General features: G+C 34.8%; 1 protein-coding gene across 5 annotated transcripts; it reads right to left on the minus strand.

The window, feature by feature from the left end:
* Positions 1 to 2,074: 2,074 nt before the first annotated feature.
* Positions 2,075 to 32,469, minus strand: LOC108567427 (paired box protein Pax-5). Of its 5 annotated transcripts, none has more exons than XM_017927914.1 (10): positions 31,855 to 32,469; positions 22,580 to 22,745; positions 19,572 to 19,769; positions 11,090 to 11,355; positions 5,532 to 5,617; positions 5,240 to 5,456; positions 4,993 to 5,091; positions 3,787 to 4,002; positions 3,536 to 3,646; positions 2,075 to 2,591 (listed from the first exon to the last, which is right to left on the minus strand). In XM_017927914.1, exons 1-10 carry the CDS (start codon positions 31,982 to 31,984, stop codon positions 2,368 to 2,370), a joined length of 1,713 nt encoding a protein of 570 aa, XP_017783403.1. In that variant the 5' UTR covers positions 31,985 to 32,469; the 3' UTR covers positions 2,075 to 2,367. The 5 variants fall into 5 exon arrangements, with proteins under 5 accessions (XP_017783403.1, XP_017783393.1, XP_017783385.1 ...); XM_017927904.1 differs by having other exon boundaries at positions 3,536 to 3,643; positions 4,993 to 5,097; XM_017927896.1 differs by having other exon boundaries at positions 4,993 to 5,097.
* Between the last annotated feature and the right edge of the window lie 39,620 nt (positions 32,470 to 72,089).

Raw genomic sequence — 72,089 nt, forward strand, 5'->3', positions numbered from 1 at the left:
GTGGCTATACAACAGATTTCTCATATGACTTGGTCCCCCTGGTTGCGATGGCACGCCTCTACGCAGCGTCTTTGGTCCCCAGGTCAGAGAACCGCTCTTTGAGTTTGGTAAGATGAAATTAGTAAAATTTCCCTATTACCCAAAAAAAAATAATTTTTACCCCATTTTCGGTAATTTACCCCGGTTCCCCGACCGCTGCTTTAGACGGTGAATATTTAGGTTATGTTTGGTTGTATTGCTTTCCATTGCTTTCGTTTGAATTAAGGTTCCATAGAGACCACTGAAGATGGCGCCACTCGATTTTCAAATTTGCGAGGGCACGCCTCCACACATCGTGTTTGGTCCCCTGTATACCACTGCGCGTGCGTGTGTTTTATATATATATTTTATTTACGGTTGGTATAGGAAAGGTCTTGATTCGTTGTAGTGGCAGCACTTCCATGGCTTCCATTTTTATTCCCCTAGCGACCATTGAATTAACTAGCAACTGAAGTTCCTCTGGAACCTATTACCTTTCCTATCAGATTTGTATGATAATGACTAACAAAATAATTTGAGAAGAATTAGTTTAGTGACATCTAACCCGAATCGGTTTAGTTTGACGTAAAGGAAACAATTCTGATAGATCAAATGTTGAACGACAAAGTCGAATACAAAATTTTCAAAATTTTAGTAGAATAAAGGATATAGATGCTCTATTATTACAAGCTAGAGAATACAAAGCGATTTCCAAATGAAAATATTATCTAAATACTAATAAAGGCTGGATACACACATGTGATTGTGAACTTTCCTATTATTTCTTAAGATATAGGAAAAAATAATTGAAAATATATAGAATTGGAATTGGTTTATATGTAATGTTTCTGCTATATATTTATTTCTAGGAATTGGGAAAAAAAAATTGAAAAGAAGAGAATCAAAACAAAAACAAATATATTATTCTTTTTTTTTTTCATTTAAGTTTCAGATTCAAATTTGATACTTTCATTTTTATTTTAACTAATGTATAAACTGCCTACGAGCTATGAGTGAATGTGACAGGTTTTGTTTATTCCTGGGTTGAGGAGTTCGGGCGGTGTATGGATGCGAGTTGATTGGTTACGGAGGAGGGCTTCGGAGGGAGGGGCGTGGCAAGAAGGGCCGAGTACAGAGGGCCTATCACATTGTACAATTATAACATATACATAATAATACTTACAATACCGTGACAGCTTTGATAAGTCGGCCGTCTCTTTGGTATATTTTATTACACATTTTACAGAATTCCTCGCAAATTTCAATAAAATAAACGAACAAAGAAATAAACAAACAGAGATTAAAAAAAAAGGAAATAAATGTAATGTAATAATCGATTAGTCATAATGATAATAATAATTGTAATAATAATAATACTCTTTTATTCTCTCGCGCACGCAAATTTTCTCAAATATAATTTATATCCATAATGTTTTTGTTTTTTTCTTTCCGTTCGCTTGTGTGTCCAAATAAATTAATTATAATAATCATTTACATAATGCTCAAGAACGGAGGGACACTTCGTGCCCATCGCGTTTTACAAATTCGAAAATAAAATCTCGGATAGTTTATTTTATTATTTACACGCTATTTGTGATCCACCGAAAATATAAACTTTGCTTCTGCTTTGTTTGATGTGAACATATTTGCAATAAATACGAAAAGTAAGTATGTTTCATCTGTGACTAGTTTACAGATTGTTTCTCTCATGTCGAATGTCGTTTCGCATCTTCCGTTTTGATCGTCAATGCTGCTGAAGAAGTAAACATAAGTTTCCATTTCTTTACAAAATAATAATAATAATTATGAATAATGATAACAAAAAAACACATATATAATATTAATAGTAATAATATAAAATAATAATAGAAATTGTATCGTGCACTATATAAAACTTATTAAATAGAAATTTTAAATCGTATTTCATTTTCTTTGGTGTGGCTTAATAAGAAATTATATAAAAAAAACTAAAGTATATATATATAATATGTATGTATAAAAAAAGAGGTTTTCTTTCAATAAATAGTGAATGTTTATTCTTTTCTTTCTTTTAAAGTAAAGTTTTCGAAGCAAATAATGAGACCATTCAAATTTTAAATTTAAAATCGGCGAGCTTCACTTGTTTTCTGTAGTAGTACATATATAATTTATGTGAGGGGCGTGGTACGATCATTTACTTCTTTTTGTAATCGTTTTTTTTAATTTTTTTACAAAGATTCGGGGAGTTTCGAAAATCATGCAAACTATCATTGTATTCCTTAAATCTATACAGTATCTATACATAGCAATATAGTCCATAGATTTGTGTCACTCTCAGTTTGTTTTCACACGAATTTGGCTTTTGGCTCTTTAGCATAGGTTGTTCAGATCACTGGCGAAGATCACTGTTTCCTCGGATTTCAGGCACGCACTTCCGCTCTCTGTCGGCGAGTTGGCGGAGGCCAGAGAGTTTGCCCTTGTTGCCGCAAGGGGCGATCTGCTGTTCTCTTCTGGCGTTGCGACGCTACTTCCGTTTAGATTTGCGACTGAACTGTTCATCGGCACCTCGTTGTTCGTATAGTAATAAGCGGAATCTACAGGAAAGAATAAAAAAATGCAATTAGCACATACGCATATGTTAAGAATATAAATTACATTTACTCATCGCCAATTTATATAACCATGTGATTTAAAACTTTAATTATCAGAAGACGTTAAACATGGCTTTTTCATTTTAAACTTGAACCTCTTAATACATATATTTCGGACTATAAGATGATTTATTTTATAAATATATTTTTTTTTTCTAATAATTGTATCATTCATTTAGAGTGTATCCTATAGTCCTATTTTATCATCCCAAAAATAATTATTATGTAAAAATACGAGGACAGATCAAAATATTTCTAAAACGAAACAAGATAAGAATTGAATAACCTCTCGAAATATCAAATGATTACTCAATATAATATATTAATAATTATTTAATCGAAATTTTTGATAATGAGATTTTATTGGCTTAGATTTTCAAATAATGAAGTCTAATAATGAATAAAATGTTATATTTCTCCATTTTTCAATTTGTACATAATGAAAGTTATTAAACAGAAATTCGGGATTGCATTTTAGATTAATGAAAATAATTATAGAGAAAACTCATGGCTCGGGTGTTAAGGAACTACGGTTTTGTTTCACATTTGAACATTGAGAATAAATGGTTTTTCTATTTAATTAATGGTAATCTCTTTATGTCTATCACATTTATATATGATTGATTAATATCAATCGTATTCAACTATATTTGGATATGTTATATTAATTGATTGGTTTGTTTAAGAAACTTTTAGATCCATCCTCGCCACTTATATACACAGTTAGTAATATTAACTAACGTATTTCAACTTTATATTTCTTTTAATTATTGAATTAGGGGAATCTGGTTAAAATTGAATGGGATTTCTTATTTGAGAATTAGTCAGGATATTTGGGAGGTGTTAATTTTTAAGGCAGGCGACGAATATACTCACTGTTTACTTACTGAGCAACCCGCTGGACGCGCTTCCGTATCCGTAGGTACCGTAAGCCGCTCCGTACTGACTGTAAGCCGTGCTGTATGCGTAATCCGATCCTGGTACTACCGTACTACCTGCTGAAACAGAAGGAGAAAAAAAAGTGGGTATTAGTTGTTTGTTTCTAAAAACAGGAAACTCTTCTGTTGCAATATTATAGAGCTACGTGCAATGTCTTCGGCCTCTTAAATTTTCGATGCATTTGGCAACGGATCAGTACCTGAGGTGTAACCAAAACTAGGTAACATTGTGGAGTAATGTTGAGAGGCGCCATTGGATGGCTGCAGTACGGTAAGGGCGGCGGGATCCGGTGATCCGGTGTGCGACGTCGGCTGACTTCCGGGTTCGGCCGGAAGTGCGAGCGGCAGTCCGGGGGATGCCCCGTCGACGGCCGAACCCAATCCTACCACGCCACTGTACGGAGAACTAGTCTCAGCTATTGGTTTTTGATCAAAATCATGCAGGCGCAAGCACACAACCAAAAACAAACAAAAAGAAAAGAGAACACAAAAATTAGCAAAATAAAATCAAATCATAAATACAACAATAATAATAATAATAATAATAATAATAAGGAAAACAATAATAAGAATAACAGGAATAACATGTCCAATAATGACATTCATGGGTTTGCAAATTGAGGCGGTATTATAATGTGAGAACTACGTTTTCGAAGGAAGAAGGACAGATGCTAGATTGGAGCCAATGAGACGGTTTAATTACGTAAGTCAATGCCAAATGATGCAACGCGTGCGCCTCACACAATGGGGCCCATTACACATGCGAAACGCCGCCATTGTGTTTGACAAACGAAAATTATTATAAATGCTGCGTGGAATTAAACGTGACCTAACCGAAACAACTAAAAATCGGTTAGCTAAGTCATATTAGCTACAATCTGATATAGGATAGAACTAAGGATCACAGGGTTTATCAAAAATATTCTGAATTGTAGACGTACACATATATTGATTTTTTTTTATCATATATGAATGATACTTCAGAAAATATTATTCAAAATACTATGAAATACTTTTATTTTAAAATTTCTTTTTGAATGAAGAATTATTTATATTTTCATATGATCTGTCTACACTTAATTTACTTAAAAAATGTAATTCACTTATGTGCAAACAGATTTTTATTCATTTCATTCATTTAGATGTTGGTGTTAGAAAATTAAATGTAAGCAAAAATTAGCGAGGAATGGTGCAAACGGGTTTCAATTGGTGCTCTGCTCTACAGTGACGTAATAAGATGTGATTTAGTGATTTCTAAAAGATATCTAACCGAATGATAAACAAATCCGAGATGCAAACTGTATATAATAGAGCAGTTGCATAAGATGTGTTTATGTCGGTGGGTCAGATAGAGTCCCAATGGGATGGATATCGAATATATCGTAGGTCCCCAACACCGTCCTTACCTGTGTGATAGGGCGACAAGGCGGGCTCTAAGATTCGCGTCGATTCGATTTTCATTTCGTGCATAGTGATTGGGGCTAAGGGCGTTAGCGAGCCGTTTCCTAAATCAGCAAACGCAAAATACAAACATAAAAAATAAAACGCAAAACGAACAAAACTTATTCTATGTGTTACGTATGTTTTTTTAAAGGGAGTATGCTATGTAACAGAAGCGGGAATGGAGAAAGCTTATCATGTTTAGTAACTTACCAAGTGATCCTGTGAGAGGCGGTGTGTAGAGATTCGCCTGAGAAGTGGCTTGGCTCATGGTGTTGATGGTGTCGTAGAGGTCTGCGGCGGAACTCGCGACGCCTGGGAAGGTACTGTGCGTGTCGTAATATCCGGTTTGTCCCGGCTGGTTTCCGGTTCCGCCCAATTCCGACAGTAGCTTGTGCTCATCTTTGATACTCCATTTACTGGACCACAGCTATATACACAGATAGAGAGAGGAACAGATTAAAAAATCCCGAACACCAGCAACGGTCGAAAACAATGCACTTACATTCGAGTAGAGCTGATCACCATTGTATTGCGATCTTTGCCTTTTCAGGTCATCCTCCGGATGTCCGTTGATATCTCTGTTTTCATCTGCAAACAACGACAATGAAATTACGTTAGTTTTTTTTTATTTGCGAAATTTTTATTTCCATTAATCCCGAATTAATGGCGAACAGGAAACGGTTTCGGGGCAAACTGGTCTCAAGATCGAACAAAGTGGACACTGTCCACTAAATCATGTCGCATGATGAATGCCGAAAGCCATTATTGTGCGAGGATGATACTACATAAAATCCGCCGAATGTTGTTTACGTTGGCCGCATTGTCTCGGCCGTGATTAATCTGCGCGATTATTTCGAGTCGCAATTACCGAAATTAATTTTCCGAACCGGTTAAGGAGAGGAAGCCAAGATGTGACCGGAACCCGTCGAGGAAGGACAACGGAAACAATGGTCCTCTTCGCTCCTTCCCTCCTCCTTCCAAGACAAGACGACGACGATGATTTATTGCGTTCGCGTTTTGTATTGTTTAATTAATTCGCCGTCTCCCGGCGGACGCCGCACAACGAATAAAATCCCCCAGGAACGGCCAACCACCCCCAAACCCCTTAGACCAGAGAGTGGACTCTGCATTCTCTATTCTCATTATTATCTCGGAGCGGACATACAAAATCATCCCCTGATGGATGACGCGACGATTGTCCTTTCCTTTCGGGTAACTTCCATCCAACCCGCTGTCCGCCCACCCTCGTCCCGTCCAGAAAGACATTTCACTTTAATAAATACATGCTCTTCAAGCAAACAACCAACTTACCAACTATAATCCGACCCCATCAGTTTAACTCTTCGTACAATTCTCATCGCACAAACTGACTCTTCACAACAACAATGCTCAAAATCCCTTGAAGACTACGAACTTACTGTATTCAATAAACTAACAGCTCTATCCTAGAAACCTTACATACATGATTATTCAGAAAAAAGGTCTTCTTTTATTAAACATCTCGTATCAAAATATATTAACTGGTACCTTTAACCTTACATATAAATCCAATATATAATTCCTATTATTTTTTGGAAATATGTTGAACATCACAATTATTATTTATATATTGTCTATAAACACAAAATAATTCCATACTTATACTAAATAATGCAAATTGATTAATATTTATTTAATTTAGGTCAAATAAAGTAAAAACTGTGTACACTCCAGCTCTCTCTAATCTCTCTCTCTTTTTCTTTTTGCGACTTTTTTTTTACGTGAATTTTGAATGGCAGTTTCTATTTTATTCCACGATTTTTTAATTTTATTTTGTATATTCCTGTATACTCGCGTTCGAATGCTGGTCTCTCTCTGTGTGTGTGTATATATATGCGATTGTGTGTGTGAGTATGTGCATTAATTGGATTAAAGCGATATTAGTTCGGTGGAAAACAAAAGGCTGGCGAATGATTTTAATTGGTTCCTGTCCGGTGGTGCCGCCGCCGCTGCCGCCCTCGGGCTTTTTATTCCCACAGGATCGATTCCAATCTATTGAGAGATCAAACCGTCCGTCTCTCATTTTAATCGAACGCAAATGGCGACCCTGGCATCGCCGCCGCCCAGCCACCTTGATCTGTTTGTGTTGAAATGACAAGCTCCGAAGTTAATATAAAAAATTAGATGAGAGCGAGAAAGAAAGAATGAGAGAGAGTGAAGAGATTATAGTAATAACATGTAATGAAATAAAAACGTTGGGACCGCACGAGGAGCGCCTCACCGCCCCCCGTGACATTTAAGAGGCCTTTGTGTATTGTAATACTTTCGCTTCTGCTTTATTTCATATTCGACTTTTCCACTCCCCTCGGCGCAATATAATAGTATAATAATTTTGCACCCCTAATCCATTACGTTACATCGGGACTCAGCTTTTTAACCCAAACAAATGGTAGCGGGTCCCCTCGGCTTCCGCAAATCCTAAATCAAGTGCTCCTTAATTATTTTAATACACTTTCAGACTTGCACCGGTGTTTCCCCAAAAATAAAATTCGCAAAGAATCATCTTTCCCGAAAGCAAGCGAAAGAAATAACAGCAACAACAAGAAAAAAAAGGAACAGAGAAACATAAAACGAGAACCAGCTTTTCTGCCGGGGAGTTCCATTAATAATGCATTAAACAAATCCGAAACTTCCCTATTTTATTTCGCCTCTTCTTATTTTTTGTGCTCCTTAAAGGGAGAATAAGGCGAAGGTTTGGGGGTAGATTTCGGTGCTAGACTCGAGTCGTTGAGTTTCCTTTCATTGTGTCGTTCGTGCCTCTGTTCAATGAAAGTATTCGTTTGGACGATTGGCTTTTTAGGGGTTGTGTTATTGCGATTATATTGACTGGTCCATGGGGGATGCACGCAAGGGGTGTCACATCCCTGCCTCCCTCTCTTCATCTCTCACTATATGTGCCTTTCTCTCTCTTTTCAATACTCAGAAGCATTTTCCGAATGCTCGGACACGATGCAAAATGAATCGTCTCCAAAGTCGAGTACATACGCATTCAGGCCGAAGCCGATTTTATCTCATTAATGGTTTTCAATGATAATAATAACAACTCTGGCGCTGTTGCAATTTAAATTATTCCCCAAAACGTAATGAATTTCGGCGATCAATAGGCTAAACCCCAATTGTTATTGGCTCGACCGGCATTAATTTCAATTATGATGTCCATTCAATTCGAGTGCAAACAACGATCACACTCGTCGTGAAAATAATACACATTTTAAAAGAACTAGGCTATTCATTGTTACCTTATATTTTCGACTGAGATTGTAAACTAGTAACTGGCTGAATAAAATATCATTCAAAATATCATTCAAAGAATACTTCTTTGGTTCAAATCTAATTGAATCAGATGTAATCTTGGATCTTGTTCTAAAACGTTCTAAAATTTAAGAACATTTTATAATATTAATATTTTGTAATAAAATATATAATTGAGTTATATGTTTTATTATTTATACTTGTTCTATATATTTTAAAGACTACTTTATGATATATAAAATTAGAGTGATAGAAAAAACATTTATTAAAGATAAACTAAAGGCAATATTTGCTACTTTTACCACAATAAGTTAATTTACTAAATATTTGAATAGTAAATAAATATTGGACAATAAACTATTAATTATTTAAACTTCTGAAACTGTTCGCTTTTAGTTGTAAACACTTTATGCATTGTTTTTAGTAACGAAATTCAACGAAGTGTGTTGAAGATGAATGCGTGAAAGTTTGTCGCGTGAAAAGTTAGTTTAAATAATGCCGCTAACGGTGTGTATGTATAGTTATATATATATAAAAAAGAAGTGCGAAGTCTGGCTGCAACAAACAAACGGTGTAGCTTCCTTGCCGACGAGAGGGGTGGTTTAAGGGATTTAAGGGCTTTTGTGTGTGCGAGTGTGATTTCATAGTAATAGACTTTTGAACAAGTCGAGAACACATGCACTATTATGAGACTTCACGGCCGGTGAGCAGAGCGCGGCGGCGACCCGCGGACCGTGAGATTTATAAATTTATATTTTGACAATTTCGTACAGCGATTTAGGAGGGACGTTATTTATGGCCTAAACCAACCCCGCATGGGGCTTAATAACTTATTTCAGGGGGATCGAAATAGGTTCCAGAATATACAAAATAAAAAAATAAATAAAAGAAGGATGGATAGATGAAAACAGATCGAATTACAATTGATGCAAGGTTAATATGGAGTTGATAATCCCCCATGATGATAGAATTTGATGAAGAACTAGGAAGATGATTTCATTAGCGATGAAAGACGCGGATCAATTGTTGGCGAGTGGTGATAATAACGAGGATGTTATCAAGGGAGGGAGAGTGAGTTTGGTGGTAGTGTCTAGGAGCTTTTAATGGTTGAATATATTCCGTTCTCGAACGGTTTACTTTGACAATACGCTCCGAGATGGGTGACTTTGCCCGACCGGAACTGAATTTCCGGAACTATAAATGTGCTCCGCTGCTGTTTCCACTCGCATCCACATATTTAGGGGTGCCCTCTCTCTCTCTTACTCTCCGCTTTTACCACCCACCCACTCTCACTAACTCGCTTACTCTCCATTCTATTCCATCTCATTCCTACTCTGTATTCCACCATTTCGTATTTCCACCAAATTCTATATCACATCATCATCATCAACAACAACAACAGCAACCTCGACCACTTCATCATAGTGTAATCGAATCACTCAATCCACTTCAACACACTTCTAAATCGAATTCATCTCAGTCACGAATATTTTAATACTGAAACCTGTTTAATACACAGCACACATTATTCTTCGTTGAACATTGCAACTGTCTCGCCATTTAGTATAACATCGTAACAGGATGATTGAAACTGTGCTATTATTTTTAAAACTATACAAATTCAATTGAAATAGAATATATTAAATTAATTAAATTTTATTTATTTTTATATTTTTGTTTTCAAACAATCTTCGCATTTTTGGTATTTTAAATCATCATATTTTACTTTTTTTATAAAATGAAATATTTTATAAAATTATCTTTTAATTTTGTATCAAAAAATTGTAGAGTGTAGCGATTTGTCAAATAAGTATTAATTATTAGTACAGTATTTTAATAATTTAATTGGTAAGTATTTTTTAAAATTATTAATTATTATAAATATGTATTTATTTCTGTAAATATTTGGAAATAATATAGTAGAATTTTGAAAATTGAGCAGGGTTTAGTAAAATGGCGGTTGGGAAAATGATGAAGCGTACGAAGGGGAGAGATGATATCTGTGAGCCGTCGCGGTCGTTGTTGTGCGGCAGCCTCTGCTTCTGCCGCCGCCGATGGCGTTATGAGCGTAAAACGAGGCCCCCGAGTGCGGCCCTCACGGCCTCCCTGACCAATCAGCGCGGATGCGGGTTATGAAGACATCACGCTCGTTGCTTAGCGACCGCAGCCTCCCCAAACCCAAACCAGCGTCCACCGCCGCCACCGCTGCCGCCCTCAAATGGGCACCCCCGCAGATTGTTGATGTTCGCAGCGGGGAAAACTAATGTTATAATGCCCCGGCGCATCCACACGCGAACGAGCGGAAGCGCAACGGGGACGAAGCGAACGAATAAAAATATAAAAGAAGAAGCAGAAGTGAAAGAAGGATGAAATGAACAGAACTGAACTGAAATAGAAGGAAAACGCAGAAACGAAAGGAAACTTAAAGAGGTGGCTGAAAATAGAGGATCGCTGAAAAGCGGCGGAGCATACGTTGCAGGCACGAAACTATTATTATAACTATTTTACAGATGGCCGTTTCCTCCTGTGCGCGGCTTTTGCGGGGGCGGCAATTAGCCGACTAATTCCGGTGATTAGCCGACGGACGGGGCTGAGCGATGGCGGCACTCGCCGCTAATTTACCTCAAACGCACACATAATGGGCTACACTATCTTCAATCGGCTCACCGGAACGACAGAGATCTGGATTAGATTCGGACCAAATCGAAGTTGAAGCCCAAATTAAACAGCCGGCAAATATAGATTGTAGGAGGATGTTTGTTAGCTTACCGTGATCTTCGATTCGTTTCCTCTTGATGCTATTTCCGTTGGGGTCGTGTTGCAGTCCCAGGATGCCGTTGATGCTGTATGCTCCTGACCTGGGTTCGGTGAGTTGGGTGGCGGGAGCGTGGGCTATGACGGAGACGGGACCACCGCCTCCGCCTCCTCCGCCGCCCGCGTTTCCGGTTCCGGTGTTTCCACCAGGTCCGGTCCCGCCGCTTGTCGCTATTTGGTGAGCATGTTTCGCCTTTTCTGCCGCCTTATTCCTCACGATCCTATAATCGGACAATAAAGAAACAGAAACACATTATATTAGCAATCACCATTAAATCACATCAACTTAATAATTTTCGAATTGCTAGTGAAAAGGGGAGGAGGAGGGTTACGCCTGAACCTTCCTGCCCCGGGACAGAAATGACATAAAGGACCGGACAATAGTTTTGACACTTCAATACGGCAAATATTTAACGGCACCCTCTCGCTCACTCTTTCTGTCTGTCTGGCTTTAGGTAGTACTACCTTTTATACACCGGTTTCATACAAAGCAGCTGGTTTGTTGTTGTTGTATCATTCGCAGCACAATGCCGTAGCACTCGCTCTCTTGCACTCACTCATTCCGTTGTGTTATTGAGCAGTCTATTAAATAGACTCCCTGGCCATTATTCCCAAGCCAGAAGTGGCTCTCCTCTACTTCATTAAAATGTTTATGCCATAAACGCACTTCAAAGCTACCTCTCGGCGGGGCGTCCCCCCGGTTACCACTCACACTCTTTCTCTCTTTCAACATTGACACCAGAAAAAGGAAGAGCTGCAGTTGTCAACCACTTCCGAAATCGAAGGGAATAAATACCGACCATTGCATGTGGGAAAAGCAGAAATTTCAACATCGAACAGTTGTTCTCGCTTATCTGAGCTGGTTTAGTAGCCCTGTTTGGGCTCTTTTTATCGGCCGCTGCATAAACAGAAACAACAAGTGATCTGCAAACATTCCCGCTCCGCGTAATTGGATTATAATAATTTTCGAAATTAAATATCCATAGATAAATGCGTGGCTTTATTGCTATAATCCTCAATATGGCCTATATCTAATAAATGATTTATTTCTGCTCTTGTTGACAGGAGAACACTATCACAGCTCATATTACTTCAATACAAAATATTACAACATTGTTTTAATGTCACAATTTTTATTTCATTTAAAGTAATTAATTTATTAGTACCCAATATTAGATTTATTTATTTTTGTTATGATATTTTCAATCTTATTTACAAGAGTGTTAAAATTTATTAATATAATAATTATCACAATTTGACTAACAATACAATTATAATTATTGTTTATTATTAAACTAATAAAATTAATTTGCAGTACTTAATAGGAAATGAAAATATATATATTTTTAAATTCTTTACAAAAGGTTGAAAATTAATTTTCGAGTTATTTACTTGTATCTCGGTTCGGTTCTGGTTATTGTGCTTTATGTGGTAGGCGGTGCGGTGCATAATGGAATTATGAAAACAAAGTGCGTACGTATTAATGAATAGCGAAAGGGGAAGCAAAGTATGCGAGTCGGTGAGAGGAAGAGACGGAAAAAGGAGATGCGATGAGAAAGGAAAAGGGAACGAGTGTGAGTGAGAAAGAGTGGTTTTATAAACACGTCGGCCGCCGCTGAAACTAATAAGTCTCATTGCAAATTAGATTACACCAGAACATCCAGAGCTTTGTGGCTCGCTAATACGGAGCAGAAAGCTCAGCGGCTCAGCTATGCAGTGGGCCTGGGGGCTTTGCAGGAGCCCCGATCCTTCGGCAGGATTAGCTGCACTCTACGGGCACTTAACTCCCTCTCTCTCGCTCATTCCCACATTCTCATTGCCTTTGCCTCTCTGTAATTGTTCCGCAAATTATATTTGTGGATACAACTATGAGATACACATACACACACACTCAAACATATACACAAAGCGATTCACCGCCTCCGCCGCCCCCCACGAAAACCCCCTGTGATCAAACTCTAACGAATGCAAATATGGTTATTTTGATGTACGTTTCCGATGTATGCGGGAGCTTTAAGCTCTCGGATTAGAGTGCAAATCCATCCACCGGAACGGACCGCGACCTCCGCCGCCGCAAAAGCCGCCGCAATTATTTTTTAAAAAGCTTCCCTCAAATCCACTTAAGTCCGCGAATTACTAATAACGCCTAATCAAAGATTGCTTTGAGAGTACGCCCCGTTCCCGTGTTATCCCCCTGGGATCCGCACTTTGTCCCCTATCAATTTTTCCTCATCTTTTTTTCTCTCGTTGCTTATGATGCTCGAGTGGTGACATTAGGAAGGAATGAATCAATTTGTGTAACAGATATCGGTGTGCGCATATGATTTCGTTTGTAGGCAGTATGTTCGTCCTTGCGCCCCTGGGGAGAGTGCGAAAAGAGGAGATTATCATCAGTCGAGTGGATCTTTTCATCGCGCTGCAATGGAGAGAGAACATACGGGCTTCCAACTAAACCAAACATACGGCGTTTCCATTCCGTTCCAATTGCCACCCGCCCCCAAGCTCCGACGACGATGCTCACATGCATAATTTTATGTCCAATTTCATTACCTAATCACAACAACAAACACAATCGAATCATTTGCGTCACACTTGACATTTCACTAGAAGAAAAGAAGCCCGAGGGGAGCGCCCATATGCGACAATTGATTATGATTTATTGCCCATCCAAAAGTCACAACATCTATGCATCCACTCATCGTTAATAATTAGTATAATTTCTCTAGTATTCCTATCTATAACAATAAGCAATATACATTATATATGAATAAAAAAGATTGTAAATAAAATAATAATTTCTGTAACAAGCAACATACATGAATAATTATTATTTTGAAAGTAAATTAATAAAACAAATTTTGGATGTTTATAATTCTGTTTACTCTTTAGTATAAATAATCGGTTTAGTTTATCTTTAGTATATGTATATTGCTGAATATATTTGTTGGAACAAACTGAAAGCCGTTTTTCATTTTGTTTTTTTTATTTGTTGGAAAGATCTCAAAACTACTAAAGGAACAGCATATTGGGCGAAGTTACAATGTTTTCGAGGCATAATAAATGTGCGCGAAATTGGACAAGAACCAATAATAAAAAATATCGGTAGTTGCATGTTTCGATGCTATTGAGAGGTTTTCTGTATTTAAAACTGGTTGAGTTTTAGGTGAGAACAAATTGAGCAGTAACGAAGTTCTTCAGAACCCGTATTCTATTTGGTCTGGTACGGTTTTTCCTCTCGCAAGTGCAGAAAAAGGATACAGCAGGAAAAAAAGCTTTTAAGGCCTGGCCGTCGTTTATCCTCCCTCTTTCTATCTCTCTCTTGCTCTACCGTTTGGAAGCATTAAAACTTGTGTGTGTGTGGGTTAACCTACATATAAGATTATGTTTTATCCTGGTTTCTGGCTTCGTTCTGGTGGTGGTGCCATTCGTTTTATTAGTCATCCTGCGGGAGAGGAAGGAAGAGGAGAAGGAGGCAGAGGAAGAAAAAAACTTTAAGATAATGACATTTCATGCTGGGGAGAGATCGTTAAGGGAAAAACAGTCGGAATCTCGGCCGTCGCCTAATTGCGAGACTGCGATAAAAACCATCGCACGCCGGGCCATTGTTTGTAGAGTAGTCTTCCGCCGTTTCTACTCGGCATGGCGTCATGTCCGTTTCCGGAACCGACGATCCATCATTTTTTGTCGCCGACGATGCTACACCGAAAAGCGACTCCGAATAGATGGAGAGAGAACGAAAACGGATAGAAAAAAAAAAACAAGAACCTCGTTTATTAACATAACTAATTTCACGCTTTTCTTAATCCGAGATTAATAATAATAATTCAAAAACGGCGACGGCGGGGGGTGGGGACAGCGAGCGAACAGATGAAAAAAAGAGGAATACGGAGTGAAAGAAGTGGATGGATGGATTCGGAAGCGGCTCGAATCGAAAATTCCAGCCTTCGGCCACGCGTCGTTACGGTCTCGGGAGCGGCACGTGGCATGCAAACCGACGACCATCGACACAGTGAATCCATCCATGGGTGGATAGGGCTCATACCACGTACGATCTGGGTCCTCTAATAACTTTATTTAAAAGCCGGCCGGAATTTATGTGGCCACGTGGCAACGCGATTCGCGATGCCATTCCCGCAGACACGTGGCCTGTAACCGCTGCCGCCGCCCCTGCTTCTCACAGCACAGCTCTGTCGCCCTCCCAATGCATTGGGAACCAATGTAAAAGAAAACCTCCAAGAAAGTGCACATCATCAGGGGATTATATTGGATTAATCGACTCTAGATTAAGTTTTCCTTTTAGTGCCGACGGGTTTGCCCCTGATAGACGTAACAATTCATTCAATAAGTTTCTATTATGGTATTTATATCACCATTATTTCAATTGCAATTAATTTCGTTTGTGGTGATGACAGTGTTCACTGGCGATCGAAATAATTGCGATGGGAACAGCTTAAAGCGTTGATCGGAAAATCGGAGCGAACGAAACAAATATCACATTCAGAATCATCGAACCTCCAATTAATCTTAAAAACAATTTCATTGTAGATACTATTATTTAGATAGAAGACTTATTTATAAGTTTTAACAATTGGATGTTCTATATTTTTTATTTGTATATACACAATTAGTTGATAAAGTGAAAGACGATTATACCATTTGGTTATCATTTTTTGTGAAAGTAATATGTAGAATTTGAATAACAAATTATATTGTTGTTATGAGTCAAACATTTAAGAATCACTAATCAGAAATTCCAATAAGATTAATATGATGGGTCTTGTTGACTTCTGGAATCATTTAAAAATTCCAGATATGTTAGATTCTAAAAGGGTTATAAAAATAAATTTGAAATTCAATATTGTATAGAAAGTAATGTAACATTTGAATAAACAGCTTGTTGAATTTATGTGTACTGAGAAAAAAAATGGGAATACGGTCGTACAAATAAAAGGAAGAAAAAAAATGGTGACATGAGAAAACCAAGAGGAAAATGAGAAAGAGGCAAGAAAGAAGAATCGATTCTGGTTCTCTGGATCTGAATTTGGAAGTGTGCGTGCATGGGTGTGTGTGTTTGTGTGAATGTAAATCTGCCAAAGTGGCCCAAACAAACAGTTCTTGTGGCATTTTGCGGCATCGGCGAGCAGAGCGGATATCGGTTTGAGCTCGATTTCACGAATCTGAGAGTCAGCCGAGCGTTCCGGAACCGGCTTTCTTCTCTTATTGATTTTCCCGGGGGGTGGGTGGCGGTTCTTCGGAGGGGTTTTCGGCCGCCCCCGGCTTCACCGCCGCCGCCTCCTCCAGCCACCTCTAACTCTCTCCGCACAGCCTCCTCCGCCATAACGGCCGTAGGGCCTCCGTCTCACTCGCGCGCCTCTTAAACAACAAAGACGTCGCGCCGCGACGCTGGTGTAAAATCGCCCACTTGATCGAAGCCGCACGGCCCACCCCCGCTTACTCGAGCGAATCCGCTGCTCCGATTGTGGAACCTTCATCTTCTCTCTCCGTCTCTTTATTGCGCCTCCGCTCGTCCTTTTATTTCTCCTCAATTTTTCTCGTTTTCGTGGGAAGACCTACCGACGGAAAGAAGAGGAATAGGGAGACAGAAAAAAGGACAAGAAAGGAGAAATAAAAATAAACGAAAAGAAAAAGGACGAAAGAGAGAAGGGGTCCCGCGAACGAGACCAGATCCTATCGGTAATTGCCCGATCAAAACTCGAACCCCGAAAATTGGGGAAGGAAGAAAATAACCTGGAATCGATATGCTAATTCGGGACCGAACTTCTCGATGCGAAACGCCTGGGATTATGCGATTTTTTCCTGCCTGTTTGCAACCCTCTTCATTTCCATTACAATACTGACACACCGCATATTTCACTCATAAACAAACCTGAACTTTTTTATTTGTAATATAGATTAATGACGTTTTCTCAATTAACGAAATATTTATCTAAATTATTAGCGCATTTACAATAACAAATAGAATTATTGTCAATAAATTTTCGAATAACACAAAGATATTTTAATCTATAAAAATATATACTATTTCGGGTAGAAAGATCTACAGTTTATATGCGTTTACAGCAGTTAACTTTGTGTTATTGTAATTATTATTGTAGGGAAATGTAAAATTAGTTTTTCTTTTTGTATTTTTGCAATATTAATATATACTTTTTTACATTATATTTAAGTAAAGGGTATTTTTTTAAAATTTAATACACAGAATGATTCATCGGATTTTACAACAGATTATTTAATAGCCAGTTTTACGTCCATAAAATAACTACCATTATCAACTTTCGAAAATGTAAAATCCTACACAACTGTTTGATTCTGCCCTTGTTCTATTCTCTTGAACACACTCACAAAAGGCCCGACATAAAAATGCCATTTTATATTCTCTTTCGATTACAAGTTTTTTTTTGTTGCGCAACAATAAATACGAGACTATCATTTGTTCGGTCATTCATTTTTTCCGCTTTTTATTGCGAAAAAATGCACGCCCCACTCGCACCCCTCTTTATTATTTACTTTTTCAGAGATTCGATTTTCGGAACGACTTCATTTGGTCATTGATAAAGGGTTGCTCACCCTTCGTACACTTTATTTTGTTAGCAGGTCTTCGATTATTTTTGGATAAAGAGTTTTCGCCACATTTTTTTCATGATTGCATTTACTACATTTAATTTTATATTGCAATAAATTTCTGAATTTTTATATGGTTTAAAGTGAATATTCCAACTTTTCAAATATATAAGAAATAGTCTAATTATAATATTATTTAACCAAATAATGAAATCTAACCTTGTTTATAGCATGAATCATTTATAACGTATATAACGGTATTTTAAATAGAGATTCTCTTTGAAAAATATTTGTTTTCAAATAAACACATAACTGAGTTACAAATTTTAATTATACGCTGAAAGAAAACTCTATTTAAGATTTATTGCTGTAATTTATATGTAGACCACACATGTAGTGCGTCTGTTCTTCAAGCCCAAATGTCGTGGTACGTCAATTACATATCGAAATTCGATAAACTTGTTGGTATAAAATATAATCCCAAGTCAACAATGTGCAAGTTAAAATACTGAAATATTTATTTCTATTTACTTCTAATTACAATTAAAAATAAGTACATTAAAAACTTTTAACGGCATTAAGGTACGATTAAGATTGAAACTTCTTAACAAATTGCAGTTTTTACTTCTACTTAGTTATATAATTTGTTGTTGTTGTTGTTCAAGTTGTTGTTAAGTGGTGTTAAAGAGTGGTTTGCAGGTAAGGAGGCTGTGTTGCGTAAGAGCGAGTGAGGTTAATTCGATTTGCGGCTGAGGTGGGCGAGCTCTGAATTATCGGCGTAAATAATTAAACGTTCGATTCTATTAGCCGCATAATGGATAATAAATAATAAAAACATTTCGCACAAGAGCGAAAAGCCCCGGTCGAGGCTTTTAGTTATGTTCGGTGCAAATAACGGCAAGGTAGGTGGCTTTATATGGCACCAAATGCACATTCTAAACCCGCGCTTAATTATGATATATTATTGTAAACGTGGCCGGCTGTAAATAGCGTTTTCGAGACAACCAATCGTGGCGTCTCATTCGATCACGTGACGCAACCGACCAATGGTGGAAAAATAAATAAATAGACAGCACGAACAGGAAACCGTTGACAGCCAATCACGTTTATGTCATATGCATTTCTTGCCTACAGTAATTACAATTATTCATAAAGCACTAATTCGCAGGTTGCAGAGTGAAAAATTGAACGATTTCGCATCGCTCGCAAGGTTTCTTCTAGGAAGTCCGAGTGAATAAGGTCAGCTGCATACTCCGAACGACTTTTCGACCTGACTTTGATGTGGGTCTTCAATTGTCGATGCCAGTATTAATCTTACCCGATGACACTTTTGCAGTTGCAAAGCAATGAAGAATCGCTCAGGAAATCTTCCTCCAGAAGTTAAACCGCAATTGGTAACAATGCGAGCGAAGGATAGTGATGGAAGGAGAAAAAAATAAAACTGGACCGTTTTGGGTGAGTTCCCGTTATTAATGTTTAAATCCCTTCTGACTTTATGTTTGCATTATTACGAATCCATTTAGAAACAATTGCTCAATCGCAGTCGTACACCCCACCGGAGGGAGAGGGCGCGACGGCAGTTCTATTATGTAATGCTCGGCGAGAGTGAGAGATAGGATCTGCCGCTACCGCCGCCCCCTGATTTGACACATTTAATTTGACCGGCGTTCCCCAGGGCCCGGTCCATTACTGCCACCGAATTCACACAAGCACTCACATAATCGCATACCAATTCCTGCCCCTCCAGAGGGCCTGATTAATAAAATAACAGATGTCCCACCGAGAACAGCACTCGTTGCATTCGAATCGCTCGCTATTAAGTTGATAATATACCAAGGGTTTCTTGAGTATTCACCTGTTAATTGATGAGACGCTGGGAACGTTGTCTTGTGAGCAGATCCCTTCGGCCAGCAGTCTATCCCTGATTTCCCATGCGAACATCGTGGGGTTCTCTCTCTTGTAGTTGGCGATGGCGTCAACGACTGGCGGCGTCGCAACTTTAGGCTTCGACCCGCCGATCACTCCAGCTTTGAAGCTACCCGTTTCATAATACCTGAAGAACAGATTAAAAAAATAAATTAGCAAAATGATAATGATTACAAACATTATATTAAATACAAGAAACATATATTTGCACTTCCTCGAGGAAGTTCTTTGTCAGTGAAGGAAGTTCTAATTTGGATTGAACTAAAACGAAATGTAAAACGATGCGGTGACTTTATATATAGATATTAGAATCAACAAGTTTCAATAGCGATCGTTTGCATTTACCATAAGGAATGAAGAAATTAAGTTATAAATTAGGAGAAGCTTTTTTTCGTCCATTCCTCTCTTTCGCGCTGACCAACGCTGGTATCGAGTCATAAATCAAAAGGAAGAGTTTCGTGTTCTTTAAACACATACCGTCCCGGTGATTTATTATTAATGGCCGGTCAGTCAGTCCGTTTAATTTCTCGATTGTGTAATTCTCGTTTCGGTAATTGGCGGAGGGTAATGATCTGAATTACGTCTTACTGTGACGGCACGGAAGAAAGGAAGATCCGAAGGAGATCCAGAACCGCGTGGATCCGCGGCTGCGGCGGCGGCATCGGCCGTGGAGGAGGCCGAAAGGGAATCGATTTCTTTTTTGCCTTTGACTCGCCGTCTCTTTCACTCGCACATTTACACACATGTTTCTTCGCTTTCTGTCGGTCTCTTTCTTCTGCCGAGCAGCAGGTAGTCTTATTACGGGCCAAGCACGCGCTCCGACTTATTGTTTTTACAATAACACTCAATCATTATCGATAATTAATATTGCGGCAACCGGAGACCCAAAAAGAAATCACTAATTGTTAGTTGGTAAAATGCAAAAAAACGTTACCTTCGCATGATCATAACCATCATTGATCATACACTGAATCCTTCGTCATTTATGTTCGCGTATAAAATAATATTTTTTACACTTGTAAAATTGATAAAAATGCATTATTTTTTCTAAATGTGTTAAATAAGATTATGTTATGATACGAAATAATGATTTAAGTGTAAATTAAATATACAAATGATTTGTAAACAAAATTTGTGAGTTGTTTACAAACTAAATGTTTAATAAAAATATCTTATAGTGAATAAGATAAGTAACACTTATGTATTCAGGAAAATGTTAATACATTCATTATTGCAAAGACTTGGGAATTTAAAATCAGGCTTCAGGCGGTACATAAAGTCACTTTTACTACGCTATTTTTTTAAGTACCAAAAGAAGCACATTCATTAGTATTTCCTATTTTCTTTGTAACTAAATAAAATTAAAGTGAAAGCATTAGTGTAATGTTTTTTTTTTAAATATACTTCTTATTCTGTTACGAAGCAAATTGTAAAAAAAAGAGTGAAATTAAATAAACAGTGCGGATTGTGGCATGGAACGAAACGAAGATAGTACACGAAGGATGTAATATAACAACATTTAATATAATGAATTAGCGTCGAGTCGGTTTTATATTGTCGGAGGCATTCAGCGGTAAAATCGCTTCTAATTAGTTCTTAGTTATGGCTGAATAAATCTGTCTCGCAGATTATTTACGATTGCGCCAGTTTCGTCCGTCGCGATTTTTCCGCAGCCCGAAGAGCGAACACCGTCATCATCATCATCATCTTCTTGTTCCAGTTCTCGTCCTCGTCTTTATTTCACTACCGCTAGCAAATCTCTCGCTCTCGCATGCTTTTCCTCGATATATATTTTTTTCTCTCGCTCTTTTTTTTTCCTCTCCTACCTTCGGGATGCGGGAAATTTATATTATATGTTTGGTGCATCTCTGTATAAACATCGGCCGGTAATTAATAAGTGGAAATTATGACGCGCGCCCGACTTAAATATGCAATATCCTCTCGTCCTCTGCACGAGACATTCTCCAAACTCTGATTTATCGCCGAAGTCGCGCCGGAATTGGTCACATTCATCTCAAGAATTTCGCGTTGGTTTTCTGGTACACGACAATCTCATATACATTTTTCATACAACATCTCACGTAGAGTCGACTGTGTTATTATCAATCAACGTTACTAATTGACACATTTTTTTTATCCATAATTTTAATAATAGAATGTTTATTTAAATACTTTTTGTTTATATAATAGCAGATTAATTTACATTTTTAGAATTATTATTGATGGTTGTGATAATGATTAATTCTAGTAAATTATGAATATTTTTGTATGGGATTTTGGACATAACCGATGTATTAAATGCAGTGTGCGGTTTTGTCCGTAAATTTGGCACACCCTGTATTGCATTATTATCATTACGGTTATGGCATTAAAGCGAACTCCAAGGAGAAGTTTATTATGTTGATGTTTCGGTCTCCGGAGGGTTCCTCTCTCCCTTTGTGATGACGCGAAATTGGATTATATCATCAACGGAGTGCGAGAGACAGAGAGGCTGGAATATGATGATGACGGTGATGCGTAATGCTATTTTGATAATATTGCGGCCGGAGTGTGACGGATCCATCGTCATGCGGGGGCGGAGGACATAATCCAATTACGCCATTTAACAATTATCGAGGATGAACTGCGCTTTAATTGGTCCAAAATCCGCAGTTTATTCGTCCCCCTCGAGCGAATCCAGAGAGTAAAAAAAGTTTGCGTGGGTATGGCTGGAAGAGTATGGGGTGGTTCTGAAATGCATTTGCGGAGGGAAGGAAGTTTAATTTTATAACAATAAAAAAAGCACTGTGTTTGAGAGAGGAAGAAGGGAATATAAGAATGGGGACGGCGGAGAGGAACATAAGTTTTGCGGCCGCCCCCGCTGCGAATGGATGATGGATGGAAGCAGCGTGCGGTCCACGGAAGGAAGGACCTTCTTCTCTTTGTTCCGAGGCTTACCTTGATAGGATTTTGGAGACGCATCCGTGGGACACGCGTAATTGGCGCGAGATGTCGCAGGGCCTCACCCCATTATGCGCCAGCTCTACTATCCTTTGACGCACAACATCCGGTAAGGGCCTTCCGTTCACGAATACTCCGCCTAATTGGTTCACCCCACCGTGACCTGAAATGCAGCAAAACAACCAAAAATTAATACAAAAAAAAGCGAAAAATAAATCGGCTCGGGTCAATGGTTTCAAAGCATTTCCCCAGTGCAATTCGCGCATTGATTACGAGCTCATGGAAAGGAGGCGGAACAGCAACGCCGACTGCACGTTAATTGCAGAAGAAAAAGGCAATTAATAATGTAAAGAGAGTTTCTCCTCGGATTGGTTTCGGGTCTCGACCAATTGCACAGGAGACCGCATTTTCCTAGAAGTTTTCCGGTCCTTCGATGCACTTTACAATCGCGGCGAAATATAACTGCGAAGGAAGAAGCAAGGACAACCAAGAAACAAAAAAAAGTAAGTACAAGTACACACGGAGCGCTCGCGCGGATTAATTGCTTAACGGTGATCCAAAGTGGAGATAGTGTATGCAACTATCTCCGGAATGCAAGCAACCTATACACACACATACATACACTTATCCAATTTTTTTTGCTCCGCTCTTCATCTTCTTATTCCTATTATTATCATTAGTTCCTCGAAGTTGATGAAAAGAAACAACATTATTACGCACGCGTTCTGGTAATTCATCAGCCTTAATCTACTACTATCATTGGTATTTCTTTACCTTTTGTTTTTGGTTTATAGGTTTCGTTTTTTGATTTGTTTTTTTTTTGTGATATTCAGTGGCAATCTAATTCTGTTTTGTGATGCAGTGGTTTTTGGCACCGTTACTATGGTTATTGCATTTTGCTGCAAGCGGGCGGAGGCGGCGGATCGGCCGCCTTTGTTCGACCACAAGAGCACGTAGACGCGCACAAAATCGGGTCAAACTAACGGAAATCTCCAAACAGAAGCTCCGGAGGAAATTATCAATGCCTTTTCTTGCGAGCCGCTCCGATTTCTAATTACACACACATTTACAAATCGAGAACAGACCAAAAACGATGATCATCCAATGTTTTGTCTTCCTTTCCGCTCTTCTTTGCATACGATTTAAAACAAAGTAATAGATGCAATGAGATTACTGGTTATCTTGTATACGATCATATGTATATTTAACATATCATTTAATTGCTATAAGCATTTATAAATCATAACGTTAATTAACAACAACATCCAAGAATCAATTAAAAATAATAATAAATAATATACATTATAAGCAAATTTGAAAGTCGTATTTTTAAATAATTAAGTATTTTAAGTTTAAATAATGATTGTCAATTAACTGTTATTAATTAATCAATTAAATTTATAGATTCTAAACAAAATATAAATACAACTAATAGTTGTAAAGAATAGTTTGATTGAAAATTAATAGAATTTATTGACGGAAAAATATATAATATCCCAAATTAAAATTTTCGTGTTTTTTTTTTGAGATTGTCCTAAATTATTTATTTGATTTTTGTTTAATGTTTGTATTTTTATTGTAACTATTAAAATGAATATTATTATGAACATTTCGTTTAAAATTTCAAGTTTGAGGAAGAGAAGAAGAGGTGAGCAGTTCGCTTTAATGGGGAAGCCGATCTGATTGAAACGTACTTTATATTTATATTTTCCATAATGCAAATGGTTATTGCGGAATTATATGATTAACTCGGCGAGATTAAGCGATGCGGAAGCCAATAAATTCCGAGCTCGATTCCAGATGGTAATCTAATCGCATCGATTATTTATCGATAAATTTCCAGATCCGATTCAGCCACAATTAACCAGCAGAAGAAAAAAAAACATAAAACAAATACGGCGTTCTTGAACTATCTGTTTCGTTGTTCGCATTACATTGTTATCGTTAATTAAGCATAACAGTCTAAATATATAATTTAATTAGTACATTCTTTAGTTTCTTATTTTTGCTATTAACTTTTATCTAACATTTAATCATTGTAATTACCATAGCTCATTATAATAAATCAATTATTTTGTATTGTTTTGTTCATATATTTTAATATTTTCTTTGTAGTAGTAATTGTATTTCTTAATAATTTGAATTATTTAAATGTGTTAAACCGGCTGACTTTATTGTAAATCAATTGAAAGTTATGAACTATTCATGAAAAGATCTTTAAGTGGATAATTTAGTTTAAACTTATTTCCAAGATTCTGACATTATCATGAGGATGCAATATTTCTAAATAAAAACTATATATGTTTTACATTTATATACACTTTACGTTAATATTTATGTGTGTAATCAATCAGGAAGATGTGCATCATCGTGCGATGTGCTTATTGTCATTTGTATCTCTTCCGGTGTTTGTATTTTTATTTCTTATATTATATATATTTTTTTGCTTTCGATGGGGGAGCGAATGTAAACGCATTAAGTTTTATTATGGTCGATCACATAATAATGGGCAAATGGCTTGCGTATGTGGGGGGTGGCGGAGAAAGAAGAGACAGCCAGCAAAAAAAAACAACATAGAATTGAAATTGTGTGTACGTCAAAAATAATATAATATTTTCACCGGAAGCGGGCGGCTTTATCTCGGGATGACAAGTGCCGACCGTGGGGCGAACGCGTGCCGGTCGCGTGCCGATTCAGTGTGCGCTGGGGGTGGGCACGTCGTTCGGCGAATTTTTCTGCGGCGCACTTATCGCCACCCCGCAGCTCTTCAGAATGAAAAAAAAATAGTACAATCATCACCATCACGATATTAGGTATAATCTAATCGATTTTGGCTTTGGAGGACCACCCCGATGGTGCACACAAAGTTGATGTCGGTGAGGTCGCAGATAGAAGCTGCCTGATAAACGCGCTGCGCTCTCTTGGACGATCTATGTTTAGCCTCCAATTAGTCCGAAGCTCGAAGTCGAACAGACTCGCCTTTGTTCCGGCGGCGGCATCATTCTGCACAATGACTTGTCGCCGCCGCCTGCGTACCGTCAAACCGAAACCGACTTATTTATAAAATCCTCCTCGCCTCAATACCTCTACAGCCTTCATCCTCTATCCTACCATCCATCCATCCACCTTCGAAGCCAACTCAATGCACTCCCTGTCTTATCGCAAACACGTGCGACAAACACCCACGTGCGAATACTTAAAAACACATTTACGTCTTGCAACTCTCATACCTTACCCCCATCCGACCTCTTCACATTGTATTAATCTTCTAAATTATACGTACAGTTTGACTCACCCCAAATTAGATCATCTTCAATAACTCTTGTTATTGAGGGTTCACTTCCATCTAATTACAACCCTCTTAACCATATAATAATCAAGTCTAGGAATATCAAGATAAAAAAACTAATTTTCTTAAATATAAATAGAAAAATCTGTAGTAACTAGCAAATATTCGATTATTACATAATTAACAATAGGTAAAAGTTCTTTTTATCTAAGAATTTGTTATTGCAATGCAAAGGTTTGTTAATTATTGATTGGATTATCTAATAATTAAATATCTATTTTTTTATGATATAAAATGTAACAATTGAAAAAACAATCACATAAAAAATATATCATGTAACTTTGATATATTTTTTATGTGATTGTTTTAAAAACTAATTTATATTTTATTATTTTTGCCGTCGGCAATTTTTTTAACCATTATAGGTTTTTAAGTTATTTATAAATAATTGAAAATCTATTAAATTATTTGAATTTTGTTTCATTTATTTTTATATTTAACGTTTGTTAAATATAAATATTCATCAATTTGGTTTTAATTTTCTTATTGTGTCATTACAACTATGGTAATTTATTGGAATAAATTTTATTATCAAAATATTGCATAAAAATATATAGAGTTACATTGGTTACTTGTTAAATAACTTCTACAAGTACTTGTCAAATATCACGGGAGATTCTAGTAATTACAATATACAATTATAATATTGAAGATTAATCATATTAAGCAAGTTACTTGTGGTTGTGTAGCGAATTTAACATAACTAGTTTATAAAATATTTCATATTATAATTTTAGTACTCTTAAAGCAGGTTTTGTGGTGAATTAAAACAAACCGAATCAATAATTTAATGTTATTATCAAGTTTGTTCAAGAAGTTGCTAATGTGTTTAATGCATTTAAACATAAATTATAATGTAAAAACATAATCATTTTAATAAAGATATTTTCGCTATACAAATTTATTTTATTTATACTAAAATAATAATCATATATGTTTTAAACAAGAAAAAAAATAGTTTTATATGTATTAAAATGAATTACGTACATAATAATAGATAGGGTCAGTAGCCTTTTGCAAGGAATGCTATTTAAATCCGTATCGATAATTATCATAACTGTAAATGCTGTTGTTTTCAGTTTCGTTTCTTTTTGTATAATACCATTATTTTCTTTCGCAAATAAATATATAATGCATTTGTTGTTAGTTGCAAAATCGAATTAAATTTTCTGAGAATAAAAAATATGTGTACACCATTAAACCTAAGGTCACTTTGCAAATGACGTACATATTATTATATACAGATTACATTAACAGATCAAGGATGAAAAGGATATGGGAAAATAAAAATTGACTCATATTCAATTACGAATGATTATCATTTTTCTAGTAATTCTAGTAGATTCTCATTGACAGTTATTTAAATAAGCTCAGGTTTAGTTTAATAATAATAATATGATAGACATATATTTAATCAAAAACTTTTACTTCAAGCTATTGAGTAATCATAAAGTTATACAAGAAATATATAGAGAAGCTAGAATCACAACTGAATGATTGTCACGCTTCAGATCAGTTATAAAGATATAAAGGAAAGTTCTGAATGTGTAAATAGAGCAGATTGTAAATGCAAAAAAAATATATTTCTGAACTAAAAAATATTTTCGATTTCAAGAATCAATTAAACTATTAACAATGCGTAAGACTATGTTTGTTTGCGAAATACGGCCAAATATTTTTTTCATTGCCACGTATACAATATCGGATTATCTAATTCTGGAATTTCTCTTAATTATTTCTTTATTTTATATATATGCACATGAAATGGAACAATTATTGAAATGTTTTATAACTAAGAGTATTTTAATGAGAGAACGTTTCCTGTCCCAAAAAAAGGTATTTCATTATAATTTACCTTCACGTCAGCGAAGAAGAAGAAAGATACTTTCTTTAATAGTAACATTGTTTAATCATTACGGATAATATTCGGTTCTAATGAACAGTAATGGTTCAATAACCATTTCCTCAATAAACAACAATAGGAAAAGCATTTTAATTCGTCGGCACAGTAGAATTAAATTAAATACAAAACAATTACAAATAGGAAAGTTCCATTAACGCGATTAATATTAAAAGCGCATCGAAATAAAAAGGCTTGATTTAATTATAATTTATAAGAAGAAGCGAGCGGAGGAATTAAAAAAATATAATATAAATAAAAATAAGTAAATAAATAAAACATGCCTGAATTTATTTCCACCTGTTCCTGACATAATTGCACGTAATTATAATTAAGTGCGTTTTCTTCTTCTTGTCAATACGGTTTGCTTTATTTCGCGTCGATTTGATCCTTTTTGCAGAAATTATTTATTAATAATAGAGCTTGTTTGTGCGCGAGAATGAGAGAAGGATAGGTTGTCCGGTCTCCTTCTGGACGTGTACGTGTTTAGTGTTGCTGGGCTCTCTCCGATATATTCGCAATAAATCAGTATTAAGGTCCAAACAATCAATTACAAGCTTACACTAATTACCGCCAACCATAAACCTGATTTATTACCGAGCGATTCAATAAAACCCCGCCGCTCATTTCAGCGTTAATTATTTCAATGGTATTCGTTTTTTGTTATCTTACAAAATCCACCCCATCCCAAAAAAAAAAATTTCAAAGATCGAAAAGAAATGTTGGTAACCAATTAGTAAAATAATCATCGCAGTTATTGGTTACAAGGTGGTGATAAATATATTAATTATGGTCTGGACACGATGAAGATTAATGTCTCAAAAATATGTTATAGTATTTGAATTACAAATTGCGTTTACTTACGGAATAGGATTGGTGAATTTTTATAAAATCGCACGTGTTTCCTTTAATAAATTCGCTGTCGCAGTTTCGAAACAGATAGATAATTATTATCTTGTCCATAATAATGTCTGCGAAAATGAATTCGCCTTCAAAACTGTAGTAAATTACGATTGAGCTAATTGCATATTGATAAACATGCAAATAAAAGGTAGCCGTCGTTTCTCTCTCTCTTCTAGGCCAGATTTGCAGATTTTCCTACCCATTGAAGCTTTTCAGTCCTTCCTTCCATCGGGGTTGCATTGTGTTTTCGGTGAGGTGATAAATTCCGGGCAGCTGCTCGAACGGATAGAGCAACCAAATGCTCAACTAATGAAATACTAACCAACAAAACGATGTATATAAAAAAAACAAAACAAAGCGCGATGACCAAGAAACGCGAAACCAGGGAATCCCCCTTCGCGAGCTTGTAATACGATAAGCAGATAAGTATCATAACATGTGTGTGTTTTTGGGGCAGGTCCTGCCAAGTCTGATAATCGTTTTTAGGGGACGACGAAAGTAAACTAATAATATTAATAATCCGTATTGCCCCTCGCCGCCTCCATCGCCGACGGTTGCACGCCCCAATCCACTCGACTCTGAATTGAAATAAGCTTTTTGTAATGCACTTAATGCCTCGTTCCAGATCGTATCTACGGATCAGATAGCTTAGGTGTCGAAGTGCCGCACCGATTCCAGATTACGCCTCCCCCGTTGGACGATCCACCCCGTTCAAATGACAATATCGCACTCAAACACTTGTTCGAGGATCCGCCCTTCTATCCTTCCTTGTTTTCCACAATCTTATCGAGCATCGCGCACGTATAGACCGGACAATAAACGGATTATCCACCGGATTCCCCGACATTCTGTTCCTTCTATCAGAACACCTGAATTTTCTACAATTTCATTCGAATTACATATTATGATAATTACCTCATAATTATAAGCAGCAAATTCCAACGCGAACTAATTTAGTGAATGTAGCAAAAATAATTACAAAATAAACCATCAAAACAAAAATATTTTAAATCTATGAAAGCAATTAAACTATTTAAATTAATGAAAGTATTTGTACATTTTCATTATAATAATCAATAATATATTTTTTTATTCAATTTTCAAAGATTCTATTATGCCACGTATACAAGTATTTCATATATAAACATATATTTAAATATGTAATAATGGAATTGCTATGATAATATCGCTCTCAAACACTTGTTCGAAGGTTTCACCCCCCTTTTTGTCCTCTCAGTCCATTCTCGTCCTTGTTTTCCACAATCTTATCGAGCATCGTGCACGTATAGACCGGACAATAAACGGATTATCCACCGGATGAAAACCAGATTTATCAACATTCTGTTCCATTTACCAGAACACGTGAATTTCATACAATGTCATCTGTATTATTGATTAGTATAAGTATTTCATAACTATAATTAACAAACGAATATAGTAAAACTAATTTTGTTAATGAAACAAAAAAAAATATTTCAAAGTATTTGTATAGATGCCATTTAAGAAAATTATGATAATAAAGTTATTTTTACAATAAAATTGTAAAGGTATTTATATTTATTATATTTAGGTAGTTAATTTATTTTACACGATTTAATAGTGAATCACGCACGTATAAATCTGATAATTAACTAGAATAAAAGTGGATGATCCTATCTAACATTAATCAAAATATATGTATTTAAAATAATATTTATATTCAGTTATTTTACAATTAATAAAAAGGGAAAAAAAACATATTTTTAAATCAAATTATTAGTTGTTTCTTTGTAAAATAATTTTAAACTAAGAATCTTATTTTTGGATGAATTCCTGTAGACAAAGTAGTAAGTAACCAGTTTGGAACGCGAATGGCGAAAGTGAAATGAACAATCCGGGCACGGCGAGCGAAGTCACGTCCAGAGAGATGCGAAACTTGATATACCCCAATTATTATTATTCACGGAAAAATATGAATTATGAAAAGTGGATGCAAAACGCTAGAGTTTACTATACAGTTTTTATTCTGTTTGATTGCTAAGATAAAACGAATTTAAATGATTAATTTCCTTCGTTAAAATAACTGCATTTCCTTGGTAAATACTCAGTAATTAGTTTAGTGGAAATCATTTGCTTAAATCACTAATTGTATATAATAATACAAGATAACTATTTAATATATATTTTTCATTTAATTTAGATTATTTTATTTAAAAATTCTGTTCTTTTAGAAAAAATCTGGTTAAAATAATTCTATATAATTTAAAAATATATTTTGCATCATTCATTATAAATATACGTTTCTTAGAAATGTAAAATGAAAATTTTAAAGTATATATTTAATGAAAATAGAAATTTTTAAATAAACACAAAACATAATTGGATTTGATCTATATTTTGAAATGAATGGAATTGATATTAATAAAAACATTGTGATAATTTTACAAATAATTACATATTAAAAATAGAAACATTAATTATAAATTATTACAAAGGAATATTCACAATAGAAACATATTAATAGAAAATAGATTATCTAATTGATAGAGATGATAATATTAAAAAAAAACTATTAGTGTATTATGTATAATAAACATGTAATATTTATTTATATATTTTTAAAGGAATAACATTTTTACGATATAATAATGTACTAAAAATAGCAGAGTTAATAATAATTATAATTTAAAAACAAGTAAAATAAATATATCAGTCTTTTGGTTGTCAATGACAACAAATGATTGCAATTGGTTTCTAACAACATTGAAGATTTTATCTTTAATCTTTTCAAATTAGATAATTGTAAATGATGTAGATTGGATTCAATGTCATTTAAACTGAATGACGATATACGTTGTAACTTGAATTAACTACAAAGTTATCGGCGTGTTGTGATCACATTATACATAATTAAAAGATTTAAATATTTATTTTGATTGGTTAGAATAAATCTGTTGATTAATGATTTAATGATTATTATGGATTGTATTGCATTTTTTCTTTAAGATGAAATTTGTGATTGATGTTGAGATGCAATAAAACTGTTGATATGTTTGTAGATTAATTTAGGTAGAGAACCTATGAGAGGTAATGATAGCATATGCAATGTTGGGAGAGAAAATGATGTTTGTTTGTTCTTACACGTATAGTATTCCATCATATTTTGATTGTAGCGGTATGCGGTTGTGAGGTCCATGGCCGCACCCGATGGCCTCAGAGATAGAAGAGTGGCCAAACTCGCGGTCTCCAGATTGCCAATTTCACTGCACATCCACTAAACGATTTCCCGGTGAAACGGTCTTTGAAGCATAGAAGAAGTCTCCAGGTAAGAAACTGTAGTATTACGTAGTATCACCAGAGAACTGAACTGCGTGTATTATCGGCCGCAACGCGAGGGAGGATTGTTGTTATTAGTTTATTGTTTGTTTGTTGTTGTTTGTTGTGAGAGGATAGCGACGCTTGCCGTCGGGATGAGACCGACGCCGCACAGTTTGGATGCAGGACTAACTGAGAAGGCAACGTCGAGTCCTGTCGCCGTGGGGCGGAGTCACATCCACCACAGAGTCACAGGATTGTGTGTCACAGCGGTTGCAAAGTCAAACTCGCTCGCCTCTTGACGCGCTCATTCCGCCTCGCACCCCTGGATGAACAAGGGATAAAATCGGCAAAGCATCATCGGACTCACGTCGCCGAAGAACAAACAACGTTACGTTGAATATACCAGTCATTCCCGGAATAATTTTCGAATCAATCAAAGCGCGCGATTAATTAGCATTCCCGACTGTTGCTTCTCATCGGTTCCATTCGATGATTCCAGAGTTATCTATCTCTATCCCTCTTGATGTAGTCCTTATTGTTTATTAGCATATCCGCTCTTCTTGTTTCGTATCTTTCTTTGCTACTTCTTTACGCTATTCTTTTTTTTTCACGGGTTCGGTTGACTTTAAGTTAATCTGAGGTGGAAGGCATTAGGGGGTAGGCCGGATGCGTTTAGGGGTAGCGCTTGCGCTGCCGTCGACCGCCGGCCCACCGGGCGCCCATTGGTGGTTTTCGAGTGATCGCGGGCGGCGAGCGCATGCGTCCCGCCCCCAACCCCTCCTGTCACGATCGTCCCCCCGTTTCCCCCATTCCCGTTTTCCGTTGTTCCTATAATTACCACCGCATCTTCTCTCTCCTCCGGCACTTTTGGCTCGGACTTCGTCGCGGCCGTCCGTTTCAGCTTACGCAACACCACGCGCGACTATTTATCGCACGCACAAAAAATGCGAAACCCGATCTTCATTAGCCGCAAATTCCCCCCTTTCAACAATAAATGACATACCTTTACAATACATCCCTGATTATGTTTTGTATACTGAGCAAACTGATTCACACATTAATATTTACTGTATACATTTCGCACACGAAAATAACCATCTCAACCGTTACTCAATTCATTTGATCCGAAGCTTCCAAATCCTTTATATTTTCAGTTTTAATTAAATCTAAAATTATACCATAAAACTTAAATTGTTTATTAAGAAAAAAAGTATCAAGTAAGATCCACTGTGGTTATTGCTTTAAAAATAACTGTTTTTATTTGATTAAAGCTACCTTTTAGTAAATTTGACAATAATTTGATACAATGTTAAATGTAAATTTAAAAAAACAAAACATTCCGTTATATGAAAAATAAGTAATATTACTCAATTAACCATTACTATTATTTTGTTTGTTCTTGTTCTATAAAATAATTTCTATAAATGTATTAAAGTTTAAAGATACATATTATGAAGTTATTTATAATATTGTATTTAAAATTAATATATATAAATAAATGTAAATAGATAATTCATATAATTAAATGTAATCAAAGTAACTAAGAAGATTTTATTATTTTTTTGAAACAAATCATGTAGCTTTCAAAAAATGGTGGAACTATTGCATATGTATATTTAAATGCGTATTTGTTACAAGGTTTCTCTCATAAGTACTAGATACGTGTGTATTTTTTTATTAATAAAAAAAGTAAGCATCGCACCAAGCTACAATCAGAATTGTGGTTGAACCTTTAGCTTTATTATTTATTATCAATATATTTGTTATAATCAGAATTAAATTGACTAGGACTGAGTTATATATTCAAAATTAATGAACTAAATAACTGAAAAAAAGTGATTGAACTGATGTTTATATTCACGAATATTCCTTTGGACCGCCGCAACTTTCTTTTCATACCTAAGAATTTCCACACGTTAAAAATGATTTTTAATAACCATTTTTTTGCCTGGCTCTTTCACGTGCCCATGTACACGATACACAGGTACCACAAGAAGGAAGAAGAAAAAAAGAGCACACACATAATATGGATCAGAACATAATTTCACGCATGGAGTGATCAATCAAAATCCAATTTTTGTCAAGTCCAAAATATGTCTATCCATTCTTCTCTCCTCTCTTCAATATATTCCTTTCTCTCTCTATATCAACAAGAGTTTTCATAGGCGAGTTATTATTACGATTTCTATTAAATAGATTTATGTTCCCTATATTTTTTATGCCATCTTCAGCATTCATACATTTGCTGTCATTTGCCAAATGATATGTATATGAATCTGCGGGATGAGGGAGAAGGGACGGTTTTGCTTTTGAAGCGCGGATTTATGCACACGCAAAGTGTGCTTTGATCTTCACAAAGGATAAAACCGCACACTCTCTCGCGCGTTCGCTCCCTTTGGGACCCTCAAACAACAAACCCCTACACAAAAAAACTCACTTATTAAGGGAAAGGGAAAACAAAATGCACGAACAAATTACTACCGATTAAAACCGCGAGGATTCCGAGCGAAAACTAAAAACCTATACCCCGATCGATCTTTCGAAGGCACAGGAGAGCTCCCACTCTACGTGATTATTTTTATTTTTTTTCTTTCTTTCGCGAAATCCGATATCCGAAGATTTCCTTACATTCCTCTCACACCGTATCAATTGCGTAATTACATAATTCGAATGTTGCTCCAGGATTTGCACTTTAGATTCCGGTGGGGAAGGAAGCGCTTGAGGGAAAGAGTGTCGGAAGAAGAAAAGAAAGAGAGAGTAAGAAGAAAAAAGAACGTCAGGCGCAGCCAAAATGACGGCAATAAATTCGCTTCCTGAGAAATGATACTAATTTATTTGGCAATTCCAGCAGTGAAAACTACCCTCGTTGAATTAAGAAAAGCTCGCGCCCTTTTATCCAGCCTCTTTGCCGTCAAAAGGAAAGTAACGGGCGTAGGAGAAATCATTTCGATTTTCTGCACAGGAAAAAGTGTTCGCTTTTTTTTTCTTTCATTTTCTTGTTATTGTTTGTTTTGTTGCACATTTATTTTGTCGCCGAAGTTTCCTTCAGCAGAACGTGTATTTATGGGCAGTGTCGAGATCCCAGAAGAAATCGATATCGATCGGAATGAAATCGATATGTTCGATATCGCGTGTGCTCTGGGAATGAATGGAACGGCCCATTCACAAATAATCTTCTCGTCTCGTCCTCAACCTCTTCGGAAACCACATCCAAGCGAGACCGCAAAGTGGATGGAAACAATTACGCCAATTGTTTATTTTTTCCTTTCCGTCTTCTTCCTCTCCTTCTGCTATTATTGATATTTTGGTTAGCCAGTGTAATGGGGGTGAGCCTTGTGACTCAATGTTGTGTCTTCGGTAATATAGTAATGCATTTCACCTGGATTGCATTATTTAGTTAAATGAATGAAGAGGAAAAATGAAGTGAGCGAAACGCTCGATTGAACCCGTCCACCATTGTGCTCGGATCAAAAGCGATGTTATGACTTTTGTCCCCGTGTTTTTTTCCGTAACCCCAATCCACCATTACATTATTATTGTCGAGGACAAAGCGGAATCAATCTACGAATTGTTTAATCTTTTTAACCAAAATATATTATAATATAAACTAACTTTCTGTGAAATGAAATAAAAATAGTATTTATTTTTATATGTAATTATTATTATTCATATGATAAACGTGAATGATCAGCAGAACTCTACGGTTTGTCTTCTCTTGCTGTTTGGGGAAATTGATGCTAAGGGAAAATGATATTTCCACGCGGGCGATGATTGATGAGGACGTCGGCCGCCATTTCGGGACGAATTTGTCCCAACGTCCTCACGGGATTGCGCCCGTCCCCAGCCTCATCCGAGTCCACCCCCTCGTCCTCATTTGCATACCGAAAATCCTTACATTAATAGCGAACGCACGCAAAACTCTCCGCAGATACGGGCCCGCAAATCCATCGCATTTGTACACGTTTCTACACATTAACGGCATCATCGTTATTTCCTATCATCCGGGATTATCTCCACTTAATTCCATTTTTTGATATTGATGACAAGATTAGCATTAGTGACTTTAAAACTAACTTTAAAGAACCAATGTGCAGTCAACTTATATCTTATTTCCTTGATTTATTAGCTATATTTATATTTTGTTATAAGAGCAGAGAAAACTACGTTTATTGAAAATACAATATATAAGATTTAAATTAATGAAATTAAGAATAGGAAGAAATGGCTTATATAACTAAATTGTATTTTATCAGATTCACGAATATTGATTGTATTACGTAAGGTTTTCTTTAAATTTATTAAAGTTTATTTTAAATTTTCATTAAAATGGGTTCGAACGTAATATTTTTGTCCGCTATATTTATTTCATAATAATATAGTTTTATTTCAAAGGTAAAAAGTATTAATATTAATTATGTAAGAAGAAAATCTTTTTCTTACGAAATAAATTTGTGTTAGAAAGATTAAAGCTACTTTTAAGAAGTTGTAATGGTAACAAGTTGTATTATGTTTTAGAATTCTTGTGATTCTTCTTTTTTGTGTTCATTGTGGTAGTAGACTGAGGTGGAATTAATTTATTTATTTGCAATTTTCGGAATGTCGTTTGTATGCAGCGCGACTGGGCTTGCATGCTGCATGCATTTGCGGAGAGAAGGAAAGTCGACTGTATTTCTGGTCGACTGGTCCGTAGTTGGACCATTTATCATTCCCTGACGTGTCGTAATACTATGATAATATTGTACACATACGCTGCACAGTCTCCAGGCCAGAGGGCAATTTTTACTAAGCAGATTACAATATCAATCTTTCGCCGCCCTCGCCCCGACGAAAAGTATCAGCACAGTCCTCCGCATCTGCACACACACATCTATCTACCTACATCGCGCCATCCGCATTACTTTCACCGAGAACTCTTCGCCTCGACGATCCACCCATGCATCAGGACGAATTCCAGGTGGAAATTAACTTTGTCTAATCAAGCCCATATGTTTTGTACAAGAATGGAGGAAAGCGAGGCATTTTCAGCAAGTTCTTATTTAATGCATCTTAGCTTATATATTCAGAAGATAATCCTATAAATCCTAAGCAAAAAAAATGTACTGAAGATTTATAGGATTCTCTCAAATTTCATTTTGATTATTAAGTAATGTATTTAATAAAACTATGGATAGTAAATTTAATTTATTATTTGTGTTTATAAAAGTTTATTTTATTGTCATGTCAAAGAATCAACAGTTACTAGGAAAACATTAAAATGTATTTGTATTTGTTGCGTTTTCTTATTTCTATTTTGTAACATAAAAGTGTAAATCAAACAGTTTTGAGTTAAAATAAACAATTGAAGATAACTAAATTGGCTGATACTCCTTCTTATGGATTTTCAGAAAGTTCAATGACTAAATGTTGATTGGTAGTAAGAATATAATGAAAGATATTCATTTACTTTGAAGAAGAGTCTATTGATAAAACTATGCGATTGAACACCAAAGGCATCATTGTATTTTTATTTTCTGTGTAAGTTGTGATGTGCGGAGGTTGTGGAAGCGGAGTACGACGAAAATATGCGCACTCCATCATATCCCGAAATGTGTATTAGCTCTTCATGCATATGTGCATTCGTAGCGGACTTTTTCCACGCTCCTCTCCGACGCCGGCTCCCATAAATTTCAGTTTTAGAATCGCGCCCGCTGTTTATATAACTCATGCCCTGTCAGCGGATCCCCATTATTTATAGAAACGCGCGCGCCCGTTCGCATCTCAAATACGTTATTTTCACCTACATTTAATTACAAACAAAAATTCAAAATGCGAGCAACAACAAAAAAAAATAGTTCCGAATTCCAGATACCAACATTGCTGTTGTTGTTGCGCGCACGCTTCTTTTTTATTGCTGTTGTTGTTGCTCGTTCTGTTTGTTTCTGGTGGGTTCCGGGAGGCGGCGCTGGAACGCCGGAGTCATTAATTATGCAATTAGTCGGGTGGTGAGCGAACCTGTGTGGTCCGTTTGTCGCTCCGTTTGCCAAGAGCCGACGGTGCGTGTCTTCAACCCTCTTCGGAAAACGGAAGAAAAAAATATGGAAAAAGGACGACGGGAGGCAACATCAAATACCGACAGATTACTCACCCACACCTTTGGCTCAGCTCATTTATTAACTCTCAACATTGCACACATATCAAACGTCAACCAATCGCAGAGTTTCTCAAACTTTACCAAGTTATTCATTGATAGTCTATATTTATGATATATAAATATTACAGAATACGCATGTATCACTTGCCGAGTAACAATTACAAGTACTTACAAAGTACTCAATTTGAATTATGTTATAAAGACAATATATTAATGGCATTAAATTTTATTGATAAACTTTGAATAAAGGTAATTCGCATTCATATGTTTAATCACATACAAAGGTAACACTACATAATATTTGACAAATAAGAAATACAAGTACTTGCGTCCGTCATTTGTACCAACTGTTTAATATGGAATCTAATAACAATGAAAGTGGATTTGATGCGGTAATTTCAAACTATGATGGGATGAGTAGTTAACAGACATGTATGTGTCATTTGACGTATAGTGTGAATGTAACTAAACATATCACTTGAAGCTCTCCATCTTTCATAAACATCGTGAACTTTGACGTTGTTTTTATACAAAACTCGCAAGTAAAAGTCTGTATTTAAAAAAAAGAATATTTAAGAAAATGTTTATAATAATTAATTTCATATAAATTATAAATAAAACACTGTATAATCAACTAAGTNNNTAATATGATGTATAGGAATGTATAAAGTAATATCAATTTATAAAATATAAGATTTGTTGGATTAATATATTTCAACACCATAAACTAGGACTATAATCATTTAATAGGAAAACTGCTGATACATACAGGTGCTACTAAGAATCAATAACACTTCCGTTCTTTTTCTTGTTAATATTTATTGTAATGAATATACTTATGAGTACACTTTTAGTATCGCTCAGTATATTAAAGTTACAACACTACGGAAAGTTAATCTCGTTGACCGGCGAGATATTTAATTGAAGTTTTTATTAATTGGCTTTGATTAACGAAAGCCGCCTTTGTAAATAATCAATTAAATATAATCTATAACTGGATCTATACGTACGGCTCAAACGCTAATTAATTATCCCACTCTTTCTCTCTGTTTATCACAAGTGAAACGCGTTTTCCATTCTTTCCGTTGTTGTCCGTTGTAGTTGTTTCTCTCTGTCCTTTTTTTTGTGTGTTGTTTTTTTGTTGTTGTTGGTCGTCTCATGTTGGTCGCCCGGCACGAGTGTACGTAATATCCGAGGGTACGAAAGCATCAATAATATAAAAACGGCCTGATGTCGGTTGACATTTAGCTCTAAAGGGCAGCTTTTATGAATTATGGCTGAAATGTTACGCAGACCTGAACCAAATCTTTGGCAATTTTACAAAATACGAAAAAAGCGAGAGCGATTTCGCGAAGAAAACAAAAAAGAATTATTACGTTTCAGACCAATAATTAAATAATACCAATGTTTATTTTTATACTATTATTGACTTTTAATAAAATATTTGCAATAACTTCTCTATATAATATAAGAATCTATTAAATAAAAAGTTTTAAAAGATCGAATTTGGAGGTTTACTGAAAAATACAAGAGATTATATTCACATACAAAGAAACTTATAGAAATTAAGTTTAAATTAATTGTAGTTAATCTGATTGTCATATACTAGAGTTTACTTAATATCCTTTTAATGATACTTTTAAATAAACTTACATGTTGTAAACAAATTACTTTAAATTAGTATTATTCTATTTTTTTTGGTTTACACGCTGTATCAAAACTGTACGTTTGTAGTGAACTCTGAGTTGTCCTTATTAATATTATTAACATTACTGCTTCCATTTCCATTGCCGCCTGCGAGGAGAAACGCTCGTGCAATAATAACAGTTTTTATTATTGAAATCATTACGCGTTTTTCTGTTTGTAATTGAACTTTCTAATCGCCAGATCCTTTTATTTAATACCAAACTAAATCGAAACGAGCCGACTAAATAGAATTATACAAGAAAGACAGAGAGAAAGAAATGAAGAAAAAAAAAACAACGGCACAAATACACTCGACGCTAACCGAAGTATAAGAACAGCAACACTGACTTTGATCCAAATGATTGTACCTCGTGCTCCATATTATGTTCATACTTATTGTATATTTCGACAAGTTTCTTTTCGATTACGTTTCTTATTCATAATAATTGATCATTAATAATCGTAATTATTAAATAAAATATTTTAATTGGAATTATGTTACAATTTAAAGTTTGTAGAACTTGAGTCTCTACAACTCATTTTGGTTATGTACTTCAAACACAGAAAAATCAAAGTATTAACTGTTAGATATGAAATTTAAAAAAAAATCATATAGTTAATGATCTTTGGATTTAATAATTAGTTCTTGTTTTATCAATCTTTCTATAAAGTAAAGAACAAATTAAATTCTAAATTAAAATTTTGATGAAATTTCAATTTGATTAAGATCTTTGTTTTCAGATAACTCTCCCAATAAACTAGATTTCTTTTAAGTTTTAGAAACTTCTTTGAAGTTTCAAACAGAGGAAGAAGATTTGCTTGGTCGATTGTAGTGGACGATGAGTTTGTGCACGGTGGCTCGACCTAGCGGCTTCAGGTTGGAACTGCAGAAGCGTGAAATGTGGACGCGGATGGGCAGCTGCGAAAAGCACTAAACCCACGAACAGATTTTCAATTTTTTTTTCATCACGCGTACTTTTCTCACCTGAAATTTGAGCAACCGGTAGCCTTCCACCTGCGATTTTCGATTCAACTCAATCAATCCATGCGCCAAAACCAAGACAAAAAAAAATAAATAAGTAGCAGCCGAAGAATTCGCCTCGGGACGCAATTAATTCCACTAAATCGAATTATGATAATTGTTTAATAATCTTTTGATTAACGAAGCACACACATACAAAAAAACGATTATTTATATATATATAAATATAAATCTACGTATAATGAAGCATTAAGAGTTTCCTAATTAATTTTCTGTCTCGTTTTCTCTGTGAGCAGCAGTGAGTCGTAGCTTCGGGATATTTGCCGTCGTTTAACAAGCTATAATTTCGCATCCCAAATTTTCGTTTAAAGAGCCGCCATAAATTATTATAATTCCAGCTCATTACCTTGCGTTTCGTGTCTTTTTTTGCTTTTCCGTTCGGTCTCCTACACGCAAATTAATTCATTACCTATTTTTTTTTTCATGCTGCGAAATTATCTTGGAAACAAGACCAATTTCTCTATAATGCTATTAGAGTCTTATACATTCTCGATATAATCGAATTACACCTTTTTAGATTTATGAAAATACATTAAACGGAGTTAGTTAGTAGTGATTTAAAATTTTATAAAATAATAAATTAAATTTCATATAGAATATAGAATTTAAAAGGTTAATTTAATAAGACGAGCTGTGTGAATTTTAAAAACGTTCTGGAATGCGTAGAATGGGAATATTGGCCAACAAGTCTGATCTTGCGACGGAAGCATAACGAAGTTTAATTGGAATCCGGCCGTGATCCGAAACAGTTTCAACTTTAATTAGCGCAGGACTTTTCCATCGGATGTTCCGCGAAAAGCGTCAATTTTTTGTTGTTGCTATTGGTTGTTGCCGTAGCAAGCAAGAGCTGTCTTGCTGCCGTTGCTTTCGTACTTCAGATCTTCTGGCCTAGCTTCTGCACATTTTTTCCTGCATAATGAGGAACGGACCGATTCCTGTTCCAATTCATGTTTGCATGCATGCAAATTCATAAAATAAATTAACCGCCGTCCGCGCGATGAAGACGAAGAAGAAAGTTGCTTCGGTGAGCGATTTTTTAATTGTCCGTTTCAGAAACACACTCGCAACATACACAAAGCGAATTAAAAGCGTTCCTCCTCTCTCTTTGAGTTTTGCGAAAGAGAAATTCCAAATGCAAAACGCACGCAAATAGGTAAATAAATAAACGGATGAATCACCGCTTCCGCGTCGGCGGTCCCGATTCGAATTTGGCGCGCTTTTGCCGTTTTAGATGCATCAGCCGCGGTTGAATCCCTTGGACTTTCTTTTTGGAAATTGCGATCGAGGCGAGATGTGTAACTATAAATTTTACGAAACCCGCATGATGTTGGCGTCTGCAAGGCATTATTTTCATCGCGCTCAAAATAAGGCCACGCAGCGAAGTTATTAATTATATTAATTGTTGCATTAGAAATCGGCTGCAAGCGCGCACTCCGCATCGGGATTGGATTTGGAAAAGCCTTGAGATCTGGCTAGGAAACAATGCAATCGCTGTTTCGATTCGAAGTGAATTGGAATGAAGATGGAAAATTAACAACAGCACGAACAATTTCGAACCTACGAAAAAAAAATAAAAGAAGCAAACTCGATTCCACATTTTCCCATGCTTAGTCGTTGCGTAAGCTTCGCGGAATTCCTAAACAGAGGGAAAGGATCAAGAAAAAAAAAAGAAGAGAAAAGGAAGCAACTTATGATTAACAATAAATTCTATTAATGCATCGTCCATCTGTTTATGTTGCAAAACGCAAAGTAATCGAAACTCTCTCTCTCCGCATAGGAAGGAAACCATTTTCCATTTCGAGCAGAAAAATCCAATTAGAGCAGGCTAATTGCATTCCCTGGATGCATCCAGCAACCCCCGTGAAATCGTGGACGTGGCGCCATCTGTGGCTTCGAGGCGCAAGCAGGAAGCAAACGGGGCGCAAAAAAAATCAATTATTTTGTGCGCTCACCACAATCATTCCAGATTGCGATAATTATGCCGCTTTATGAGTGAGTAATAATATCTCGATGCAATTCTTTCTCTCCTTCAATTATTATTTTTTTATTCTTCCGTAATTTCCTGACTCACTTACATAATTCGAAGTCTGTTGAAAAGGAGATGGACGAATTGAATATTTTATACTTTTTAATTGTTTTGCGATCGTTCCCGTGTGTAAATAAGTGCGGTCGTTTCCCGGATTTTTCGGGACAGGAAGTCGTTCCGCGATCGTCGGCTTCCGGTCCTCGTTATTATGGATAAATCACCGCGCAGAGCATCACCGATGTTATTAGGCTTAATTTTAGGAAACGCAATCCCGTACGAATTTCGTTAATTTAATTTAATTATCTATTTATTACTGAGGACAGACACGACTAAAAAAACATCAATGTCCAGTTGGAAACGAAACCAGATAATAAATAGAACAAGAAAGTGTGCTTTCACATAAAACATATAATTATTGAAATCTACATTTTACATTTATTAAAAATTATTTTTCTATTTATTTATCTTGATTCTAAAATGTGTTTGGCCCTTTGTAGCAGATCAATTTGTTCTTTTTTTTAATTTCTAGTTATATTATGTTTTTTTTTTGAGTATGTAGAATGATTTGTTACAATAAATGTTATTTTTATTGTTATAAATTGTTTAAATTTTGTATTTTTATTATAGTTTGTAACTGTTAATCATCAATAATATTCTATTATATTGAATATACAAGTGTATCAACTATTATAGCTTAAATTGAAGGTTGATAACAGTGAAATTAAAGTGATAGTTGCATTTACGTACAGCTTCAGAATAATGTTGACAACATTTAGTTGGTTCAACTGATAGATTACATAAATATATTATTATTTATGGTTCAATTATGGCAGTGATTGATTGAAACATTTACATAATAATTATAAAATTACATGGATTGGGAATATACCTAAATATTATACATATGATTTTTTTAATACTATAAGAAAAAAATGGCTATTGTACAAAAATGATTTCACTTTTTTTTTAGATCAAAATAAATTATGTAAACAATATTTAGGTCTTCCGTTTTTTTATGTAAAGTATGAATAAATTGATTACACATCCAAGGATAAATTACTTTCAACATGCTACATTCAACATTAATAAAAGTTAACGTTGAAGTTCGTTAACATCATATTTTTAAACAAAGATGAACAATTTAATATTAGTAAAATAAAACATATTAAATAATGATGAACATTTTTTATGTAATTACTTTGTAATGAAGTCGTGTAAAATGTGTTTAAAATGTATTTGTAAAAAAATTAATATTGCTTTGAATGCAATGAATGTTTACAAAGTCATTATTTATCTAGAGTTTATTGAGTTTGTAGAATGTTAAGAAGATTTGAATGCGACATTTCATCGATTTTTCTTTGCGAGGAATAGAAAAAAAGTGGGTTCGGGAATGCAACGCAAATGGAAATAAATAATGTCGACGGTGCTAACGTGTACATAAGTAAAGTTGTCTATGCTAATTTAAACAAAGTATACTAACAGAATGGCAAGTAATGATAGTTTTATTCATATAATTTGCAGTAAATAAACATTCATGGATATTAGAATTTCTATTCCAGGCCATATAAGAGCGGTTGAACTACATGCGACTACCACGGCTCACACACACACACTCTCAACACATACACATGCAAACATACATACACACACACACACACAATCATTTCTGTGCTGCCTCTCAATCAGACTTTATTGTTATGGCCAGATAGCATTGACAATTCCAGAGATAAATCTGGTCCGGAGATAAACGACCCGAGATCACTTTTCTCTCTGCCTCCTCCTGAGCCACCGTAGCCGAACGTAGCGGCTTCTCTTCTCTCCTCTCTGACACAATTTTTCGGTTACTTAACGAGCGGCAAAATATAGCAAATTGAGCCCGTCACGAAACCCCGCAACAATTACTCTTACTTACGTTTCTTAATAGATAATAAGCCCACGAGAGAGTATCTCCGTTCTTTCCGAATACCTCAGCAATATGAATGGATCGGAGGACAATACACGAAAAGATCAACTTGCTCTTCGATATTATTGATACATACGTATAATTCTTTTCTGTCTTCTTTCTTCGGCGATTACATTTTATTTTTATTATTTTTTTTTCGGACGGGTCAGGGGTCACTAGAAAGTGAACCGTTCGTTCGCAATGCTTACACACAGTACATACGCTGAAAGAGAGACGCGAATAGCGAAAAGGAGATGGCGAACCGAAAGAGAGAACAAGCTGATTTATTATTTGACATGCATTTCAAGAGTTTCGCAACTTCACTTTCAATCTCTTCAAATCCGCCCGGCTACCATGATTGATACACTATTCGCGTGCAAAATTTCAACAATCCATAGAAAAAAAAGACAACTACAACAACGACTTTTTATTCATTTACATGTAAACATCATTACCGGGAACACTTTAGAAGCATTAACAAATCCGTAGGGTATAAACGTTTCAATGAGAATATAGGTCAATTTGAAGTGTATTTTAACGATTGCACACTTTTTTTTTATTTCTCTTCATTGCTGTCTATCACATAAAATTTAACAATAAAACACTATTAATATTGAATAAATATTACGTCATACACTTTTATTACCTAATGTCATTAAACTATTAAATAAATGACACCTCAATTAACAATACAAAATGTCACATATCCTGTCAAATTCTTATCAGATATAGTAACGATTACATACGATATTTATGTTTTTTTCATAAAATATACAATTTATAATTTTCGGTACTTGTCACAAATATTATGTAAAGACAACTTTAAACTCATTAACATTAAGCTAAGCAAAAAGACGACTCTTGAATTAGTATATAATTTCTAGTACTTGTTTCAAATATTGTAATGCAACTTTAAATCATCATCTAAAATATCAAAAACCATTACCATTAATCTACTATGAGCAGACTCTACAATAAAATAATATTAAGAATTCCATTAAAGACAGTACTTAAAGTCTATTTTCATGATTCATTGAAACATTTAGCTTTTCATTTTCTCGCGCATTAGAATCGTCCGAGTTATATAATCCTTCGTTGTTTCTTTTCTCTTTCGTTTGCCTGAACAAAACAGAAAAGACACTCACACACATGCCCAGTGTGAGATAACAACAACACCTCCATTGTGTACCATGGGAATCGAAATATAAGGTTAAGGTGATTTCCACTTGCCACTTTTAGTTTCCTCTAAGCTATTACTGCTTATAGAGACGAAAATAGTGAAAAAGAGAAGGATCGACTGCAACAGAAGCACGAAACGACAAACAAACGCGCGTTTATTTTTTTTGTTCGCATTAGCTTACAATGGGAATAAAAGCGAAAGAGCGAGACAACACAGTTGCAGGTAATTAATGCCGCATTTTCTGTTTCGCTTTTCATTACTCATATAAATTAAATTATGACTTAATTCTTTAATCCCGCGTTATGTTAATACTACGGATTCATTGTGAGGCTTTTCCCAATCCAACACTATTCAAACTGATTCTAATTGTAGATTAATTTATATGTGCGTATGTAAATGTTTGTACTTTTCATGTCCTGTATGCAAAATGAGTTTTGAATGAATACGATGCGGTTTCCTTGAGTATCGAATTTTTCAACCTATTAAATATACTATATTATATCCGTTTCAACATACTGAATTATTAACAAATATATTGAACAATATACTTCTTATAATTGAAGTTATTCTAAATTTTGAACAATTTAAATATAAATTATAGGAGATTATAAAATTATACGTTTATTAAAATCAGGATGTACTTCTTTTGCTTCTTAAAGAAAAGACAAATTAAAATAAACAACATTCTTCCCACAAACATTTACACCTTTCCCAGGATTATCATTTAGTGCTATAATTTTAAGATGACAGAATTAGATGCTTGACTACTTATTTCTTAAAAAAATACATTTTTTAATACAAATGTGAAATTTACTACGTTTAATATTTTTATTTAATTATCAATTGAGTGGGATGTGTATTTTTTGAAATGGTTGCAGGAAGCTGTATGCAAAGTTGTAATTCAATAGTCGGGAGGAATAAGTAAAGTTGATACATATTGCAAACGGCATCGGATAAGTAGTTCCAATGAATGGCCGTTTCTGAAAGTTATAACGCCTATCGAATTTCCGAACGTTATTGAATCCAATCGCAGGGACTGCAGTGCGCATACGGAGATGGCGGAAAAGGAAGATAAAACTGGCAAAAAGGACCATTAGTGCGAGGCTGGGCAATAAGTTTTATGGTTGTGTGCCGAGAGCGCAAAGACAACTTCGACACCCACAAGTGCACGTGTGCTTGCTGTTGCCATTCTGGCACTCTCTCTGTATACATACATACGTGTACATGTACATACACATACACCGTGTATTAAGTTCAATTGTAGGCCAAACTGGCCACGACTCTAAACTCTAAATCTAACTGCATACTACACACATACACACACACACGTAATACAGCGACCAGAAGCAGCTTCAGAAGTATTCGAATTTCCCTCATTCAAACAATCCATTTGCTCTTTTTTCGTAATAGCTATTTATTTATATTTTTGTCTACGTACATTTAAAGCGCACGTTGGAATGCGGGAAGTTGATTGTATTATGCACACTTTTACTCTTTCACATTTACAACTTTCTTAGAAAAAAAAATAGGTGATCCATGGCATTATTTACTTCTCATTAAAATAACAATGTAAATTCAATTATTTATTTAATTTATTACATTGTACGTATATTATTACAATTTCAATGAATGTCTATTAATTAATATGATAAAATTTAAACGAAATTTTAACGGCATAAGTAACTGATAAACAATATTTAGTTGTAGTTTTGAAGTATCAGTAAATTTAGGTGAGTAAACATAACTTATGAAGTAAACTAGCGTATACTGCACTTCTTTGTTTGAAGAGCATCGAGTAGTGTGTTTAAATAACAAAACTTTACAAAGTTATAACTATTAGTACTTCAATTTGATAATTTCAAACATGTATATTGAGAGAAGACAATTTATCACAGTTTTCTAACTTGCTCTAGCGATTATCAAGTATGACTAATATTCCGTTGTATAATTACTTTGATGAGATCTTAATATGCCTAGAGGATACATTAATGATGCGATTGTTGTTTTTTATTCGTTGTGTGTTATTTGTATACTGCAATGATAGGATGGATGTCTTTTGAAAGGTAAAAAAAGGAGAAATACATATAAATGCAGCGAGGAAAGGGCAATTTGTGTTGGATTTTGTGTCTGGTAGTAGTGACATTGAAAATTGAGAGTGGCTGAGAGAGTTAAAAGCTGAGAGCGGATGTTCATGCAGATCAAGTGTAATGATGGGAAGAGGCCCCCATTGTTGGGCTCGCATCCGTGGGACAAGTCGCGGCGGCGAAGAGACGTCCGACGGACGGACAGACACTGTTCTGCTGCCTTACTCACACAGAAAAACCGACCAACAACTGCAGCAGCACCAACAAACGCGAAGGAAGAGGCCGCATACCGAGAATGGAAGAAAGGGAAGAGTAAATCCAAGAAGGACTTTCCCACCACCGCTTTTATTATTTTATGTATTGTAATTAAGGGCCTGAAGACCCCGGCTCTTTATCTCGTCACACCAATCGACGCCTCATGGGATTATTATTTAAATCACACACAACACACCTTAATAACCCAATTTTTTCTACTCTGCAGCTTTCCCAAGCTCGATTCACATCTAAAAGTTAATATCTTTAGTAGCAGTTTGCTTTTTTTTATATTTGTTATTATTATCATCATTCTCCTTTTACGCCGTTGTGCAAACAATGTTAATTATATAAGTTTTTTATTGTTGTTGTTTCATTTGCCTGTTGTTTTATCGGCCCGAGCAGAATTTGTACCGTTCAGAGTGATTTTTATGGTAAAAAGTAGTTGCTCAACAGAAATTGGTTTTGCGGTTTACTACAAAAATAAAATAAGACCAAAGGAGCGCGCGGCAAAAGAAACGTTTTCGAAAAGCGAGACTTTTCGTGCTCGAAAAATATATTCGCTTGGCATGATGATGATGTTGGAGAGAAAGAGCTCGGGGATTGGTAATAGTAGTAGTAGATGATGTTGTGTTATGGTAGCTAGCGCAATAGTGTAATTACAATGTAATTGGGTTCGGCTGCGTTATTTTTGTTTGTCGAAGCTGCTCTCTATGTATGTGTGTGTGTATATATCTATATGTATGTATATATGTGTGTGTGTGAGTCGAAAGCATGCAAACCTAACAGTACCTAGGAACTATAAATCTGCGGATATCCCAAGCCGAGCGCGATTAGATATAGCATAAGCATAATTTTATTGCCTCGATGGTCTCGCCAATAAATTCGATATAATTATACGTTGGCGAACGGACTGACAAGTAATTTAAGGTTCTGTGCCTCGGCGCGTCTCCCAACCTATGACAAGCTATTTGCATTGCCGCGCGCTGCTTCTGATCCCGATAAATCCAATTCTCCAACCCCAAAACGAGAAAAGAAAAGCTTTCAATAAGAGCATGAGGAGCAACGCAACAGCATCAACAATAAAAAAAAGAGGATAACATGAATCATCTCCGGCCGTCATAATCGAATCGACAATTTGTCGACGAAAGGAGAGGAGAGACGAGAAAAACGCAGCCTTTGTTTATGCGACGGAATTCTCGCGTTCACAAGGATTAACAAAAACCGAGATTACGGCAAAGCCTCTCAAGGTCGGGCTCGGGAGGCTCCCAGCATTGTTTCTCTTCGGCTGAGGCAAAAAGTCCTTCTCCTTCACGTCGCTACGCTAATGCAAATGGGAATACGATGACATTGAGATTCAGTCCACCCACTTTGCTGTACGTTTGTTTGTTTATTTTCGTTTCATCTGAGCTCGATGTTTCCGAATCGGCTTCTGCCTTTTGTTAAAGGGATTATTTATGAAAATTGCCCGGATAAATTGTCTGCTGTGTGCAATGAGTAATTATATCTCGGTGAAAAGTGAGACTCGGTAATGCCATTAGCACTTATCTAAAGAGCGCCCCATTCAAACACACACATACTCATGCATACACTCTTCAGTCGGGAGAAAGAGTGAAAGAGAGACAGAGAGGTACACTTCATTACTACTACTGGTACTGCTACTACTACTGCAGCAGTAAGTACAACAACTCCACTCATGAGTAATTGATAGTGTGATTAAGATGTCGCTACTTGTACTCTCGGCCTTTATCACTGATTGATTGCCCGGCGACGATTTATTTATTAACTCATTCCACTCTCGGCACAACTCGAGTGTGAAAAGGATTCCCTCATCACCTCACCTCAACCGCGCTCATCCTAAAATCTCCCTCTGCGGAATCTCAATTTCCCCGGTTCCAATATTACTTATTTACATCAATGATAATCAATATCCATATTACGATTAACATGTTTTCACAAATCTTTAGCCTCAAGAAGGTTTTAATGACATAATTATAGAAAATAAGCAGAACTGTAGAAAGTTTTCTTCTTAACTGTCGCTTGTACGTGTCGCTTCAGTTGTGTATTTTACTTAGAAGTTATTTTAGATTATTTTTACATTTTTTTAGAGTGTATCAATTGAAATGTTTTGTATATTATGTACATATTGTACATAAAATGAACCATTGATCTAAAGATTGTCAAATCTCTAAATCACTTGAAGCACTTAAATTATGAGTTAGGAAAGAATAAAGCACAGTAGCCTACTTTGCACACGTTGAAGCCTAAAGCGATGCCTTTGTTTCATGCTTTGACAGTATTGTATTTAAATGTAAAGTATTGTAAATTGATAGATTATGTCGAGACTGTAAAATATTGATTAATATGGGTAGTTGGAACGGCAGAAGAATGCCTCTTGATAGTGATTAAATTCCTTATCATCGAATAGTGGGAAAAGTTTGGCTCGAGGGGTCCGAGCGTATGTCGATAGATACAGTTAGGATAGAGAAAAAGCAGGTTACCAAGTTTTCTAATGCGGGAGGTGGAGATCAGCTCTGGGCGAGGAATAAAAACAAGAAGGATGAAGGAGGTGTGCAAGAGCGGCAACAAAAGGAGGAAGGAAGGCCCCATCTCACGTCGATGGATTCGGCAAGATTACGGGCGAGGCCCCCCCGAATCCAGCAAACAGCGAACAACAAACAACACTTAATTGTTCATTGTCTTCGTTGCGCAAATCATTCATAAATCTTCCGTTTCGTTTAAAGTCCTCGATTGAATAATAAGCGAGTCAGGACGCGCCAGAGGACACGGAGCCAGCAGGAAATTTCTTATTATTGCGCAGATTGCAGTTCGAAATTTTAATTAAATGCATGCATCCGAACTGTTATCTGCGATTTATTTCATTTCTTTTTCGACGTTCGAGCCAGGAAATGTTCCGTCTGGCCCGTAATTGGCCTCCGCCGAATTGAACAAGATTTTTGGGTATTGTTTCCACAGGACGAGGCATTAACTCACCGAAAATACACACTCACACATCGGACTTAACCTGTAATTAACTGAAGCCTATTGTTGTTCAGCAGACTCAGGGGGTTCTTTATTTTCCTTTACCATTATGTGTTTCACCTCCTAAGTGTCGACTTAATATCATATTAATTATTGCTTTGTTTTGAATACTATGACATGATCAAATCATCCACTTCCTACTCATTACATCACAATATTAATTCGAAACATGACTAATATTGATCATAAAATTAAGCATATAAAAAATAGTAAAATCTACAATACGAACCAATATTCACCGTCCGTTTAAAATAGCAATTAAAAACATAATTCTTTGAATGATTTAAATTTACAAAATTATAAGTTAAAAAAAAATAATTAAATCGTCAATTTAATTTTCAGAAACTCTCAATTATTATAAACAAACTGTTATAGTTAGCAAATATATGTGAAACAACTAAATTTTTTTCAAAATATTGTAAATATCTTTAAGATTTCATCAACACTTTAGTGCGTATTATGTAATAAATTTAAATTGCTATTGGGAACTTCTGTGCAATTGTCCACAATAATTAACTGAATGTTCACTAAGAATAGATTGTAAATAATATAGAAGGATATAAAAAATAACAATGCATATAATATGCTTATAAACTTCAGAGGAATATCAATGAGGTTTCGTAACAGTTGTACCGGAGTAATAATAATAATAAAAAAAGTAATAAAGCAAAAATATTAATTATTCTTTAATTACAAGTCGAACATGAATCACAAACCGATATGTGTAATATAATAAATAAAATTGTCTCAATTGGATAATTATAATTGGTTGGTTCTCGGGTGCAATTAACGGATGTGTTAAATTATTATTATATTATATTTTTTCTCCTCTCAATTCGCCTTTGAGGTCATTAACGAAAGGAAATATAATGCGAGTGGTAACATGAGACGGATTCGAAATCTATTAAGACGATGATTATTATTAATAAGTGATGATGGATGCAACCCCCCTTCTTTGCCACACGGACGCAATTCATTTATATGGATCGAGTATTACGTGTAATTAATCGAAAGCCATTAATTCCGAAATCCAATAACCGTTCAGATTTATAATGCGAACTATCATCCTCCAGATACCGGATCCTTCTGCAGGCCGAAACGCTACAAGATTATTATTATTATTGTTATTATCATTGCATTATTTCGATCCTTTCGGATCAGCAGTTTATGGTATGATTGATATAAACGTCTCGTTTGTGGCGTGAAGCCTTTCGACGTCTTTCCACTCCTTCTCCTCCTCCTCCAGAGAAAGAGCCCATTACGAGGCGCGCGGCCAGGAAGCGAAACCCATTTATGGTCGTAGCATCGGCTGCACAATAAATATTTTATATTTTAACCATGGCAAAACGAAATCGATTGCCGATCGATGAGAAAATCAGGTACTTCGACGATTTTACATCGCATCGTTTATCAGGGGTTTATCAAAATCGCGAAAATTCAATTCGATTCTGTACTGTATTGGTCTATAATATTTCAATTGCTCCATACTTCTCAATACATGTATTTGAATTATTACTTTATTTATATTACCTTAATTTTTACATAAAGAAATCTTTTCTTTTTATTTATGTTTTAAATTACGGTGATGAATTCAATTAAAATTTTATTAGTTACAGTAATTGTAATGTATATAGAAGAATTTATTTTATCTATTTCAATTCGAGTATTTCATAATAGTTCAATTTATTTAGATCAGAGATAAAAAAAACTGAATGATATTAATTGCTGCACGTTTCTCAATCTATATTTATTAATGCTATAAATAAATAATTAATAATTAGATTGTGTTTTTTGATATCAATTGAGTGTAAATTAAAACTTTGTACAATTGTGTTTTGTAATAGTTGCATTTGCATTATGCACGTCTTTGCTGTGTTCTTTTGCGAGTGCAAAATCAAATTGTAGTAATACACTTGTAGTATTACCTAAATAGAAATGAATTGAAAGTATGCTACTTTTATGTGTGTGTATGTATTATGATTTTAATTGATGAAAAGTTTACCGGCCATCGGGTTCTTGCAGCATTGGCAAACGCGACCCTTCGGCGATCATGTCTCTCGTAGTTTATGCTCGCACAATGCGACTCGCATTTACATAATGATCCGTTCTGGAGCGAAGGCTCTCACTCACTCACTCTCTCGTTATCCTACCTTAAACATACATATAAACACACAAACGCAAAGTACATATAGGCTGACGAAGTACAAATAAGAGAGAGATTCCGTTTTGCAATTGGGGTCCCATTATGCCAATTGTTTCCGAACAAATAACTCAAACTCTCGGATCACGGCATCGGCGATGGATGACATGAAGAAATCACGATTTGGTATTAAATATTGAAGCTCGGCGGCGGCTGAGGAAGGACACCTAAAAAGGGAAATCAAGAGAAAAAAAGAAGAAGTTGAAGATTAAGAAGAAGGAACGCATTTATAATCGCGTAAAGAAGTAGGTTTACAATGAGGATGCGAAGCGGAGGTGAAGGAGAAGAAGAGTTGAGGGTAAAAAAGAGAAAAGTCGAGCAGAACTAATTCGAAACCGTCAACACCATTAAGAGGAAAGGAGCGAATGAGATGGAATCGTAGAGATGCCAAAGGATATACCAACAGTGAAAAAGAGCCTCTGTAGGCCACTCTACGATTTATTATTTTATAAATTCAATTACCGTTTTTGTCGCCACTTAAGCACCAAAAAGGAATTACAAGCAGAGAGAGTGAGATAGTAAAAAAAAAAGTGAACGACAGAGACCGAAATAAAAAGAAACAGAAGAGTGTGTGGAAAAAGGTGAAACAAGATGAAACAACCGAAGAACGGCCGCAACCTTCTACGCGCGTAATTATAATACGTGCTTCTCTTGGTTCTTCGTTTTTTTCTCTCGCTGCGTTCTCTTTCTATCACTTGGTGTTACAAATAAATTGGGAAACAAATTCGATTAGCTTTCAGTGCGAATTAAAGCATTTTCAAATCGGATTATTCTATTCCGTTATTATTTCAATACTAGACTAGTATACTAAATATTAGTAAAGTAATGAAAGTGAATTGAAGTTAACTCCATTTCAGTTAAATTTGTACGAATGAATAAGTGATTATTCTTAGAAAACATTACAAAATATAATCAAATTTGATTTGCTCGTTGCATAACCGTAAATTGCAATAAATTTAAATATTTCTTCAGTAATACATTTTCATTCATCTTTTTTTTGCTGCAATTGTTATTGAATTTATTATTTAATTAGACGTTGACAAATAGTGTTAAATAAATATATTTAATTTTACTACAGTACATTTATTTAAAAAAGGTGTAAAAGAAATGCAATGTGAGAAATGTTTATAATATTATCGGTTTAAATATTGTTTTCTGCATATAAATATATTTACAAACATAATTAAGAAAGTCAATAAACAAAATATAAAACATTGATATAAAAATCTTGTTGCAATTATATTGTTTGTATTAAAAAATGTAATTATGAAAATCAATAGATCATTTACTAAGTGATTATTTAAGTTGTGATATTTCATAAAAGTTGTATCCAGTTCGGTCATATGAAGTATTCTACCTACAAACTGGATGAATGTATATTCCTATAAAATGTGTTTAATGAAAATCGAGAATTCATGCCGGTTACAAAATGGAGTGTACGGAAAATGCGGTTTGTTTGCATTGTTGTTGTGTTGTGTGCAGAATGTGTGCATGTGTATGAATGTGTGTGTTGTGTATGCGCGGAGAGCAAGTTTGTACGGAATAGTTGGTTGTAGGTGAGTGGCGGCAGAGCATGCAAAAGGCGAAGCATAGCTGCCCCATATTCACTACTAATTAATATACCAAATAGCTATGCAAAACTGAAAGATTTTATCGCTCTCGCGTTAATTTGTCCCCGGCTCCGAGAAACCAAAACCGAAAACCAGGAGCTTAATTATTCCCATGCCCTGGCATCGAGTTAATTGCGATCCGAACTCGAGATCGGCTCTACCTTCCTCATGAAAATTACGACTTGAGCGAGGCGATGATGCCTTCGTCTATCCCTCGTCATGATCATCGTACAATCTGGTTTGGGTCAAGAGTGCATATACACTTGATGGTAGTCTTGAAGCGGCGAGGACTTGAGGAGGGAGGAGGATTGATCTATCATCGATGATAGAGCACGAATCGCCTAACGGCCTTTTCCATGCAACAGCACCTCTTTTATCGGACATGTTCCATCGGCGTCCACCCTCGCCTCAATTACACATCATAAATTTTGTACAAATGCGACGTAATTAATCCACTTCCAGCGAATTGAGCCGGAGAAGAAACAACTACAAACGCAACTGGAGCAGAGCCTCTTTTATGCCCTGAATCCTGCAGCGTAATTAATTAATTAGGCCAATTATTATAGAGGAAAACTAATGCGAAGAGGCGTGGAAAAAATATCGCATTCATTTAATTTTCGGACATTTAAAATTTTAAGTGCTTTAAAGAAAAAAAATAAGAAAATTTGCTTTCGCGACAATTGGAAAGTTATCAGTTGAAAATGTTCTTACTATTTTCGGTTTTGCTTTCCATCTTCCTCTCTCGAAAACAATTAGACCGTACCGTTGGGTCAAGCGACGAACCCGTTTCTAGGATTTTCGGCGCTGTTTCCTACCGCGTCCCACAAATAGACAGAGTAGTTAGTTGTGCAACAATTAACCATTTTCACTTGCTCCAAGTCACTTTTCGTCATGTGTTTATGTGTATTATAGATATGGAACAGAGATTGTGTATTTAGATAAAACGTTAAAATTATACGAGCCACATTCTGTGTTAATTACCGTTTTGTAATTTTGCCCGTGCACGCTCCTATTCCATATTTGCTTATAAAATTAATATTTAGTATTATTTATTATAGGTTTGTTTCATACCTGAGTCATTTTCCATATCATCAAGAAACACTGCAAAAGAAAAGATATCAGAACGTTATTGGCATTAAAGAGACATACATTAATGTGCAATTAGATCAGAGCAATGAAAGTGTTCGGTAGATTTGGATTTTTGGATTCCCACGCAAATGGTACTCTTCTGTTGCGGATGGAAAATGCACTTCGGTCTGGTTTCCATCATCGTTTACGGTTTTCATCTCCTCTTTGACGCAAAATGTGTACGTGTTTCATTGGCCTTAATACAAGCCACTCGGCAGTGTCCGATGGATGGACGTTTGCTCTTTTGCATGCGCTCACTCGCGAAAAAAAAACAAAAATAGACAAGCACAAGTAAAAAGCAAAAAGAACAAAAGTAAATCGAAGTTAATTGAAATTCCATTTCCACCTAAATCGTGTACATTAAGTTTTTTAGAATGTAATTTTCTTGAATTCAAAATATCGTACCGCTGCTAAAAAAAAGAAAATATAGAAGAAGAAAAATATAGAATGGCATGAATAATTTAACTTTCTCTCTTTTATAAGAAGTACCAAGAGGAATAAATGGTAACAAATGGAATAAAAAAACGCATTTGAAACAAATCGATTTCAGGTCTATTGCACTATACTCAATCATACATAAATACATTTTACGGCTCGTTTTTTTTCATTGTTGTTATTCTTGTTTTTTTTTTTCGTAACGCTACTAACGGTGCTAGCGAATTTTCCGGGATCTCGCGAGTTAATTTTCAATAGATATTTATCAAATTCCGGAGCATTGGAGGAGATGTAATTACATCATACACTCAAGACTGGTGTGTATGTTTTAATCTTGTTGCGATCTAATGTTGCTGTTGTGTGAGGAGGCAAAACTCGCGGATCCATGGTAGGAAGAGAGTCGGAGAGGCCAGAGTCAGCTCTAGCATCGACTTCAGCAACAGTTTCGTGGTAATGGTAAAGTGCAGCCAGTGCAGAGGTTCAATCATAGACCGTTCAAAACTCGTTGCTCGTTTGTAATTACAAAGTCCTTTTCGTTGCGGACGAGGAACGAACGACTTCCTTCAAAAACTCCCGAAAAAAAGAAATGATGATGGAAGGACGTGCACAGTTCGTCCGTGTTTTTCGTTTATTATCTTCTTTTTTTTTTCGTATCGGTTGTTTGGTCTGTGCTTTGTGTATGTATGTGTCTGTACGTATATGTGAGTTGAGAAAATGTACGTGTGGTCGATTGCATCGTGGTACAATTCTTCATATAGAAGACTCGCGATATGTAACCAATAATCATTTTGTCTGTGCTCCAATCGGCCAGAGCGATCGGCCGGCGGCACGGCCACGCGGCTTCGATGTGGTTCCGCTGGACGACCACATAAATGCCACACTGCAAATTTGATGTTCTCCTCTTCCCGTGCAGATTTATGGGGAGAAGCGAGAGGTGGATCTCTTTGCTTTGTGGTAGGTACGGGGCCCAATAGATAAATTGAGACGTTAACCATTTTTCGTCTATTCGGATTTATTGCCTCGAAGGCCAAATTGCATCCCTTCTTCTTGCGCTCCGAAAATTTATTGCACACGACACGGCGCCCGTAATTGCGTAATCGCAAACTCGAACAAATACGATATGGACATTCAAATCACCATGCGAAGTCTACCTAATGGAAAACCGATTCACATCAACCATTACAATATCTTCAATTTTCACAAGCATTCAATTTTAACAATAATATCATATATCATAAAATGCGACAAAATGAACTACAACTAATAAATATTGATATTAATATATGCTTTTTTTGCTTTATGTAAAATTTAAATAAAAAGGACATTCTTCAAAAATGTAACTTAATAATACTAGAACCTCTAAAAAATTGGCGTTTCGTATAATTAATTAATAAATTTAAAAAGAAAATGATATTTTTAAACACAACATTAGTAAGTTATATAGTTTAAATTATCTATATATATAATCAGTTCTAGTTTTACGCGATTTCGACTTACGCGATTTTAGTTGTTTCTCAGTTCTCAGTTGTACGCTTGCGAGTGTTCCAACTCCACTTTCCTCTTTAATCTTAAAATAAATTTCTTCCTTGGTAGTTGCCTCTATATTTTACTATCGTGTTTATTACAGCATGTCGAACAAACGTAACTGTGATTTGCGAATTATTGATAAAAAGAGACTTGACTTTACTATGGAGACCAAAGTTGAAATTATAAAACAATTAGAAAAAGTTGTTAAATATTGCTGAATTTTTTAAAATGCAATATGTCCAATAAATATGTGCAATATTTTCTTGAGATCTATTTTCCTTTCACCTATACGTTAAAACTAAAACATATTTTTTTGCTAAAAATATGCTAAATTTTGTGCTTCGTAATCAATTAATAGCGTAATTCGTGGACTTACTGCAATTTCTACATTTGTTTATGTATGTATGTTAAAATAAATATTATAATTTTGTTAAATATTGTTAATTACTATTTTGGAGAAAATGTTGACAGACTCTGGTTGATTGTCATTGTTTTTTTGTAGTCGACTATAAATGAATGACTAAGAATGAAATAACTGTTACAGTTGTTGAAAGTTGTGTTATATCAAGCGGACATATGAATGTCATTTAAAATGAATCAGAAACTAATGTAAATAGGTTCATTAAGTTGGAAACAAAACCGAATTGAATTCCGAGCGCGACAATAAACATGCGAGACGGATCAATTAATACCGTTCGATATATATATTTCAACTTTTCCGAAAGGATTTAATATGCGATCAAAAGTTATTAGTGGTGCGGCGGGATGCGGCTATCCGCGGAATACAATGAATCGTGGATTTACGATTGCGTTTCAATTCGAACGGCGATTTATTTCTATTGAATCGCCTTTAATATTTAATATAATTAAGACGCGGAACGCGATTTATCGCATCCCCCTTTCGACGTGCCACGTAAGAAAACGGCCGCCGTTGATTTACGGGGGGCCGTCGCACGTAATTGCGATATCGGGGGGCCCCGGGGCGTCCGGAGGGGCGCAAATGCACTTAGAAGTGTGTAAAAAAGACAAACAAGAAGAATACTAGTACAAAACTTCTTTAATGATTATATAATCAACGATACGGTTTATTGGTTTTTGGATAAATTTGTAAAATAATTGTTTAATAGTATTTATAAACTTTATTATTTATGAAACTATTAAACAAAAATCAAAATTAATCATGAGAGAATATTTTTACTAACAGACAAGTTTGTATCTTGTTTGAATAAGATTAGTTAGCATAATTATCTGGCGTTTTTTAAACAATATTTATTATAAAAAATAAACATATAAATAGTACAATAGCATTTTTAAACGATTATTCCGGTGCTATTTCAATAAATGCTTTTCATTTGCTTGAAAAACGGTCGATTCTAAAGTAAACAAAATAGCAATTTTTATTAATAAAAAACCCGCTTACAATTGAGAAATACTAATAGATATAATGATCTGTAAGTTATACTTTACTCATTTTAGTTGAAAAAATGTACTTATTTATTAAGTATCTTTTATATTGTTCTAAAATATGAAATTTAATAATTTTTATTTATTTTCTTTAAAAACTCGAAAACCGGTATTTTGTAAATATTGAAAATAAAAATAGTTTTTGTATGTAAACCTAATGAACGTTACAGAATATTTTGGGTGAAAAGACATTTCGATTTTGTATTTTAATTATTAGGTAGTCTCTTACATCTCTTTCTTCCTCTCGTGTTTATGTGTGTGGGTGTAAAATGAGATTCTGTGCGTGATCGTCTGTGCAGAAGCGGAATGACCCGACCATCGTTACCGGTGACCTCGACCGCCTCTCTTATGCAACCGCTTCATAACGAGACGACGAGGACTTCAAAACGCGATTTTCAGCGGATGAAAGTACTGCGAAAAACGTTTTTTTTTTCACGTGCACACGTTCATGGCATTTGGAAATGGTTCGCTATTTTTTGTGGTTTTCGCTTTCTTTTCTTCAGTTGTTACTTCTTCATTTCATGTTGTTGTTGTTGTTTCGGGCAGCAGCGGTGGAGGAGGAGGTGGGAGAAGACTTGCGAAACGGCGCGAGCCACGATCGAGAGGATTAATTAAAATTCTTCCTCCTCGTTCCAGTTTCCTAATAAAGGAAGATTAGCTGTTATTAGCGGAGGCACTAATTACCTTATGCAACGCTGCCAGCCGTGGCTTCGGAAGAAGTGTCGAAAACGCGTGATTTGCATTCGGATGGACGAGGATCGGTGGCGCACAATGCCTTTCGGACATTTGGATTTAGCACCGACGACCCATGATGATGTGTGTAATTGTAATGTGTGATGCGAGAGATCGTGTCCGAGTTGAAATGATACAAGAATCTTGCCGGTGAATTCTTACACACTCGATCAACGTACAGCATGTAAACACTGAGCCAACTTTGCCATAATAATTCTCATACACTTACACACACACACACTTTATACATATACGAACACACACACCACACACGACCACGCACTCCTCGCGAATGCCTTATCAGTGAAAGCTTTCAATACAAGAAGTAAAATGTCTTCGCAAAGAGGTTTCAGTGTTCTCTAAACGCCAATCCACAATTACAACAATGCAGTCAACTATTCAAATATGTAATTATTGTTTACAAACATTTAATAATAATCAACCTAAAAATTAAGTCCGTACATTTAAATATGAAAATCGATAGAAAGTTCCAATCCGGATACTCTTCATCCTGTCTTTATATTGACTGCAATAATTCTATGTCTTACAACTTCGTATTTTTAGTAAGATATTAGAATAAATGAAAAAACAAAACTAGTAAAATAATTTTAGTAAAAAATCAATCTGATTTTAATAATTTTTGTGTTTTAATATTAAATTTCATTTCAATATTTTGAATAATTTTTTTAAATTAAATTGTTAAGAAATAATTAACTTTCTTTTTTATTTTTTTCGTTTTTTAATGTAAAAACTTCTTAATGGTCGTTTGAAATTTGCTACGTTCTCTTTAACAATAACGGGAATACATAAATATATTTTATAGTCGGCTTTAAGCTATGAAAAGTTATAGATACAGTATTATCGATATTTAATGATACGCGTTATACCTACTTTTAACGTTAGTTAAAACTATCTCACAACAATTTGTTACACGACAATGATTTAAAAATTAATCTAATTTTAACAAATTATATCAAATAAATTTATAAAAAAATATGAGCAGAAACTTAAGCTAGAAGCTCTTTGGTTCAAATTAGAGCCAAAAAAATGTCTAAAAAAATAATAAAAGTTTTAAAACAAAAAATATTTATTAGATCAAAGATTATTATTATTATTTTATTTTTACGCAGATGATTTTTATTTCAACTCGTTTACTATAAATAAGATAATGCAATATAAATGAGAGTACCATGCGGGTACTTTTATTTCTCGTGCACTCAATGTCATATAATAGTTGATTATCTTCACATTCATTTTGTATACCGAGAGATTTAAAATAAATATGTTTTATATAGAAAGAAATACAGAATTTACTTAATTTTATTGTATTAATACAAATTTTTATGTATTTCTTATAAATAATAACTACATCAATCATTGCAACGGAAAGTTTTTGTTTTTAGAAATAATTATATTTTTATTATGCATTAAAAAATAATTGTTTAAAGAATATTAGATTTTGTTTTACTATTAAAAATATATACAGTAAAAGATACAGTACAAAAAAATCTTTTTATTTTGAATTATCAATTGAAATCGTTATTAAAATCTTGATATAATTTATAAATTTATTATTGTTTTGTTTTCTATTATCCAAAATATTGTTTAGTAATTACTCTCTGTTGTATGTGAGTTTCTTACTTGTTAGAAAACTGTAACGGATGCTATTCAAGTTTTATTAGCGGTACAACTTTGCTTAACTTTCTTAAGTAGTGAAACGTCAAATACTTAAACAGATGGGATTCGAAATGTTTGTTTTCTTATACAAATATAAAGATGTAATCTTTGTATTAATTTGTGCTGATAATAACGTAGTTAGAAGATGAATTGTATCGATTTGTCAAGTTTAGTCAATGAATAAATAAATGAGTAGCTGTTGAAGCTTACAGCGCAAATATATGCAATATTTTGATGAACGATTCGAGAATGGTCGAATGATTAGCATGCGTAAGTGCGTGTATGTGTGTGGAAGTTTTGTGGTCGTGAGTACGCAATAACATTTAAGTTTAACACCTGTTAAAGAGGCGTGCGATTGGTGTAAGTAATATCGGCCGCTTTGGTTCGTGTATGTGTTCGAGTGTGTACGAAGAGAAAATGTATTCGAATGTTTGTTGTTTGTTGCTGAACGAAAGCAAAGAGGAAACGATAGATAAATAATTGGGGCCGCGGCAACCCAATGGAGGGCGTAGGTGGCGCTCTAATCAGCAGCAACAACAGCAACAGTAACTGCAGCAGCAACAGCAGCAGCAGCTAAGAATGTCTGCATAAATAGAAAGCAGCAGCAGCAGCAGAACCACCAGATCTACTGCCTCCTTCTCGGACAGACACTCCAGTTACCTATTTATAGCACCGGCCATATCTAATCCAATTCCATTCAAACATCCAATTCTCTCGCAATATTCCATCCATACCAGAAACACATAAAACTCAAATCAAAAATTACGCTTTCGAACGCATTGCGAATGCAGCGGATCCAAAGAACGTCTTAAGAATAAACAAGCAATAAATAAATAAAAGTAAAATAACTCACCATCTCCTGACGACGATCCCACGTGGGTCCCGTTGTCTCCTGCAAAGCCAAAAGGTTGCAACAAATTAAAATCGAGGCCAAACTGTTATGGGCTTATTTGAAACACCATGAAATGCGTAATAACATGACATTACGGAGGAAATTTGAAAAAATAAAAGGTAAAGGAATGAAAAAAGGAGTATTGTGTGGATCCCGTGGGTAAGTCGTTTTGTGCACTTTATGGGCCTCGCAAAATGGGTTTTAATGAGTTTCCGAAAGCGTTCGGGTTTCGCGTGTCCTCTTCATCGTTGTTCCGTTTAAATGGGTGGGTGTTTTCGGGCTCTGATTAAGCGTAAAATTAAATTCCCGGCCCCATGGATTATTACAAGGCAACCTCCCTATTAGTAACCAAATAATCTATAAACTCAACCACGTAATTCACCTTATTATTATTAATGCAACACTTTACTTTACTCCTTTCCAATACAAATTTCTTATTTTTAGCACTAAACTTAATTTTAAAACTTCTAGTTTAGTCTTTTTATATCTTAAAAAGTAAAAAAACAATTTTTGAAATAAATTTACTTTGATGAAATGTCATGATTTGAGTTGTCAGATGTAACTTACTATAATTATAAATTATTGAAATTAAATTAAATGAAATTAAACTTACTTAAATATATACTAAATTTGTCTTTTATTTTTAATACATTTATTTAAAAACTTTGGACACATTAACTTTGCACACGATTTTTTTGTACAAGTGAAATGTATGATAATAGTAATTTGAAAAAGGTTGATACAGATATCAAGCATCGAAACAAGTCATCAAAATTCAATGAAATACTAGCAAAAAAAAATATTACGCAAATTCTGCTGTCCTTCAATGTTATTTTGTTGTATACTGCAGTTTGTTAGAGGGTTCGTGGTCTGCAGCAGCGTCGAACGTTCTTTTATACACACATTCATGGAAATTCGCATTTGAATTTCAGATAATGACTAACACTAATAATAATACATATTTATAGTTCGTTTCATTCATAATCGACCGTGATTTGTCAATTACGATAATGCGTTTACATTAATAAGTGCATAATTATTAGTTTTATTAATTATGCAATGTTATTTACATATTTGTAAAAAAAATGTAATTTCTTAATAGATTGAATTAGAATTATTTTTATAATCGAGAATAATTATTTTTTTATGGAAATTAAATTAAATTAAATTATAAGCAATAATTCTCACAGTCTGGTTTCGATCGCTCCTGATTAACTATAGTTTGGTTTGAAAATTTCAAAACAAGCTAAATTGGTGGAATTAGATATTGGCGGAACCAATTACTATGTATTTATAAAATTGGAAAAAGTGTGTTTACATGTTTATATTTTATGACGCATTATTGTGATTATTTCATTTTGGAAATTAAAATTGATAAAAAAAATTGAGCTGTTAATTGGTTCATTTTGTATTGAAAGTTGTAATGGCTGTGAAAGTCGTGAGCGGAAATGGTAATCTGGTGTTATGCAGATAATGATGAAAAAGAAGAAAAAGATGGAATTTTGTTGTATTTATATGGCAGCGATATTGTCGTCTATTTGCGAAAATAAAGAGAAGCAAGATCGGAGCGCAAGCAATATATTCTCGTCGAACATAAGAGAAGACGATCCTCTGCCGTGCTCTTGATCTCCCCTTCATGTTTGTTCCTCATGAGATAACGATGAACTACATGCACCGACTCTCCAATATATTATTTATTTATGAGAAAATCTCCGCAATTGAATGAAACGACAGACCGATCAAACAACAACAACAGCAACTTCAACAACAACGGGAGAGACGAAGGAAACACACACGTAACGAACTATGAGAAAAGATCGTAGCTCGCTAGCCAGATGCAAAAATCTAATCACGAATTCGCAGGATAATGCGACTCGGAGAGATTCCTCGAGAGGCAATCAAAGCGTGTCTCCCTCCTTATGCGATTCGATTCGAAAATTAATCATGATGAAATGGGAGGAAGAAGCGGATGCAGATGAAGAGAGTGTGTGAGTAAAGAATTGTGGAAAAGTGGTAAGTAAGAATAATAATAATAAAACGACCTTTTGTATGTACTTACTACTCATGTGGTGATACTCACTCTTCTTCTTATGGTCTTGGTCTTGCTGTTGCATAACGCCGGTTGCGCTGATGGCGCCGCCAGAGGGATCGAGCATCATGGAGTGCCCCAGGTGCCCCCCGTGTCCCCCTGGCTGGCACTCCATCGTGATCATAGTACCCTCAATGGTGATTCTATTTTCACACTGAAAGCAAAAAGAACAACAAATGGTTATTGCAATATTTCATAACTACCATCGATATTGCACACATGATGAAATCAAGAAGATTAATGATCAGAACTAATAAATACAATAACAGATAATAACAAACACATTCCATTACAAATACACATTATTTTTTATATATTTATATGATTTAAATATGTGTAAAATTACAGCAATTATTTTATTATTTCTATATGTGATGACGATTATATGTAATTAATTACATATAATATTGTTAATTTTTTTTTCTAGAAATTTAAAGTTAATCATTTGTTTTCTAAAAAATTAAATTAATAAATTGTTTTTTAATATCATCATAAATATCATAATTTCATTTATTTAGTAAAAAATATTAAATTCAAAGAATAATTAGATACTAAAGTACAATATTTGTATCAAGAATTATCCAGACTAATCAACGTCGTAAACTTAGTGTTACTAATCATTTAATTAATACTAATTTTGGGTAATTCGTTGCGCACTGATACATGGCGATATTAAGTGCTAAACACATACGTCGTAATTGATATTTTTGTTTTGTTTTAATGTTGTCATGTTTGTTGATTTATTTATATTTTTTTGGTCATAATTTGCAATTCAGATAATCCTTACCAGCAATATGGAAATCGCGTGTGTCATATTTTCGCATCAATGAACTCACCAATCCATAATTTATTGGCTTTTAATGCATCAGTATTCAATAATAAAATAATGAAAAAAAAAACGAGAAAAATAATAATTTTGAGTTTGTGTAAATTTTATAAATATGCTTAAATAAAAAAATATATTGCAGTAATATCCATGCATATTTCTTGCTATTTTCCTGAAGTGATTATTTGCTTGTTGTTGATAGACAGTTTCAAAGGGAAACTTTCTAAAAAAATTATATTGATGTTACTATTATATACTTTAAAATGCAGCGCAGATTGAATAGTACATAATTAGATACAAAGTAGATGGTTAGCAGGGTAATTTCAGGCGTTGATCGCAATGGCAGTCCCATAAACAGACGGAAGAGTTGCATAAATCTGGGGAAGGAACACTTCTTTCTTTCTTTCGTTTTGCGATTTGCAAATTGGACGTTTATTCGAACTGATTGCGGTGTTTGCTTTTTCTCAACGTTGTATTCTAGTAAACGAACGCGCGTCGACCGATTGAACAAGTGTAATTGTCTTATAAATTATTAATTTCTCTAATCGGCCTCGATTGATTGATCATCGCTTTGTGCGGACTGCGCGCGCCGCGCATTCATTCACACGCTTTTCTTTCTTCATCGAAGAAGGAAGAAGTTGGCATTCCTAGAGCAAAGCAAATGCTGCATAGGTAGAAACAAAGTTAATGATGATCCACCTCTAAAACGCCATATGCTTTCCAGTGTTTTTCACTTGGCTTTGATGAAAGGGCTTGATTGATATGACCCAAAACAGATGATGATGATGAAGGTCTTTTGTGGATAGAAGTGTGCCCAATTTTTCTTCCGGACCGCCTGCGAATTTTGCTGACAGTCCATCCGAAAACTGTAAAGCATCCAATTAGTTTCCCTTCTTGTTAATATAATAGTGTGCAGCTATATTCCAATTATCAGAGTGAACTATATAATTAATCACTCTGTTTTCTACAGGCAATCTTTTCTGGTCCCATTTATTCTGCGCGCATTTGTAGGAACTATGAATTATGTTTATTGCTGCTAATCGATGGACTTTTTGAGCTCGGACATCTTCCGAATGCAAAACGGCTCGTTAACTTTGCTCACATTTCATTAACGCTCTTTGATTAATCGCCGCTCGCACCATCCGAGAGAAACATTAATTATTGTTACTTTTAAGTTTAACCACAGCCGCTCACATCCATGTTTATCTAGAGGCTTTCTTGTAATTATCGATCATTAATTTACCAATCGAACGATTGAATTGCAACAAACGCAGAGCAACAAAAAATGCGACATGCTCTCATTGGAATATGAAATTACATCCAACATTTTATTCTACGTTTGAATACAGCAAAATTGATTGAATGCATTAATTTGACCATTTCTAGCTTCTTCAGGTTTTCTAATATTGAAACACCTTTGGAACTTAATTATAAAAGAATGCAAAACTTTTATTAAGTGTCATAAGATTATGCAATATTTCAACGGTTCTATGATTCATATGGTTGTAATTTAATTTTTTTACTATTACATTGGATCTGTTGCAATAAATATTATTATTATTTAATAAAAAAAAACATTTGTGTTGATAATACATAAAATATTATTCTGTAATAACTTACATTTATTGGACTTAAAAAATATGCTTATGTGTGTATTTATTTTATATAATATTTTAAAAACCGGACAGAAAGACCTATGACGTCAATTTTTTGATTTATTATATTTGTATTATTATATTGAGTTTTTATTTTGTAATTGCTTCAATAATAAATATTATTATTATATTTTAAAATGTGAAAGGATTTTAATAAATATAGAAGAGAAAAAAAATAATCTGTTGGCCTATTTTTTTTTTAGAAAATTAATTTTGTTTCCTATTATTTTTACCAAAAACATAACGTTTATAGCTTATTGTACAGAAGTTGAACATGGAAATAAAAGAAGCATATAAATACAATTTACTATTGAATGCATTTCAAAGCGAATAAAGTGTGTTTGACGTCTACGCTTTCTAAAGTTTTCTATAACAACTCATATTATTCCATTATGCTCTTTGTTTAACAACATCTACCGACTTGCCAATCGATACGTTTTTTGATTTTCCCATTTGTTCCATTTATTTCTACTTACTATTATGAAATATTTATTTAAAATTTCAAAGAAATGGATTATAAAGATTTTTTACTTTAAAATTATATTTAAAATTAATATTATAAAAATGTTTCAAAATATTTCATTTTCAATGATAATTAAAAAGACATTCTTTCGGAATCATTGTTTTCCAAAAATTATTAGAAAATATAATTCTGTAAACCTTGAGAAGTTTATCATAAATCAAGAAGTTAATAAAGTTTACTCAATGATTTAATTATAAATATGAATATGGTAATTGTCTCGCTTAAAGACAATGTTTGTGTATTAGCGAAACATTAGAAGTACGAGTAATTGTTTCGCATATATAGATAGTATGGGCCATGGGAACAGAGGTTCCCACATTCAGGCAGATTCCAATCGCTCTCAGCCTAAATGGCTGTGCCAATTCCTCGGAGTCGGATGAACCGAATCCAAGATAAAGTTTTGATCTTCACTCCTCCCTCCGGACGCGTCAATTAAAAATCAATTAACTTTGAGTTATTTGCCTGAAGAAGTTGAAGCGCAAGAAATGTCGTCTAATCTCGCGAGTCCGAGACGACGAGATATATTGGCTATGTTAAAAGTGAGAAGGCTTTTCCGCTTGCCATCTGCTTACGCTTAACCACCGGCAGATAAACTCCAAAGGCCATTTGAAACGGGGCAAAAAGGCCTAAACCGTAAACATGGCGCAACCAACAAAACACGAACAACTCGATTGCCATTTTATTAATAAGCATCGGATTTATTGTTGTCTCCGCTGCGATCGCTCGTTTCAAATGCTCGATACCAATTAACCAATTAGCGAATGGCCGTTTCCAATTATATTCGTCTAATTACTCACCAGGAGGTGACCACATTTTGTTATTTCGCACAATTCAATTAAACGCTTTTGCCGCTGCAATCATTGCTAAAATTCTAACCACAAACATTTTGATAACAGCAAAAAAAAAACTGTTAATTAACAGATTAATTAGTTTTGTACAAGGTAAAGCTCTATAATTTTTATAAATCATATTTTCTTTATATTGAGAAATTTAATATATTGTAGATTTGTAACTAACAATTTATTATATTTAGCTTTAGACTTTACAGTTATTTACATTGTTCTAATTTTGATAGGATTTTTAGAAAGAAAAACATCTAATTTTGGAGAATATCAATTTACGTACCAACTCTCAATATTATTATAGAATTAACTTTAATCATTAAATCTATTATAATGTGGGAAATATTAGTTTACGAATTCTCATTTTATGAAAAGAAATCTTAAAAAATTAGTTCATAAAAAATAATGGAGTCAGACACATTTTCGACATTCTATTTATTTTTTTTATGAATGATCCTATCACTTCTGGGCACGCTTTTACGAATTCGAACTATTTTAATGAACAGTCTCGTTTCCCAATTAAAATAACGCAAAGCCCGCGCCTAATTAATCGCAAACAATTAATTTAAAATGAATTAATTGCGTGAATTTCGTATAAAAAATATAGTTAAATATAAAAACCGACTCGACTTAAATCATTCGCAGTTGATTCCACAGACTGTTTCCATCGTGTAACGTAATAATTTTCCTTATCTATTCCGAGTTAAACACATGTATTCCTTTCTTCCGTCCATGTTTCGCCCGCATCGCGACCGAAGCCGATAATGAAATTATTATTAATTAGCTAAAGTGCGGCTACACCCTATCACCAGATAACACCCGAAGTCCAAAAGGCATCATCTGCATACAACATACAAGTTCCTGGTTTGCCAACATCATCTGCAGATGGAGATTTCACCACAGTAAAACTGGAATGGATAAAGCACCCGAGGAATGTCCATGTCATTTGTTTATTTATTTTTTTTACGAATGTACAGCCACCGGAAGTTGACAAGGTTTCCGTTCGTTGTGTTCTGGTTTTTTTTATATATTCGTTCGCTCGTTTATTTCGTTATTATCAGAGGCGGCGTTGGCGGTTCTTGTTTACTTGGAAACGGCGTGTTTACTAGGAATAAATCAAAGATTTATTCAATAATAATTTGGAGTGTGTGTGTGTATGTCTGAAATAGGTAAGAGCGAGATCTCGCAATGGAAATAATGTTCGAATGAGGAGAATGCAATTAAGTGTAAAAGACCCTAGGCTGCCCATAAACATTTCACTCTAATAATAGTAATAGCGGCACGAGAGTACTGTTAACACAGATTCCATTAAAACCCCTAAAAAAGCAAACAATGAGGAACGAATTGTACAAAAAAAAATGTTGTTGCAAAGCACGAAGAGGTTTCGATTTCGAAGCGACTAAAATCGCTACAAATACATATTTAAACACACAGACGAATGCAGTATAATGATGTGAGAAGCCTGACACTCATTACTTCGTTACCTGCCTACTTATTTGTCAAAGACGTTAACTTTCATCTAATTTCTTTTGATTTATTTACTCGCGTCTGATGAATATTTATGCTTTCATCTTTCTCTCATGAGCAACACGACAAATCGCAATGTAAATTCGCGTTCGGATGATTTTGCGCTTCGGGAAATGGAAGACGATTTCCGTCGCCGCCACCTCCGTTTGCGAAAACGTCGTAAATAAGATTATCAACCATAGACGCCATAAATAACTCTCGGACAGATCCAAGCTAAACTGACCTATAAATAATTAATTCACTTACAGGATTTATATTAATTAGTGTCGAGCGGGAGAATTGATCTATCGCTTTCGCTGCATCTGCATAATGGAAATTAAACCTATTTTAGTCCAATCCTTTACTCCCGTGGGCGTATCACAATGCGTCTTTTTTTTATATTTATTCTGCACGCGAGGAAAACGATTAATCCGTCCAATTCTTTTACAATAAATTATGTAAATTGAGCTCTTTTGTATCAGAAATTATGTAGAATAAATGTGTTTTTGCACTGGAAAATTATTATTTATTGCTAAAGCAACTGCAATTTACTTTCATAGTAAACAATATTTATTTTCTATAGCATTAACACAATATAAAAGATAAAATTATAACAGAATTAACAGTTTCTCGCATAGTGCGAGAAATTGATTCCACTAATATCCTGGACTGTTTGAAACCGGAATAATCCAGAAACCAAATAAAAAATATTATCATTTATGTATATAGAAATTATTTGTAAATTAATTATTATAATTTATTTTTATTTTGCTCAATTAAAATTTTCTTTATTTTAAAAAATTTAAACCGGACTATAATGAACTACTTTTAAACAGTAAGAAGTTGAGTATAGTTGATAAAATAATTTCGATGAAGTAGCTATAATTTTTGAATATCAATACTTCATTTATGCCTATATTTTAAATCCGTAGTCCTATGTTTCCATTATTTTTAAAGTGGTATAAGTTCACTTTTGCAACATAAAAATGGACTTATACCACACTCAATGCTAAAACTAGCAAAGTAAAACTAGTAAAGTTTTGAATTAATTCAAACGCAAACCCTTAAATATCTCAAAGTGTAAAAAAATAAACTTATACCGCTTTCAGAAATAATGGCTCATATAAAGAATTTCGAATTATTTTATAAATATTCTATAGTATTGTTTACTTAAATGAGTAAAGAGTATTAAAATGTATCAATATCCACTTCACATAATAATCAAAATGATATATAACAGATCTCCAAATGGAAACATCGAAATAAATAGTAGCAGATAGAAAGATAGGCTATAGAATGCCACATGTTCGTACTTAATAATTTAACTATAAATCTAGTTGACAACAGCTTAATAACCCAAAGACTTCATACTGTCACGCACAATATTATGCATGCATTTTCCATATTTGTGAAATTAATTTTACTTCGCTTCGTTTATAAGGAATTCAGAATAAATTAATAAATGCATTAGTATGCCCTGATTTACAGATTTATGAAATAATCAAGCGTACTATTACGATTTCCATTAATAAACACGTATTTTATTTATAGAATTTTTTATCAATCAA

The sequence above is a fragment of the Nicrophorus vespilloides genome, unplaced genomic scaffold (genome assembly GCF_001412225.1).
Source record: "Nicrophorus vespilloides isolate i.1.1-1 unplaced genomic scaffold, Nicve_v1.0, whole genome shotgun sequence".
Lineage (NCBI taxonomy): Eukaryota > Metazoa > Arthropoda > Insecta > Coleoptera > Silphidae > Nicrophorus > Nicrophorus vespilloides.

Excerpts from the sequence above, each read along its gene's own strand:
- LOC108567427 (XM_017927896.1), bottom strand. The coding sequence starts at position 31,984 with ATGTGCAGTGAAATTGGCAATCTGGAGACCGCGAGTTTGGCCACTCTT. Across the intron at positions 22,746-31,854 it reads TATGATGGAATACTATACGT|GTCACGGTGGGGTGAACCAA; the intron begins GTAAGAACAAAC and ends GCTGCATTTCAG. Across the intron at positions 5,618-11,089 it reads GAAACGAATCGAAGATCACG|ATGAAAACAGAGATATCAAC; the intron begins GTAAGCTAACAA and ends CGTTGTTTGCAG.